At 42.0% G+C, this 72,089-nt stretch overlaps 1 protein-coding gene across 1 annotated transcript; it reads right to left on the bottom strand.

Moving 5' to 3' along the window:
• On the bottom strand, positions 30,585 to 59,334 carry LOC106502368. The gene is made up of 6 exons (XM_018051635.1): positions 59,198 to 59,334; positions 46,118 to 46,315; positions 44,327 to 44,369; positions 42,136 to 42,322; positions 32,677 to 32,812; positions 30,585 to 30,761 (listed from the first exon to the last, which is right to left on the bottom strand). The coding sequence occupies exons 1-6, from the start codon at positions 59,332 to 59,334 to the stop codon at positions 30,662 to 30,664; spliced, it is 801 nt and encodes a 266-aa protein (XP_017907124.1). The 3' UTR covers positions 30,585 to 30,661.

Here is a 72,089-nt window from a genome sequence, read left to right as displayed (position 1 = left end):
CAACTTACTCTCTGACACAGAGGCAGGATTACATGGAGCAGCACTCTACATCAGACATATGTTTTCATTTTTGATCCTAAAAACACTCATTCTAGAAACTCTCTGTGACAAGCAATAAAATAGGGCTATTACCTACCCAGATAGGATGGATGATAAGTGCAAATCATCCAAAATAAAATTTTAAGTTCTAAATCACATGCCTTTGATGACAGAATCAGAGAAGGCAATGGCACCCCACTCTACTATTCTTGCCTGGGAAATCCCATGGACGGAGGAGCCTCATAGGCTGCAGTTCATGGGGTCGAGAAGAGTCAGACATGACTGAGCGACTTCATTTTCATGTGCTGGAGAAGAAAATGGCAACCCACTCCAGTGTTCTTGCCTGGAGAATCCCAGGGACGGGGGAGCCTGGTGGGCCGTCTATGGGGTCACACAGTCAGACACGACTGAAGTGACTTAGCAGCAGATGACAGAATGCATTTAGAATTCTAGGCGAAATACACATCTTCTACAGTGTTTTACTTAGGCTGATATCAAAATAGGTTCTCTCGGTATGAGTAAATTGGTGGCTGGGGTATTTCCTTTGGAAGCATGTTGCAAGGAAATCAGATTAAATATGAATTTTACAGAAGAACAGCAAAAGAAAGTGAAAGTGAAGTCACTCAGTCATGTCCTACTCTTTGTGATCCAATGGACTGTAGCCTACCAGGCTCCTCTGTCCATGGAATTTTCCAGGCAAGAGTACTCCAGTGGGTTGCCATTTCCTCCTCCAGGATCTTCCCTACCTAGGGATTGAACCTGGGTCTCCCACATTGCAGGCAGACACTTTACTGCCTGAGCCACCAGGGAAGCCTGAATAATAACACATGGAGATAATTAAGAAACAGTATTTTTATTCCTCTTGTACACATGGTAGAAACAAAGCTGAGTCATTGATGGGCTTAAGGTGAATCTGTCTGGGTATTACCTCAGTTGTCTCCAGCTTTCACAGCGAGTTCCTGGTAAAACTGGAAAAAATACACAGAAGAAGTGATGTCCCAGAACCAAGAGCTCGTGTTTCTTCGTTTTCAGTATTGAATTCTCCAGAGCATCTGGAGTGAGCTGGTTTTTGGCAGCTTACATGACCAGCAATTCCTCTTTTAACACCTCTAAACCTTAACCTTTAGGTCATTCAAGTTCGCATTGTGGAAGGAATGGAAAAATATTTTGGAGTAGAGAGTGAATAGCAGAAGGGCAGAAACCATCTGGGGGGCAGTGGGTCCAGCAGAGCGTCTGCATAGAGACGGTGTGCTTCTCAATATCTGACACATTTACTGTTTTCATTCACTGTGCTGCCGTTCCTCATCAACAAATGCCACTTTTTAGCCTACTGATGGCTAAAGGCAGCATTCATTTCCATTCAGGCACACAGGACAGGTTTTATGGTTCCTGAAATGATACTGTCAAGCAAACTTGTATGCATTTATGAGCAGAAATAGTTTTGTGTGTGTGTGTGTGTGTGTGTGTGTGTGTGTGTGTGATTGAGAATACAAGAGCTTGGGGAAGTAGGAATTAAAAGAGAAGAGGCAGTGTTACCTGTGCCAGGTAAGAGGTCTCAGATACAGCAGCAGATAGGCAAGTGTTGATTAGCCAAGACTGGAGTCTAGGTGGGTATCTAAAGAGCCCCCATCCTTCTGCTACATACATGCACAATGTTGGAGTCGCTGTTCCCATGTGTGCCTTTCTTGGGCACTTTTATCACAATTCTAAAGGATAAGGACCAGTGGGGTCCAGAAAGAGAGTTTGAAGAAGTGAAATGAATGAAAAAACAGGTATATATTATCCGAGAACAGTTCCTAACCAATCACCAGCAGGATAAGATCAACGAATGAAAAGGAAGAACTTCTCAAAAGCATCTTCTCTTCTCTGAGAGCATCAAAATAAAGAGACAGTTAATCCTTCAGGGCAGTGAAGGGAAGGAATGTTACATATTGAACATCAGTGGAGCAAAAGACTTTAGAAGAATATGAGCCTTATTTGCATGTTTTCTGGAAATGTGTCAAGAAGAGCGAGTGCATCATCTCTATATGCAAAACTTCAACCAAAATAGATCATCTGAGTAAAGGAAATATTAAGGGAGCTGGCTTGCCTTTTGACATTTATTTAACTCTTTTAGAGAGAAAGTATACATTGGCAAGAGCTTTTAGGGGGAAAAAAAAATGTATCTGATTTCCAGCCATAAGAAAAGGCAATAGATTCAAAGCCAAGGAATATTCTTGGTTTGAACTTTAGTAGTGCCTTAATTTAGCCAGCTGGAAAAATGCCTTTTTTTTTTTTGAGTATAAAATTATTTAAACTTTCCAACAGAAAGTTTTCATTTTTGTTTTAAATCTGGACTTTACTGTAAATTTGTCTTTCTATGAATTTGCCAAAGTAGCCTCCACTTTTCAGTGATTGTGAATATACTTGTGAGAGGGCTCGATGTGGGTAGAGGCTGAGCATATCCCTATATACTTAGCAAATGACACTACTTCCTTAGCAAGTAGGGAGGGGACTTTTGACAAAGCTATAAATGACAGTGCCCTAGATCTATATAAATCATCAGGGACGGAGCTCAAAAACTTAATGCTGAGTGAAAAAGCAAGTGACAGAAGATATGCAGAGTGTGTTATTTCTGGATACATATATAAGCATGAAAAAAAAAATCTATGTATGTGGTTGCCTGGTGTGGGCGAGTTCCCTGTGGGGCAGAGAATAAGGAGGAGAAATGAGAAAGGAGTTTGCTGGTTGTCAAAGAGCACTTTATTTCCTCCTTCCCCTCTGGTCTTCCCTTTACCCCTTCCTTCCCTAAAGAAAGCAAGCATGAATAGCTTGTGCAGTTTTATTTTAAATTATCCACACGAAGCAATATTAGAGCAATTAATTCAGTATAAAAGTTAATAATTTTGGAAATGGATAGTAAGAATATATGTGTTAATTTTTGTATGTTTTAGGGGAAAAAAGAGGATTTACTGAAGGGCACCATATCATGCTCAGTATATTAAAATGCCGATATTGACACCAGTCTTCTGTTTTCCTACCACATACTCCTTAGCAGCAACCAGGAGAAGAAAAGAACGAGAAAAAGAACTCCTATTTCATATTCCATAATGAGGACAAGCCTGGCAGGCTACAGTCCAGGGGGTCACAAAGAGTCAGACTCAACTCAGTGACGAAATAGCAGCAGCAGAAGCAGCAATCAGAACAAGAATAAGAAGGTGGAAACGTTTGAGGCAGAGGATCGAAGGTGAGTGGAAACACATAAGGGACAAATGGTGGACGAAAAGATGATGCAGATGAAATGAACAGAGTATTGTGGTACAGGCCTATATATATATATATATATATATTATATATTACACACATATATTATATTACATAGCAAATCAATTACTTTAGAGTCAGTCATTCCAGTTGGTCAATATCTTATGAAACAAATAGTGTGAAACTTGTGAATTTCAAATTTTTATTTTGAGCTGTGTCATGAAGATCCATTAGACTAAAGTGTGGAGAAAATGAGTCTGCGGCATTGGGTGGGCCTAAAGCATTTATGACAAATGAGGGGCCTGAGAAGATGCTTGTCCTAAGAGAGTGGAAGTGAGAAATAGATTTAAGGGTCTAGATCTGATAGATAGAGTGCCTGATGAACTATGGAATGAGGTTCGTGACATTGTACAGGAGACAAGGATCAAGACCATCCCCATGGAAAAGAAATGCAAAAAAGCAAAATGGCTGTCTGCGGAGGCCTTACAAATAGCTGTGAAAAGAAGAGAGGCGAAAAGCAAAGGAGAAAAGGAAAGATATAAGCATCTGAATGCAGAGTTCCAAAGAATAGCAAGAAGAGATAAGAAAGCCTTCTTCAGCAATCAATGCAAAGAAATAGAGGAAAACAACAGAATGGGAAAGACTAGAGATCTCTTCAGGAAAATTAGAGATACCAAGGGAATATTTCATGCAAAGATGGGCTCAATAAAGGACAGAAATGGTCTGGACCTAACAGAAACAGAAGATATTCAGAAGAGGTGGCAAGAATACACGGAAGAACTATACAAAAAAGATCTTCACAACCCAGATAATCATGATGATGTGATCACTAATCTAGAGCCAGACATCTTGGAATGTGAAGTCAAGTGGGCCTTAGAAAGCATCACTACAAACAAAGCTAGTGGAGGTGATGGAATTCCAGTTGAGCTATTTCAAATCCTGAAAGATGACACTGTGAAAGTGCTGCGCTCAATATGCCACCAAATTTGGAAAACTCAGCAGTGGCCACAGGACTGGAAAAAGTCAGTTTTCATTCCAATTCCAAAGAAAGGGAATGCAAAAGAATGCTCAAACTATCACACAATTGCACTCTTCTCACACGCTAGTAAAGTAATGCTCAAAATTCTCCACGCCAGACTTCAGCAATATGTGAACCGTGAACTTCCTGACGTTCAAGCTGATTCTAGAAAAGGCAGAGGAACCAGAGAACAAATTGCCAACATCCGCTGGATCATGGAAAAAGCAAGAGAGTTCCAGAAAAACATCTATTTCTGCTTTATTGACTATACCAAAGCCTTTGACTGTGTGGATCACAATACACTGTGGACATTTCTGAAAGAGATGGGAATACCAGACCACCTAACCTGCCTCTTGAGAAATCTGTATGCAGGTCAGGAAGCAACAGTTAGAACTGGACATGGAACAACAGACTGGTTCCAAATAGGAAAAGGAGTACATCAAGGCTGTATATTGTCACCCTGCTTATTTAACTTCTATGCAGAGTACATCATGAGAAACGCTGGACTGGAAGAAACACAAACTGGAATCAAGATTGCCGGGAGAAATATTAATAACCTCAGATATGCAGATGACACCACTCTTATGGCCGAAAGTGAAGAGGAGCTAAAGAGCCTGTTGATGAAAGTGAAAGAGGAGAGTGAAAAAGATGGCTTAAAGCTCAACATTCAGAAGACGAAGATCATGGCATCTGGTCCCATCACTTCATGGGAAATAGATGGGGAAACAGTAGAAACAGTGTCAGACTTTATTTTTGGGGGCTCCAAAATCACTGCGGATGGTGACTGCAGCCGTGAAATTAAAAGATGCTTACTCCTTGGAAGAAAAGGTATGACCAACCTATATAGTATATTCAAAAGCAGAGACATTACTTTGCCGACTAAGGTCCGCCTAGTCAAGGCTATGGTTTTTCCTGTGGTCATGTATGGATGTGAGAGTTGGACTGTGAAGAAGGCTGAGTGCCAAAGAATTGATGCTTTTGAACTGTGATGTTGGAGAAGACTCTTGAGAGTCCCTTGGACTGCAAGGAGATCCAAGCAGTCCATTCTGAAGGAGATCAACCCTGGGATTTCTTTGGAAGGAATAATGCTAAAGCTGAAGCTCCAGTACTTTGGCCACCTCATGCGAAGAGTTGGCTCATTGGAAAAGACTCTGATGCTGGGAGGGATTGGGGGCAGGAGGAGAAGGGGACGACCCAGGATGAGATGGCTGGATGGTATCACTGACTCGATGGATGTGGGTCTGCGTGAACTCCAGGAGATGGTGATGGACAGGGAGGCCTGGCGTGCTGCGATTCATGGGGTCTCAAAGAGTCGGACACGACTGAGCGACTGAACTGAACTGAACTGAAGAGAGGGTGGGAACATGACCCACCCACAGAGGCTTTGATCTGTGAACATAGAAGTCAGCATTTCAGGGACAGATAATCTCTCCTAGTTAAAAGGCAGCTTTTTGTCTGCAAAGTTGCCCTCCAGCAGTACACAGACCAAAGGAAAAATACCAATAGGATGGCGTAGGCATGGGGCTGTGTCCTCTGTCTCACTGATCTATAGTCTCACACCGTCCTAGGTCTTATAAGTGAAGACGTGTAAGGGAAGATAAGATAACGGGGTGGCAGGGATACATAAATGCATGTCACATTTTATTCTTTGGCCTTGCGTTTCCACTCCCTTCCTCTCTGCTAGAATTGTTCCCACCCGATCTCAATGCTTCAGGTGAAATAGATGGGTTCGCATTTGTAAATCATCCTGGAGGCCTCTTCTTACCTACTTTCCTCTTTCCTTAACTGGCTATTTACTGTCAGTAATTATGGTGGATATAGAAATGGGGGAGTTGGAGATGAATAAAGACATACTCCAAAGAGATGGGAAGGACTAACAGGTTCTAGTGAGAGAACTATCTTCAGCGCTTCAGTCCTTCTTGCTGACTGAGTACATCAGCCTCAGGTGGGTTTTGCTCTGGTGACCTTGAGTCCCTCTGCTGTTGATATTCTGCTGAATAGAGCCGAAATAAAGCTCCTCATGGTAAGTAGTAAACTAGGCTGAATAAGTCATGCCTTCAGAATCTGACCTATTTTTTTTTTTCAGTAGAATTTTGTGATCCCCTAATGGAAAGGTTTTATAAGATAAAGGTATATATGATTTCCCAAAAACAGTTACAGGCTCTATAATACAGGCACCTCTAATAAAAATTATGAATTCTTTGGCAAAAACAAATATGAGGTTTTATTGATAAGCTGATGGTTGCACAGAAACACTAGGCCATATTGACTTTAATAAAACATTAAGTGGTTTAATTAAATCATTAATTCTACCCTCAGTTTCATTTTTCAAAAGACAGTCAATGTAAAAATAAAATGGTTTCCTTTTTTAGCTGCTTCTCTTTCCTCTATAATTCATTAAGATGAGTATAGATTGACTTATTGCTTCTCTGCCATAAAGCACTTGCTGTCATTTCAAAAATATAGCACTTTAAGCAGGATACAAGAAAGTATTGATCTTCAGGTGACATCTTCCTTTGTTTTTCATAAAAGGGTTTTTTTTTTTAGAAAAATCTATAATATGTGTATGACTACAGAGATTTAAGTTACAACATTATTATACTACTACTAAAATAATTGTTAGCTTGTTTCTTTGGTCTATGGGGAAAACTTACAAAAGCAATATAAACTTTTGCAAGCAATTCTAAAGGCATGTAATGGTAATCATCACACATTTTCTTCCTAAATTAATTTTTATTTATAAAAGTAATATATGGAGATAGTTTTTAAAGTCAATAATATCAGAAAATATATAAAATAAATTAATAATCTTTCTTCTTTTCTTGCAATACTGTAATCATATAATCATATTCCCCAGCAACAGTACACCTCTATATTTAAAAATAATATGCTGTCTTGGCCTAGATTCTCTAAAAACAGATTAAACTCAGGGATTAATGCTTTGATACTTTATTCAGATGGTATAAGCCCAAATAGATGAAGGTAAGAAAAAAGTGAAGCAAGGAAAGCTACAAAGCAGTGCCACGTAATACATTACATGATGGACACCTAGCAAGCATGTCAACTCGGCATGTGGTTTTGTCCCCACGGAATGTGATCAGTAGCCCTGCCTTCAAATACTTCTTGGACAGAAGTTCCTCTGCTTGGCTTGCTCTGATCTACTCTTTCTCTTTAGTCTGAGTTCACTCTGTGGGGAGCGAACTCTGCCATAGTTCAGAACCATGCCATCTGGGGGTGACCTCCTAGAAGCTTATCCCATGCCCGGTGGTGTTGCATTGCATTGCATGGACAGGCTCAGTATGGGACGAGGGCTTGTGTGGGCTATCCAAGTGCTAGACTTCACCTTACCTCCAGCCAGCTGGGGACCTTGGCAAAAGTGATGGAGGTGGGGTGGTGGATCAGCCCAGAGCATAGACAGCACCTTCAGAAAGGAGACAGTGGGGGCAATGTGAGGGGTTGTACAATACATATGCCGTGTTTATTTCTTGATATACCAATTTTAGACATTAAGTATTGACTTCTTGATTCAGGCTGATGAGCATTTACCTATCTCTTATACCCTCTTTCTTTTCTTTCTCACTCCAGTATAGTTATATAACAAGTTTTGTTTCATTAATGCATATATATGGAATTTAGAAAGACAGTAGTGACGATCCTATATGCAAGGCAGCAAAAGAGACACAGATGTAAAGAACAGACAGTTGGACTCTGTGGGAGAAGGCGAGGATGGGATGATTTGAGAGAATAGCACTGAAACATGTATATTACCAGGCTTCCCTTGTAGCTCGGTTGGTAAATCATCTGCCTGGAAGGCAGGAGACCCGGGTTTGATTCCTGAGTCAGGAAGATCCCCTGCAGAAGGGAAATGGCAACCTACTCCAGTGTTCTTGCCTGGAGAATCCCATGGACAGAGGAGCCTGGCAGGTTACAGTCCACGGGGTCGCAAGAGTCAGACATGACTTAGCAACTAAACCACCACCATCGTGTATATTACCATATGTAAAATAGATGAGCTGTGCAAGTTCGATGCATGAAGCAGGGTACTCAAAGCTGGTGCTCTGGGACAACCCAGAGGGATGGGGTAGGGAGGGAGGTGGGAGGGGTGTTCAGGATGGGGAACACATGTGTACCCATGGCTGATTCATGTCGATGTATGGCAAAAACCACCACAATATTGTAAAGTAATTAGCCTCCAATTAAAATAAATAAAGAAATTAAATAATAATAATAATTGTTTCAAAGTAATGTTTGCATTATTTTGTTAAATTATGTTATAGCTAAGCCAAGTAGTGAATATAATTACATTTTATTTCTTATACAATTTTCATTTTCCCTAATTAACTTATTTTTATTTCTATTGTTTTCTAAGAACTTTTCTGATATATTCTATTATAGATGACTATGATCACTTTTTATAAATCCTCACACATGCAATATAGTCCATCAATTCCATTTTTTCCCCCTCCTTTCATGACCTGTTTCCCAGAGCCCTGAATTCTCCTGCTTTAATTTGGACTGATTGTTTCCCAGACCTAATGATGTGGAATCCTTATTTTCTGGATCTCATATTTTCCCTTTTCTTGGATAATTCCTTGCTTGGGTTGAGCACATTCAACAGTGACTCTTAAAAAAAATAATCAGACACTTAGAGTATTTCTCTAAGACTTTCCTGGACAAAGGGGAGAGAGACACTTCATTGTCTTCGTGCTTTATGAAAGTCATTATCTAGTTCTGGCCAGTGGTCTGAGTGGAAGTGGTCATGAGACCAAGACTAAACCTGGATTGCTAAGTTGCCATGCAAGATGGTTGACCTGGAGAATCTCGTGTGTGTGCACGCGTGCACGCTCAGTCGCTTCAGTCATGTCCGGCTCTTTGTGAGCCTATGGACAGTAGCCCCCCAGGCTCCTCTGTGCATGGGATTCTCCAGGCAAGAACACTGGAGTGGGTTGCTCCCTCCAGAGGACCTTCCCAACCCCAGCATCTAAACCATGTCTCTTATGTCTCCTTCACTGGTAGGTGGGAATCCCAGATAATCTCCTGTACTCACATAAATTTCCAGTACACCGAGAAAACTTTGCTGTATTAAGATTCAGATTTTGGTATTACTTGTAACCTGCCTCACCTGACTGATTCATAAGTTTTCATGGGAAATAGATTTTTGAGCCATTCTGATCGGAAAACATTGCTCTACCACCCTCTTCTTTGACTAACGGAGTAGTTGAATGTAGAATTCTAAATTATAGAGAAATTTGATTATATTCTAATCCAATCCCTTTGTTGGAGTAGGAAATGGCGACCCGCTCCAACATTCTTGCCTGGAAAATTCCATGGACAGAAGGAGCCTGGAGGGCCGCAGTCCATGGAGCGGCAAACAGTCGGCATGACTGAACGTGCATGCACGCACGCCCCTTTTTACGTAACCGGCTTCCCTGGTGGCTCAGAGGTTAGAGTGTCTGCCTGGAATGCAGGAGACCCTAGTTCGATCCCTGGGTCGGGAAGATCCCCTGGAGAAGGAAATGGCAACCCACTCCAGTACTCTTGCCAGGAGAATCCCATGGAGGGAGGAGCCTGGTAGGCTACAGTCCATGGGGTCGCAAAGAGTCAGACACGACTGAGCGACTTCACTCAGATTTTTCTGGAAGCTTTTAGGGTCCTCTACTTACCCCGGTACTTAGAAATTTCACTATAACGAGTCTTGATGTGAGCATTTTTGCTTTTATATATTGAGGTTTATGCCATTATTGAGATTTATGCCATTCATCTCTGATAAATTTTGTATTGCACCTTTGATAATTTTCCATATTTTTCTTTCGATAATCCCTAGGCTAGAATGATACTCTTTTTCCTCATTTTTTTCTCTCTGATTTTTCATTTCCTGTGTCTTTGTTCTGTTTTGTGAAGAAAAAAAAGGCTCAATTTTAACTTTCAATCCTTCTTCTGAATTTTCATTTATTTAAAATGTTTTCTGCAGCTTTACTGAGGTATAATTGACAAAATTATATATATTTAAGGTGCACAACATGTTGATTTGGTATATGCATGCTTTATGAAATAATTACCACAATTAGGTTAATTAACTCATCTGTAATTTTTCATAGTTACCATTTTTCCTGAGTTTAAAAATTGAGTCAATTTTATTTTAATTTCTAAGAGCTCTTTCTTGTTGTCCATTTGTCTTTTATATAATTCTATTTTTCCTTTTATCCTTCTGAGAATACGTTTAAAATTTTGTTTTGCTATTCCTTGCACTGTTTTTTTTTTTTTTTTTAGTTCTTTTGACTTCTTGATTTTTTTAAAGAACTTTCATTTTGGATTTTTCTGAATAATCTGATGATACTTGCTGTCCAAAAAAATCAAGTGTTGTTTATGAAGACCCTTATCAACCTGTTTGCCTGAATGGAACCTGTCAACTTATAAACAGTGGAACAGTCTGTTTGTTGGGAGAGTTCCTTCAAATACAAGTATCTGTAGGTCTCCTCCTTGAAGCTATTGACTTTCTCCTTGGTGCTCACCTGCTAAAGAATCTGCCTGAAATGCAGGAGACCCGAGTTCAATTCCTGGGTTAGGAAGATTTCTTGGAGAAGGGATAGGCTACCCACTCCAGTATTCCTGGGCTTCCCTTGGGGCTCAGCTGGTAAAGAATCTGCCTGCAATGTGGGAGACCTGGATTCGATCCCTCGGTAGGGAAGATCCCCTGGAGAAGGGAGAGGCTACCCACTCCAATATTCTGGCCTGGAGAATTCCATGGGGATAGTCCATGGGGTCGCAAAGAGTCGGACGCGACTGAGCGACTTTCACTTTCACTTTCTCCAGAGACAATTCCCCTAATCTCTTCCCTGGTTGAGTGCAATTTCTCTTGACAGCCTTTTTGGAGAAAGGCCGAAGAGATTCTGTTAATCCCCCAGAGGCCTGGTATTCTCAAGACGTTTATTTCATTGCCAACAGTGGGGAAAAGATATAGCCAAGGAAGGCAGATTGGAGCGCTTACAGGGGCGCAAGACAGGGAGGAGGGCAAACGCACAGAAAGGCCTCGCGGGGCTGGGCCTGCGGCGTGGGAACCTCGGTGAGACGCAGTGTCTGCGCTGAGCGCGGCCCAGATGGATGAGGTCTCCGCTCTGAGCAGGGTGAGCTGGTCACTCTCCCGGGGGGCTTTGTGCCACAGCATGACGCGCAGGGTGGTGAGGAGGATGGTGGCCTGAGCTGGGTGAAGACGGCTTCCATGTTGTCATAGATTTGGGGTTAATTTTCTATGACTACCTTTAAAAAATCACCAAAAAGGTGGTGGCTTAAAACACCAGAAATTTATTTTCTCACAGTTCTGGAGGCCAGAAATCCAACATCAGTTTTACTGGGCTAAAACCAACATTTTGGCAGAGTTAATATTCCTCCTGGAGGCTACAGGGGAGAACCCATTTTCTTGCTTTTTCTGGATTCTACAAGCTGCCAGCTTACCTTGCCTGGTGGCCCTATATCACCTCCGCCTTTGCTCCTTTGCTTCCATCATTGTGTCTCCTTGTCTGATTCTGGTGCTCATGTTTCTCTCTTAGAAGAACCCATGTGATGACATTGAGCCCAGTTACCCAGGATAACTTACTCATCTCAAGGTTTTTTATTTAACTCTATCTGTGAAGGCTGTGGATTTAGAAAAGGCACAGGAACAGAGATCAAACTGCCAACATCTGCTGGATCATAGAAAAACCTAGAGAATTCCAGAAAAAAACAAAAAATCTGAAAAAAAAAAACTTTTGTCATGATTGTGTTGTGGTTGTATGGCAGAATGTCCTCGTTAGTAGGAAATGAATATCAGCTTCGTGAGTGTGATGGCACGTCGTATCAGTGACTTATTCTCCGATGATTTGAGATACAACCGAACTCACATCTAGAAGCCGAGCTGTTACAGAGTCTAGGAGAGGTACTCTTCAGCTTTCTGTCTCTGTGTTATAGGGAGGAACAGCAGAAGGGTATAAGCGTAGATGTAGGACAAGCTAATCCTCAGTATCTCACAGCAACATTCTCACATTTGGGATTGGTTTGTGTGGGAGCATGCCTACAACATGATTACCTATGCGTTCTGGAGTGTGTCTCACTTTGGTTTCTATGTCTGAATTCACACAGTTCTCACACTGATTATCTTTAGTACATCTGTGTGAGTGATGTCTGTGCCCACGATTCTTTGAGCCCTTTTTCTCTTGTTCTTTGAAAAGCCCTTACAGTTTCCAAGATGAATAGTTTATTTCATAGCTCCGCAGTTTAATTTTTGCAGACTCACAGATTTCCTAGTTTGTTAGTTACCTTGGAAAAGTACAGCCTTCCCCATCAGCTTCTTAGTGATACAAAGACTATGCGGTAGGGCTCAGTTTCCAGCCAAGACTTCCTGGAAGAGGAAACTCCTGTCTCCATGGCTGTTTCATTTTTTTCAATCAGGACCATATGGCAGCTGTAACTCAGTGCTATCTAATAAAAAAATATTGTGAGACACATATGTAATTTAAAGTTTTCTAGTAATGTTAAAAATTAAAAAGAAGTAAAATTGTTTTAATAATATGTTTTATTTAACCTAGTATCTCTAATAGAGTATAATTTGGACATGTAGTAAATGTAAAGATTATTAATGAATTATTGTGCATTTTTGGGTACTAGGTCTTCTAAATCTAGTTCGTATTTTGTACTATAAACACATTACCAGCCACATTTCAAGTATTCGATAGCCACATGTAGCTAGAGGCTGCCTACTGGGCAATACTATTATGACTAGAGACAAAACTGCTTACTTTGGTTCAGAATGTGATGGTCTTATTTCTTTTGGTACTCATTGCTTTGCATCACTGTGACTCAGGGACACCTTAAGGGGAATTAATACCATTCACATCACTTCTTTCAGTGATGTAAACATGTAGCAGGAAGCTGGTAACACCATCATGCCATCTGTTCTGACCTAAGTATCTTCAGCCTCTTTAACCATGTATGGCTGAAAAGTTCTGGTTAAAGATAACTTTGTGACTGGTGGAGCTTAGGCTAGACTTCTTAGTACCCAATGCCCTGGGGACCTTACTTCTTTCAAGGACATTCTTAGTTGGATTGGAGTTTGACACGGAAACTGTAACATGAAAAGTACTTCTTTTCTATTACTCTTGTAGTGAAATGGTGAGACATTTAGATCCCTGATGCAGGGGCCTGGATTTGTACTTTCTTCCCAACCAAAAAAGTGATTGACAATCTTTTGCTATCCCTTCATGGACCAGAAAGTCAGTGTTCTCTAGAACTACACATTTACTATTTATTATGTTCTGCACCTCTGTTGCCTGAACTTATAATATTTCCTGTCAATCATGTCCAATGGAAGCAAAACAAGCGTGTCATTTGGGGCCAGGGAAGTCTGTTCTACTCCAGATTCAGAGTGTTTTGGTGTGATTATGGAAAGCTTCCAAAATTCACTGGGCTTTGGATTTTGAGGAAACCATTTGGCTACCTTGTCATATGCAATAATACAGCCGTTGCTTCTGGTGACGAAGTCGCAATGTCCTTGGGGTTAGATCTTCTTTAGACACATCAAGGCTCACCGTGTTATGACTGTGCTCAGTCTGCTCCGTTAATGAGCTGACTTCAGTTCTTCAGCAGAGAATAAAAGGTAACCTAATGCATTTCTCTAGAGGTCGCCCTTTTTAAAAAGCTTTTCTACAGTTTACCAGAGTTCCTTGCTCTGTTATTGGGTTCTCTAAGTAAATCTCTGCCTCTCAGACTATTACTTCTATGTTTATAGGAGCTTGTGCCTTTAATGCTATTATTCTTAGGTAACCTCCAGACACCTAGATTTTTCCAGCTTCCAACAGACTTTTGTTTCTTTGTCCTGACAGTAAAGGTTAAAAAACGCATTCTTTTCACTCTTATTTTTTTAAGGAAGATGGAAACTTCAAATGAATTGGTTAACGTGATCCTTTCTCCTCCTGTTCTACCATTGCTGCTGCTGCTGCTGCTGTTGCTAAATCGCTTCAGTCGTGTCCGACTCTGTGTGACCCCATGGACTGCAGCCCACCAGGCTTCTCAATCCATGGGATTTTCCAGGCAAGGGTACTGGAGTGGGGTGCCATTGCCTTCTCTGAGATTCAGTGCTGCTGCTGCTGCTGCTGCTAAGTCGCTTCAGTCGTGTCTGATTCTGTGTGACCCCATAGAGGGCAGCCCCCCAGGCTTCTGCGTCCCTGGGATTTTCCAGGTAAGAACACTGAAGTGGGTTGCTATTTCCTTCTCCAATGTGTGAAAGTGAAAAGTGAACGTGAAGTCACTCATTCATGTCTGACTCGTAGCGACCCCATGGACTGCAGCCCACCCAGCTCCTCCATCCATGGTATTTTCCAGGCAAGGGTACTGGAGTGGGGTGCTATTGCCTTCTCCATGTTCTACCACATTTGCCTGTAAATGGCCAGGCAGTTCTTTATGGGTCATGTTAGTGATCATATATGTGATAGGGCTCCTTTTAACATAATTGAAGCCTCAATATTCTTTACTGGGTATTCATTTCAAGGCTGGGTATTCATTTCTCTTTTTCATCGTAGTTGTTCTTTATGATTCCAGCAATTCGCATACATTTTTTAATGTCAATGTTTTCATATGATACAAAAATTTTACTACATGACCAAAGAATGTACTAAACATCTTTTGAGTATGACACTTTTGACCTGTGACTTTAGGAATTGTGCTTTGAGTTATTTTGTAATGGCAGATAATTTAACAATAACAACAGACATGCTGTTTTGTAAAACTGGTTGTTTTAGGAGTACCACTTGACAACTTGGAAGAGAGCAAATCTAACTCAGTTATTAACCATCAGCATTGGCAGGAATCAACTGAGCCAACTTGTGATAACCAGCTTTGTGTAAAGAAGAAGTGATTTAGCACACAATACTTTGTTATCCTAAAACCATCGTTTGACAGTGTATTTATCGGTGGTAAAATTTCCAGGAGTGGTTGCTGTTGTTCAGTCACTAAGTCATGTCTGCCTCTTTGCAACCATATGGACTATAGCCCCCCAGGCTTCCCTCCCATGGGGATTTTCTAGGCAAGCATATGGGAGTGAGTTGCCATTTTCTTCTCCAAGGAATCCTCCCAACCCAGGGATCGAACCCATGTCTCCTGCATTGGCATGTGGATTCTTTGCCACTGAGCCACCAGGGGAGCCTCCAGGAGTGGTAGGGAGTCAAAATACATTAGTACCCAGTTCTGCTCCTGCTGAATGTTCAGCCCAAAAAGAGGTATTCAGTTCAGTTCAGTCGCTCAGTCGTGTCCGACTCTTTGCGACCCCAGGAATCGCAGCATGCCAGGCCTCCCTGTCCATCACCAACTCCTGGAGTTCACTCACACTCATGTCCGTTGAGTCCGTGATGCCATCCAGCCATCTCATCCTCTGTCATCCCCTTCTCCTCCTGCCCCCAATCCCTCCCAGCATCAGAGTCTTTTCCAATGAGTCAACTCTTCGCATGAGGTGGCCAAAGTACTGGAGCTTCAGCTTCAGCATCATTCCTTCCAAAGAAATCCCAGGGCTGATCTCCTTCAGAATGGACTGGTTGGATCTCCTTGCAGTCCAAGCGACTCTCAAGAGTTTTCTCCAACACCACAGTTCAAAAGCATCAATTCTTCAGCTCTCAGCTTTCTTCACACTCCAACCCTCAACATCCATATATGACTACTGGAAAAACCATAGCCTTGACTAGACGGACCTTTGTTGGCAAAGTAATATCTCTGGTTTTCAATATACTATCTAGGTTGGTCATAACTTTTCTTCCAAGGAGTAAGTGTCTTTTAATTTCCTGGCTGCAGTCACCATCTGCAGTGATTTTGGAGTCCCCCAAAATAAAGTCTGACACTGTTTCCACTGTTTCCCCATCTATTTGCCATGAAGTGATGGGACCGGATGCCATGATCTTCGTTTTCTGAATGTTGAGCTTTAAGCCAACTTTTTCACTCTCCACTTTTACTTTCATCAAGAGGCTTTTAGGTATACAAGAGGTATTAGGTAGTGTCAAAAAAATGTCATGCAAATTTATCATGTTTTATTTTTAAATTATTATAATTAGTTGAAAATAATGATGAAAAGATTCTGTCATCATAAATTTGAGCTGTGATGCTTTATTAACTAGTCAGTTGGCTTAGGATACCATTTGTTATAGTTGTTCAGTCACTCAGTTGTGTCCAACTCTTTGTGACCCCATGGACTGCAGCACGCCGGGCCTCCCTGTCATCACCAACTCCCAGAGTTTACTCATACCTATGGTCTATTGAGTTGGTGATGCCATCCAACCATCTCATCCTCTGTCGTCCCCTTCTCCTGCCTTCCGTCTTTCCCAGCATCAGGGTCTTTTCCAAGGAGTCGACTCTCTGCATCAGGTGGCCAAAGTATTGGAGTTTCAGCTTCAACATCAGTCCTTCTGATGGATACTCAGGATTTCCATTAGGATGGACTGGTTTGATCTCCCTGCAGTTCAAGGGACTCTCAAGAGTCTTCTCCAACACCACAGTTCAAAAGCAACAATTCTTTGATGCTCAGCTTTCTTTATGGTTCCACTCTCACATTCATACATAAGTATTGGAAAAACCGTAGCTTTGACTAAATGGACTTTTGTCGGCAAAGTAATGTCTGCTTTTTAATACGCTGCCTAGGTTGGTCATAGCTTTCCTCCCAAAGAGCAAGCATCTTTTAATTTCATGGCTGCAGTCACCATCTGCAGTGATTTTGAAGTCCAAGAAAATAAAGTCTGTCACTGTTTCCATTGTATCTCCATCTATTTGCCATGAAGTGGTGGACTGGATGCCATGATCTTTGTTTTCTGAATGTTGAGTTTTAAGCCAACTTTTTCACTCTCCTCTTTCACTTTCATCAAGAGGCCCTTTAGTTCCTCTTTGCTTTCTGTCATAAGGGTGGTGTCATATGCATATCTGAAGTTATTGATATTTCTCCTGGCAATCTTGATTCCAGCTGTGCTTCATGCAGCCCAGCATTTCTCATGATGTACTCTGCATATAAGTTAAATAAGCAGGGTGATAGCTTTGATGTACTCCTTTCCCAATTTTGAGCCAGTCCATCATTTCATGTCTGGTTCTAGCTGTGGCTTCTTGACCTTCAAGGAGGCAGGTAATGTGGTTTGTTATTCCCATCTCTTTAAGAATTTTCCATAGTTTGTTGTGATCCACATAGTCAAAGGCTTTAGCATAGTCAATGAAGCAGAAGCAGATGTTTTTCTGGAATTTTCTAGCTTTTTCTACGACCCAGTGGATGTTGGCAACTTGATCTCTGGTTCCTCTGCCTTTTCTAAATCCAGCTTAAACATCTGGAAGTTCTTGGTATTGTTGAAGCTTAGATTGGAGAATTTTGAGCATTACTTTGCTAGTGTGTGAGATGAGTACAATTGTGCAATAGTTTGAACATCCTTTAGCATTGCCTTTCTTTGGGACTGGAGTAAAAACGGACCTTCTCCAGTCCTGTGGCCACTGCTGAGTTTTCCAAATTTGCTGGCATATTGAGTGCAGCACTTTCACAGCATCATCCTTTAGGATTTGAAATAGCTCAGTTGGAATTCTATCATCTCCACTAGCTTTGTTCATAGTGATGCTTCCTAAGGCCCACTTGACTTTGCACTCCAGGATGTCTGGCCCTAGGTGAGTGATCACACCATCATGGTTATCTGGGTCATTAAGATCTTTTCTGTACAGTTCTTCTGTGTATTTTTGCCACCTCTTTGGTGGTAGGATGCCATACCACCAAACAAAATATTTGAGACCACAGTGCTGAAACAATGCTTACTTTTAATTAAGACTATGTTGCAGTTAACTGCCTGTCTTCCCAGTTCGTTTCCATGGTGACATGAAGCCCGAGCCCCTCCAGTCCATGCCGTTGCCTCGTCTCTGCTCTGAGCGCTGTGCACTGTGGCCAGTCGAACTCACTCTCCCTCGGTCACCACTTGTGTCCTGGAGCTCCTACTCCATGATCAGCAAACTGTTGTAATCAACAGTCCATTTTCTGATCGTTCACTTATTTCCCTTGCTCCAGCAGAATTACAAGACCCACAACTATCTCCATAGAGGCTTTTCTCACCTTCTGAGTCTCAGGTTAATGTATGTGCTGCCAAAGCAAGCTCTGAGTCTTAGTTTCATAGAAAGACCTTTCTTGTCTGACATCATCATTTTTATTCTCTCTCAGAATGAACTGGCCATTTTTTCCCTTGTACTCGTCACCTTTTATATGTATTTAGTTCACTGACTTATTATATCGCTAGCTTACTGCCAGGCTGCTACACTAGGTCAGAGACTCTGTATACCAGGTAAATGTTTCCCAGGCTCTAACATATGTTGAGAATGAATGAATGAATAAATATTATCATTCAGTCATGATAAATGAATCATCGCAGAGGCTAAACATTTGAATACACTTAAAAACTAATTCTATCTTTTGAATAAATATATTGATGCTATGGTCCAACTTTTCTTACCTCATAAATTGAATATTTATCTTTTGGATCAATACATTGCTGCTTTTACAAATGTGCATGAGCAAATAAACAGATTCCATACAGGTTTGTTAGCTGGCCAAATTTAATTTACTTGGTTTCTAAAGCATTTAGACTTTGTAGCAGGATATGATGGAATAATGATTTGACATGGCATATTTATACATTCTTAGTAAAATTTTGGAAATTTTGCCTCGCTGCTAATGCCTGAGTGAACACCTAAAATTTCTATAGCTGAAACTGATGTGCATATAACTTTAAGCTACTACTGCATTTGGAACCAGGTGTTAGCTGTTCCTGATGTAAAAACATCACCGTTGTGAACAGAAAAATGGGTGCCATAGGAGAAAGAGAAACATCCAGTTTTTCATACTTTGCTTCCCATGACTATAGTGGAAAGAGAACCTCCTTTTTGCTACTGCATTTTAAGGGACATTTTGTTCAACTGAAACTCTGTCATAAAATTTAATGTCTGTGTCACCTCATGGCTTAGAAATTACTAAGAAAAATTTTTTATAAAAATATGATAAACGCACACACACACACACAAATTCCCTTCAAAAGGTCAGGAAGATGTTCTGATGAGAATAAGGAGGGGGAGACACAAAAAACAACATCATTAGTATATTTTTGTGAAAATCTATAGTTAAATAAATCATGGTAAATATAATAATTCTGAAAGAAGCATGGCTATATATAACTATTGGTCCAATTAGTATCAGATTTCACATGTAATCAACACTCCAGAGGACAGTGAGGGAAGATAGAGTGAAAAGTCTGTTTGAAAGTAGAGCAAAACTGTTACCTTATGCTGCTACAAAGAATAGAGTGAAATTCCCAAAAACAAAATTTTAATTTATTATACAGCATAAAAAATACCACATGGATCATTTAAAAATAAAGTCATAATTACAGTGACTACAATTGAACAGATTCACTGAGCAAAACATTTTATTTTTATCTACAAGTTGAGAAACTGATGAAGCATAAAGGACAAATATGTATAATCAGTTGGAAAGTCTGAGGGGGGATTTTAGCAAAGGAAAGGATTTGGTGTGGATCAAAGGCATTCACCCAGGAGAGTTCCTGTTTCAAACTCACATTCACAACATAACACTTCATTGCTTTCCTGCTAAATCAAAACAGTGGTAGAGCTCTATAAATGGGTCAAGTTTGATTCCAGCATTATATGATTTCAGTTCAGTTCAATTGCTCAGTTATGCCCGACTCTTTGCGACCCCATGGACTGCAGCACACCAGACTTCCCTGTCCATCACCAACTCCCGGAGTTTACTCAAAGGCATGTCCATTGAGTCAGTGATGCCATCCAGCCATCTCATCCTCTGTCGTCCCCTTCTCCTCCAGCCCTCAATCTTTCCCAGCATCAGGGTCTTTTCTAATGAGTCAGCTCTTCGCATGAGGTGGCCAAAGTACTGGAGTTTCAGCTTTAGCATCATGCCTTCCAAAGAACACCCAGGACTGATCTCCTTTAGAATGGACTGGTTGGATCTCCTTTCAGTCCAAGGGACTCTCAAGAGTTTTCTCCAACACCACAGATCAAAAGCATCAATTCTTTGGTGCTCAGCTTTCTTTATAGTCCAACTCTCACATCCATACATGACCACTGGAAAAACCATAGCTTTGACTGGACTGACCTTTGTTGACAAAGTAATGTCTCTGCTTTTCAATATGCTATCTAGGTTGGTAATAGCTTTTCTTCCAAGGAACAAGTGTCTTATAATTTCATGGCTGCTGTCACCATCTGCAGTGATTTTGGAGCCCCCCAAATAAAGTCTGCCACTGTTCCTATTGTTTCCCCATCTATTTCCCGTGAGGTGATGGGACCGGATGCCATGATCTTCGTTTTCTGAATGTTGAGCTTTAAGCCAACTTTTTCACTCTCCTCTTTCACTTTCATCAAGAGTCTCTTTAGTTCTTCTCTTTCTGCCATAAGGATGGTGTCATCTGCATATCTGAAGTTATTGATATTTCTCCCAGTAATCTTGATTCCAGATTGTGCTTCATCCAGCCCAGCATTTCTCATGATGTACTCTGCATATAAGTTAAATAAGCAGGGTGACAATATACAGCCTTGACATACTCCTTTCCCAATTTGGCACCAGTCTGTTGTTCCATGTCCGGTTCTAACTGTTGCTTCTTGACCTGCATACAGATTTCTCAAGAGGCAGGTCAGGTGGTCTGGTATTCTCATCTCTTTCAGAATTTTCCACAGTTTGTTGTGATCCACACAGTCAAAGGCTTTTGTGTAGTCAATAAAGCAGATATTTTTCTGGACCTCTTTTGCTTTTTCAGTGATCCATCGATGTTGGCATTTTGATCCCTGGTTCCTCTGTCTTCTAATTCCAGCTTGAACATCTGGAAATCACAGTTTGCGTACTGTTGAAGCCTGGCTTGAAGAATTTTGAGCATTACTTTACTAGCATGTGAGATGAGTGCAATTCTGTGGCAGTTTGAACATTCTTTGGCATTGCCTTTCTTAGGGATTGGAATTAAAACTGACCTTTTCATGTCCTGTGGCCACTGCTGAGTTTTCCAAATTTGCTGGCATATTGAGTGCAGCACTTTCACAGCATCATCCTTTAGGATTTGAAATAACTCAACTGGAATTCCATCACCTTTACTAACTTTGTTCATAGTGATGCTTCCTAAGCCCCACTTGACTTCATATTCCAGGATGTCTGGCTCTAGGTGAGTGATCACACCACCATCGTGGTTATCTGGATCATCAAGATCTTTTTTGTATAGTTCTTCTGTGTATTCTTGCCACCTCTTCTTAATATCTTCTGCTTCTGTTAGGTCTATACCATTTCTGTCCTTTATTGAGCCCATCTTTGCATGAAATGTTCCCTTCATGTCTCTAATTTTCTTGAAGAGATCTCTAGTCTTTCCCATTCTATTGTTTTCCTCTGTTTCTTTGCATTGATTGCTGAGGAAGGCTTTCTTATCGCTCCTTGCTATTGTTTGGAACGCTGCATTCAAATGGGTATGTCTTTCTTTTTCTCCTTTGCCTTTTGCTTTCTCTTCTTTTCTCAGCTATTTGTAAGGCCTCCTCAGACAACCATTTTGCCTTTTTGCATTTCTTTTTCTTGCAGATGGTCGTGATCACTGCCTCCTGTACAATGTCATGAAACTCTGTCCATAGTTCTTCTGGCACTCTATCTATCAGATCTAATCCCTTGAATCCTTTTGTCCCATCCACTGTATAATTGTAAGGGGTTTGACTTAGCTCATACCTGAATGATCTTGTGGTTTTCCCTACTTTCTTCAATTTGAGTCTGAATTTGGCAATAAGGAGTTCATGATCTGAGCCACAGTCAACTCTCGGTCTTGTTTTTGCTGACTGTATAGAGCTTCTCCATCTTTGTCTGCAAAGAATATTATCAAACTGATTTTGATATTGACCATCTGGTGACGTCCAGGTGTAGAGTTTTCTCTTGTGTTGTTGGAAGAGGGTGTTTGCTATGACCAGTGCAAATTGTATTAGCCTTTGCCTGCTTCATTCTGTACTCCAAGACCAAATTTGCCTGTTACTCCAGGTGTTTCTTGACTTCCTACTTTTGCATTCCAGTCCCTTATAATGAAAAGGATATCTTTTTTGGGTGTTGGTTCTAGAAGGTCTTGTAGGTTTTCATAGACCCATTCAACTTCAGCTTCTTCAGCATTACTAGTTGGGGCATAGACTTGGATTACCGTGATATTGAATGATTCTGCCTTGGAAACAAATAGAGATCATTCTGTCATTTTTGAGATTGCCCCCAAGCACTTTGGACTCTTTTGTTGACTATGAAGGTACTCCATTTCTTCTAGGGGATTCTTGCCCACAGTAGTAGATATGAACAGTGTCCAGCCAAAGGGGCTTCCCAGGTGGTTCAGTAAAGAATCCCCTTACAAATGCAAGGAGACACAGGAGACATGGGTTGGGAAGATCCCCTGGAGGAGAAAAGAAAATGGTAATCCACTCCAGTATTCTTGCTGAGAGAATCCCATGGAGAGAGGAGACTGGCTGGTTACAGAGTCCATAGTATTGTAAAGTCAGACATTACTGAGCAACAGCACATACACCATCAAAAGGAGTCTCTGGTTTTATATTTATAATTTTAATTACAGATAACTACCATCCTTGGTGGTACAGATGGTAAAGAATTTTCCTGCAATGCAGGAGACCCATGTTTGATCCCTGGGTCAGGAGGATGCCCAAGAGAAGGGAATGGCTACCCACTCTAGTAATCTTGCCTGAAGAATTCCATGGACAGAGGAGCCTGATAGGCTATAGTCCATGGGGTCACAAAGAGTCAGACATGCTTGAGCAACTAACACTTTCACTTTTCATAGCATCCTCAAAATCTCAAACTATATAATGATTTGCTATATAACATAGTAACCTTTTAAAAGTATAGAATAATTGATTCCATTATTTCTTATAAGCTGAGGAAAAACAGTAATTTCTCAACTGTTGCCTAAGTCAACTAGTTTAAAACCTGTTTTAGGCTCCACATAGCAAAAACTAAAAGGGAGGAGACTAAATTTCTGCAAAACCAAATGACTTACTGCAGGTAGTATGGCCAGTTGCTGATGCTGGAACCAATGCAACAGGCTCCAGCTTAATAGTGGTGGGCGACGGCTGCTTTTGCTGTGAGTAGTAAAGTCCTTTGTCTCTGACACAGGAATCTCATGTCCTTTGTAAACATCCATGGCACTTCAGCACATGAACTCACTGTATAGTCATTTTGATGGGGATTTGTTTTTCATTTCTAGGACTCTTGTATATCATTAAACTTTTTAAGTAGGATAAAATCCCAACATTTGGCTTTCCCAAGTCTCCATTTTTCTAGAACTACGATGCTTCCTCCCCCTACTGCATTTCAAACAGAAACAGCGTTAGGATTGCAGAGTTACCTGTGAAGTAATGCTGCCAGTAGGTAAGAATCCACTTTCTCATCATGTGACCCCACCTCCTTGATCATGAGTAATCAGTCTGTTTCAATTTGTTGGAACTGGTATTGAAAAATAGAAATTATTCTCTCACAGGGAGAACATACAAACTCGAGCACAAACTGAATCTGCCAGCTAAAGTCACATTCCTCTTTGTGGGTGAGGAAGCGGAGAGTACCAGTCTGTGCATTATTCATAAGGTGGCATGTGTCTCGCTTTGCCTGCGACATTTCCTGCTTATATCCATTGTCTCAGCGTAATTATTAATAGTGTCTCCTCTCAAAATGTCCTGAGTTGGAAGCTAAATTATATGGTCACCCTAATCACTCAAGGCTCTGATAGACATTTAACTTGAATAGCAAATGCCTAGATATCAATTCTGGGTCCCATCATTCAAGGTAAGAAACACAACTTTGCCCACCAGGCTCCTCTGTCCATGGACTTCTCCAGGCAAGAATACTGGAGTGGGTAGTCATTTCCTTCTCCAGGAGATCCTCTCAGCCCAGGGATCGAACTCAGGTCTCCCACATTGCAGGCAGATTCTTTACGTGTCTGCACCACCAGGGAAGCCCCCAGATATCACTTCTGGGTCCCATTATTCAAGGTGAGGAATACAACTTTAAAGCATCTGAGAGGGAAGTCACAGCATGTACTTCTGCGTGGCAGCAAGTGGCTTTAAACTAGGATGGCTCCTTCCTATATCTCATCTTGGATAAGAGGGCAGATCGCTTTTTTAGTTTTGCTATTCTGTAAGTGCTGCTGTGTAAGCCCTTACTGTTATTAGCGATATGCAGGTACCTCACCCTAACATGCTAATGCTAGCTGTGATTGCTGTGAAGCCTTTGCTACCCCATCCTCTAGCCACAGACTTTATGAATGTGAAGGTTAGGCAATCTCCCTGTGTGCATCTTGTCAAGAGGCTATGACTCTCCTTTGGATTTCGACTTAAAATTCACATATTTGTTCTCTGTATCAATCAAAGTCAACTTGCAGAAAGAAGTAAGAATGAAGTAACACAATAAGCAGAAAAGCAGAGAAAGATGCCTTGCGTTTCTTGTGATTCAGTTCCCATCGAAACTGCCTCTTCGGTGCATTCTTTGTCTTTTGGTTCTATAATAGGTCACAATATCTTCATAATTAAAATAGTTAGGGCTTCCCAGGTGGCTCAGATGTTAAAGAATCTGTCTGCAATGCGGGAGACCTGGGTTCGATCCCTGGGTTGGGAAGGCCCCCTGGAGGAGGACATGGCAACCCACTCCAATATTCTTGCCTGGAGAATCGCTATGGTCAGAGGAGCCTGGTGGGCTACAGAGTCAGACATGACTCAGTGACTAAGCACATACATAATACCTTAATCTTAATATAATATATTAATATCTAATCTTTCTGTAAAGTTTTAATGCAACTCAGAATTAAATTATCAGATGTAATTTTCATCTGTCATAAGACTAATAATTGGAATTCATTTGTTTATGCTTTTACTGTATGAATATTGAATGGTTAAGGTATGCTGGACATTGTGCTAGCTTCAGGGAAGACAGTAAGTAAAAGAGATGTATTCCTACCTCTCTGAGTCATTATATGAATAATTACATGTGTGAGATCCTCCCCATTCTGCTTCAAATGATTGATCAAATAATCTAGTAGTATATTCAGAACCTTGTTGACATGTTCAACAAGGTATTCATAGCATGTCAAGAGTCACTGAATGAAAATTCTCTGTTCAGGAATGGGTTCCATTCTAAAAAGACAGATTTGGAAACACCGTGAAGGGATATTTTTTAACCAACAATATATATACATAATTTAGGGCCAAGTACTTCAAGGAGAAGTCCTTGGGCTGGTTTGATTTCCACTCTCACTCAATAGATGGACTCCTGAAGTCATTTTGAGGTCCTTGATATAATGAAAAAGTAGCAGTTAGCTGGAGAGATGGGTTGTGGCGGTTTAGTCCCTAAGTTGTGTCCGACTCTGTGCGGCCCCATGGACAGTAGCCCACCAGGCTCCTCTGTCCTTGGGATTTCCCAGCCAAGAATACTGGAATGGGTTGCCATTTCCTTCTCCAGGGGATCTTCCTGACCCAGGGATCAAATCTGTGTCTCCTGCATTGCAGGCGGATTCTTTATCACTGAGCTACCAGAGAAGTTCCTGGTATGCAGATCACAACAAACTATGGAAAATTCCTAAAGAGGTGGAAATACCAGACCACCTTACCTGCCTCCTGAGAAACCTGCATGTGGGTCAAGAAGCAACAGTTAGAACTGAACATGGAACAACTGACTGGTTTAAAATTGGCAAAGGAGTATGACAAGGCTGTATGTTGTCACCTGCTTATTTAAAGTCTATGCAGAGTACATCATGCAAAATGCTCAGCTGGATGAATTACAAGCTGGAATAAAGATTGCTATGGGAAATAGCAGCAGCATCTCAGATTTTCAGATGATACCACCCTAATGGCAGAAAGCAAAGAGGAACTAAAGAGCCTCTTGAAGAGGGTGAAAGAGGAGAATGAAAAAAACTGGACTAAGGCTCAACATTCAAAAAACTAGTATCATAGCATCTACTCCCATCACTTCTTGGCAAACAGAAGGAGAAAAGTGGAAGCAGTGATGAATTTCATTTTCTTGGGCTCCAAAATCACTGTGGATGGTGACTGCAATCATGAAATTAAAAGATGCTTGCTCCTTGGAAGGAAAGTTATGACAGACCTAGACAGTGTATTAAAAAGAAGAAACATCACTCTGCCTACAAAGTTCTGTATAGTCAAAGCTGTGGTTTTTCCAGTAGTCATGTACGGATATGAGAGTTGGACCATAAAGAAAGCTGAGTTCCAAAGAACTGATGCTTCACATTATGGTGCTGATGAAGACTCCTGAGAGTCCCTTGGACTGCAAGGAGATCCACCTAGTTGATCCTATAGAAAATCAACCCTGAATATTGATTGGAGGAACTGATGCTGAAGTGAAACTCCAATACTTTGGCCACCTGCTGTAATGAGCTGACTTATTGGAAAAGACCCTAACGCTGGGAAAGATTGAGGGCAGAAGTAGAATAGGGCAGCAGAGACTGAGATGGTTAGATAGCATCACCAGTTTAATGGACATGAATTTGAGAAAACTCCAGGGGATACTGAAGGACAGGGGAGCATGGCAGGGACCTTTCATTAACTTAACCTTACCAAATGTAATTCCCAAGTACAGAACAGTCCAGGGGTTTTCCTTATAGTATGCACACTGTCAACAGATGAGGTGGAATAAGAATTGGTGTTAGATCAGCCCAATTTAAGCCTGCAGGGACCTTTTGACATTAATTTGGGCCTAATTTAGGACTTCTAGGATTGCTGATGGGAAATCTTTCAAATTTACCAAGGAGTTGGGCTTACAGAGTTTTGACAGCTGCTGGTCAGTCCTAGAGGCTCTAAATAGGCAATATTATGCTGCTCTGAAAGTCTGAAACTATATTTGGCCTTCTCTATTAAAGAAGGTAACATTATAGATCAACTATACTCCAATAAAAATTTTTTAAAGAAGAAGATGGAACTCACCTCCATTCTCTCCACCTTCAGGTAATGAAGTGAGAGATACTATGTATTTTTTTCTGAAGGTGTCCACAGAGATGGGAGATCTGTATATAACTAGCTGACAATCTCCTGCTAATAATGCTGATAATCGTATTGAGGATTCACTGGGGCTGCTCACTGTTACAGTGCTTTTCATACATTGTTCATTTAATTCTCATAAGCACATGTGACGGACACTGTGTCTCCATTCATTGATAAGGAAACTCAAACAGGGAGAGTTAAGTAATCCGCCCAAGGTTGCAGCCAGGACGTGGCCCAGTAGAAGCTGAACTTGGGCCCTCTGGCTGCAGAGAGCATGCTTGGGACAATTTATTCTGCCTCTCCTGAATGGTACCACACTGGTGGCAACTGACACTTCACCCATAGTACATGCTCAGTGAACCTTTATTGACTCCCTGACCCATGGGCCAATGGGGAAGCCTCCTTGATTTGCTAAAAGGTGGACTGACCCTAAAATGTGCCATCAGATAGGGCTTATGTAGACGGCTGGTCTGTGCTTTTCCCTCCATGATATTCCTATTGAGGATGGAAATCTTGTGGATCTTGGGATATGTTCTTAATCTTAGAACTAAAAAGTTGTTTGGGGGTTACATATCCCTTAATAACCACATAAAATCCTCTCCACATGAAAATGCTCACATAAAACTTTTTACTTAATATGTCTTGGATTTTTTTAGATCTCTAGAACTTCCAGGAATAACTGCAGTAGTTTTTGAAGAGTAGCTCTGGAGTTTGAATGTTGCTATACCTTTCACTTTCAAATGATTTACATTATTGCTTAATTCTGAGAAAACGGCATTCACATTTTACTGAGGTAGTTGCTTTTATGTTTCTCCTACAGGGGAAAGCTTCATGCCAGTGTTGCAGTTGGCTGTGGTCACTAGCTGGATGCCTGGTAACGGCATAGTTTGTGCATTCCTTGGCGGGGCTCCAGAAAGGCAGAGGGCTCTGCTGGGGAGAGGATGTGTGAGCTCCAGGTTTCAGACAGGAACATTACTGATGATGCCCCTGCTGAAAGTCCTCATTATTATCATGACAACTGCTGGAGAACAAAGGGACCACTGTCAGAACAGAGGGCTATCTGTTATTGCTAATTGAATATTTCGGATTATGATATTAAGTTGGTCAGAGTACTACAGCATGCCTGTTAGGGCATGAGTTCATTCAGGCGACTTCTCGTAGGATGGGAACCAAGTTGGATATAGTCACACACTCATAAGCCTCCTTTATCTGAGTTGTGTTGAACGACAGCTGGAAATTGTAGCCATTGATTTGAAGAGTTTGATCTTCTGGGTGGAGGGATAGAGGTGAAGCGTGTAGGAAAAATGGCGAGTTTTGAATCTTTTTTGCATTTAAGATTCTCTGGAAGAGGATGCAACTTGAATTAACATGAAGGCCCTCCATGAGACTAGAAACATAAATATGAATTATTGCTGGAATCAGTGGTTTTCAGTTCTCCAAGACTAGACACATCCCACAGGTTTGAGAGGTGGGTAGTTGCACTGTCTCTGTGAAACAACCCCCCCCCCCATACACACACACGTTCTTGCGCACAAAGAGAGGCTGTAGGATGAGTGGGGACAATGCTGGATGGAGGGGTTAAGACCTGGTCTCAGCTCCAGGGCTCAGCACCCATTGTGCCGTCATCGATGTTTGAGATCTTCAGGAGGATGACCTCCTTAAGCCTCAGCCACAAGGAAGAGAGGCTGAGCTGTTAGGTCCTTGTGGGTTCCGAAATACAGTTATTTTATGAAGTTTTCCAAGTTTTTATTATGGTCATGAGGCATCCGGTCCCATCACTTCATGGCAAATAGATGGGGAAAGAGTGGAAACAGTGGCTGACTTTATTTGTCTGGGCTCCAAAATCACTGCAGATGGTGATTGCTGCCATGAAATTAAAAGATGCTTACTCCTTGGAAGGAAAGTTATGACCAACCTAGACAGCATATTGAAAAGCAGAGACATAACTTTGCCAACAAAGGTCCATCTAGTCAAGGCTATGGTTTTCCAATGGTCATGTATGGATGTGCGAGTTGGACTATAAAGAAAGCTGAGTGCTGAAGAATTGATGCTTTTGAACTGTGGTGTTGGAGAAGACGTTTGAGAGTCCTTGGACTGCAAGGAGATCCCACCAGGCCATCCTAAAGGAGATCAGTCTTGGGTGTTCATTGGAAGGACTGATGTTGAAGCTGAAACTCCAATACTTTGGCCATCTGATATGAAGAGCTGACTCATCAGAAAAGACCCTGATGCTGGGAAAGATTGAAGGCAGGAGGAAAAGGGGATGACAGAGGATGAGCTGGTTGGAAGGCATCACCAACTCAATGGACATGAGTTTGGGTAAACTCCAGGAGTTGGTGATGGACAGGGAGGCCTGGCGTGCCTCCCTGATTCATGATTCATGGGGTCGCAAAGAGTTGGATGCAACTGAGACTGAACTGAAATGAGTTGCTCCAGAGTGCTTGACTCTGACAGGTGGACGCCCTGAAAGCTGTGTTCCGTGTTGCATTAGTGAGGGTGTGGGGCTTCTCAGTAAACCACAGCATCTGGGACGCACACTGGGATTGTTCAACCTAGAAAGGAACTCAGTGCTTGGAATTCAGTCTTGAATTTCTCTGAATTTCACGTTCAGGAGCAAGAATAGAACATTCTTGATTTATTTTGTGCTTTCCTTTTGCTATGTGATAGATATTCAGATGACAATTCAGGCAATATGACCCATGCCTCTGAGTTTTCTCCCCTGAACTCAGTCTTAATTATTTCCTTTTTTTATTTATATAACAATAATTATTTTCTTTTATACACGAAATTTTGAGAGGCATTTGGGTCACTTGATTTTAAGATAACCTAACAGAAAGGTCCTTGTTTAGCTGAAATATTTGCTCTTTTGAACCACTTCATTTTCATGAGCCTAAATTTCCCAAATATCAACTTCCCACATCATGACTTGCAGACATTCTAGGAAGCCTACAGCCAAAGCACAGGGTGGAATATTTAGAAAAGACTATGAAAGAAAAAATAAAATAAATCAGCTTTTATTGTACTTATGCTTTCAAAGAGCCAGAGATACGCAGCACACTATATTTTGATGCTAACATGTGCTGCTTTGAGGGGGAAAACACAAAATTATCAATGATGTTAATATAAGTTATCTGAATGTCATATTAGATTTTGGTGTTTTGGTTGAAAATCAAGATTATAGCCATCACAATATTTAAATATATCAGAGGAACATTCACTTGTAAAGCTATATAACGATAAATGTTTTTATTTCTTTTTGTAACTGGCTAGTGGTGATTCTGTGAATCCTTTCTCTTAAGATTAGGATTTCAGTCACATTCTGGTCTCCTCTAGAGGTCGGTTCATGAAGTCTTGAATAGCCTGGTGCAAAGGAAGCCATTTTTTGATGGACATTTTCAGAGCTGTAATCCAGCTGCGGAAGTAATAGGACAGGACAATTCTTTAAGCAAATGTTCTCTAGGGAGATGAAATGTTACAGAGTCTTTTGATTTATTTTACAGCTGTTTCTCGTGGGTATTTACTTTGAAATTAATATAGTAACCACGATCCTCATGTTTTGGATTGAACAAAAAGGTAAAACACCAGAAGAGAAATATGCAGTGATAACTATAAAGTAAAGTTAATATAAATAACAGGGCCAGAAGAGAGTGTAACGAAGCTATGAGACTTTAGAAATTATCACTAGCATTTTACTGTCTCTCTCTAAAGTTTAGTTCAGCAAATGCACAGTAATCAAGCATTGCGGCTAGGGCCAAATATTCCTTTGTCACGTTGTGGAAGCCAACGCAAACTCTAGTTAAATCTCCCCTCTCGTCTTCTCCATTCCTTTCATTCTCTTGGATAATGCGTTATGAAATTTCCCATACAATGTTTATTCTAAGAGTGGTTAATAGGCATTCTTTTTAAAAAATGGTTTGAGTCAGATAGCTTACGCAGTGGGAGTTAAGGGGAGTTACCCAGGATTCCTTTTAGCAGTGTGTCTTGGAAACACTGAATTAATATACTCTCAGATTCTCTGAGATTGATGGAAATCTCTGAATATGACTTCTATCATTTCCTAGACTTATTCTACTACTTTTTGCGAGTGGGCTATCTTTTGGAACCAGAGTCCCAAAAACCACACTTTGAAACTGTCGCCCTTCTACTTTGAAATATTTCTTTAATGACTTAATATTGCTTCCTCTTGATAGTATCCACTCATGGATTTGGCAGTGAGATCTAACTATTTAACTTTCTCTCTTCGAGAAGCCATACAGTTTATCAACTAGGGGTTGGCCCTTTTTCTAATATGCCTGCTAAAGCTCACCTTCAAAGGACAATCTTAACCTGCCACCAGATTATACAGCATAAGTCTGAGGAAGATCCTGGGAAATAACTAGCAATTCTCCAGTCATTGTTCTCCCACCTAGCCCTTGCTCAGGGGTTAGTGGGACAGGAAGGTTACATAATGGGGGAAGGCCTAAGGAGGTCCTTTTTCCCTTTTCCAAATGGTCACTTGCTGGAGATTCCTAAAATTCCACTTTGGGAGTTTTATCTCTTTGGGTTGAAACAATGAATCTCTTTCTTGCAAATGGCCCTGAAAGTTTTCCCCTGTCCTTTGTTTTAATAAGTCACTGTAAACGTCTTGATTAGATCCCCTTTATCCAGGCAGCTGGCAGACAGTGTCTGGATGGTCACCATCAGCTGAGGGTAGGAATGGGAGACGGTGAGCACGAGTGTCTAGGGGACTGCAGTTAGGTCATGCAGGCTTGGGTGATGAAGGAAGATCCTCCAAGTACCTGCTCTGCTTCTTGATTTTGTCTCTGTTAGCTTTCCTGCTGGTTTTCTTTTTCAGAATCATTATGAAACAAGTGTCCGTTTGTGCATACCAAGTTGGATACTGAACGTATCTGTTTAGATGGATAAGTCCTATGCCCTTCAACGGCTTATAACAAAATTGAACATCTGACCAGATGGACATATCAATAAGAGTTAAGTGAAATGTGGTAAAGCAGCCAATCTGTGAATTGATAAATTAATATTTTATTTAATAATAAATTAATATTTACAGGTTATAGTGTTAGTGAATTTTTTATATTGAAGCCTGAGTTAGCTACTGCCTTGGGGGGAACTATGGACTCCTTTTTCATTAAAAAAATTACTTCTGGAAGAATCATCTGTGTATTGAAAGAAAAAAATCCTGAGGAATATTAACTATAGGGGCAATGCAAAGAAAGGGGAATATTTAGTAGACGATGTCGAGCTGAGGTTGGAAAATGAATACAAGGGTTTGCTTAGAAAGCTCTTGTCAGGACCAACAAAGAAGAAATACATAGACCTTGACTTACCGTTGATTTTCTGTCTTATTTTCTGCACAGAAATAGAAAGTCTTAAATTCTTCTGATGGAGGCTTGAGTTCAATTACTGATTGCTTGACACTAAGGGTCTGCTCATTCACCCTGTATCCCTGTAGATAAAGGCCACCTACAGAGGGTGAAAGGACAAAGCAAGTGAGGAGAATAAGAGTAAAGTGGAGAAAAACTCTGACAAGGTGTCAAGAAAATTTTGTCTCCAAATGAAACTCTAGTCCAAGTGTCTCATTTACCAGATGAAGAAATGAGGCTCCAAAAAATACATGATTTAAGGTTATCCACTAACTATTAATGGCAAGACAGGAACAAAGTTTGGATTTCCTGTTCTTTCCATTTTTACAGTCTTTTCATTACATGTTCAATATTTAGCTTCGTGTTACTGTGGGCCTAAAGTAGCTCTTTTTTTAGTGTGTTCCTGGAGGACACATTTTGAAATACATGTCTTGGTATCAAAGATTGACACCTACAACATTACATTAGAGGAAAAATTAAATAGCATCTGCTTGGACAGAACCATTAAGACATCCTGAGGAGTAACGAAGATTGCCAGAGGTTTCTATGACCAACATAGATTCTCACCTTTGTGCAAATGCAAAGCACTTCTAAAATATGAACCCACAGGGTGATATGAGGGAGCCAACTTGAATTAAAATGAGAATAAATGACCGGTTTTACGAGATAATTTCTTCCCCATAGTCCTTTGACTCTATCTTAGCAGTTATATGTTGCTTGGCTGGAATTTTGTTTACATTATTTAGGAGCTGGGGTTGGAGGGGGAAGACATCAGTCTAGGAGACGGTGCTGAAAAAGTCAAAACACTTGTACTTTGTTTATGGTGTCTTGATGTTCTGAGGTAACCTGAATCTCATGCAGATACTCTAGCTCATATCATTAATAGCGATGATTAGATTTTAATTCTCTTGCTCGTGATTGCTAACTCTTGTTCTCACTCCCCAAACCCCACGGCCCCAGAAGCCACTTTAGTGAGCTATGGTCTATGCTTGCTCAGTCGTGGCTGATTCTTTGCAACTCCATGGACTGAAGCCCACCTGGCTCCTCTCTTGTGCATGTAATTTTCCAGGTAAGAATACTGGACTAGCTTGCCCTTTCCTCCTCCGAGGGATCTTTCTGACCCAGGGATCCAACCAGTGTCTCCTGCATTGACAGGCAGATTCTTTACCATTGAGCCATCTGAGAAGCCTGCTTCGTGTACTACACTAACAAAGAAAATGCCAAAATGCAACTTGGATTTTTGCTACGCTACAGGATAACCATTCTACGCTGGTAGGATAATAAGGAACTGGGAAAGGAAAATTTGACTCATTTTTGTTTTTCTTTTGGCTACACGTGTTACCAACATACACTGTCAGAAAGTCACAAATTTTTCTTTTTTAAACAGAATGAGTGGCTTTGGGACTTTGAAATTGTTTACTTTATACAGGAGGTTTAGATGCAATGTTAAAGTCTTTTAAAATTTTTATTTAAAGAGTCCATTTTAGAACTAACCTCTAGGAAAGCATTCATTTTAGAAATGGCTGGAGTTTTTTCTTTTAGTAGGACCCAGTCTATTGGTGTTTACCAAACTCAGAGAATGACTTCTTTCTTTGAGCTAGATAGACATAAAACAACTTTATTGAGATACTATTTACACACCACAATATTTGTCTATGTAAAGTGTACAATCACTGACTTTTTTAGTTTGTTTATGAAGTTGTGCAAACATCACCATAACCTAATCTTGGAACATTGAGTTACCGCCCCAGAAAGAAATTCCATACCCATGCTCACTCCCCATCTGTTTCCCCACTCTAACCCTAGGCAATCCTAACTGACTTTCTGTCTCTATAGATTTCTTTTTCCTGAGGCACTTTATATCAATGGAGTTATATAGCATGTGATCTTTTGTGACTGGCTTATTTCACTTGGCCAGTTTTCAAGGCTCACTCATGTTGTATCATATATTGTACTTCATTTCTTTTTGTTGTGAAATGATATTTAATTGTGGGGATATACAGCATTTTATTTATCCATTTGTTACTTTGGGCATTTGAGTTTTCCTCCGTTTTTTTGGCTATTATGAATAACATTGTTATGAATATTCATATGTACATTTTTCCATAGATGTATGTTTGGGGGATATATGCTAGATATAAAATAAGCAATCTGTTAGATATTTCAGGACTATAGGAAACCTAAGGAGATATCTGAGGGTTATTTTGCTGTTTTAATTCTCTGCTCCAAACAGAAGCACATGGCATTTTTATTATGTACTGGTTTTACCTTCTTCTGCTTATATTTCCTTTTCTCATATGTCTGAGCTTATGTTTCCTTTCCTCCATCCCTACCCCTTCTGAGAACAGACCGACAGCCATGTCTAGAGGTGTCTGCTACAAACAGGAAAGTTTCTGACCCCTTTGCTAACCAGTTATAGGGTAGGAATGATCAGCATAAAAGTCATCCAGTTATAACCTCATTACCCCATTTCAAGTGACCTCATTGGGCTGGTCACGATCATTCATTGGGTGGCAGCAATAAATAACAAGCTAACACAATGTTTGCACAGAGATTTCTCATAAGACTATATATTTGTTGCAATAATGTAAAATATATCTGAGAAGTGCATACAGACCTTGATGTGATTTATTTAACAATAGCGGGTTGGGGAGGGAGGGTCAGGTTGGGGAACACATGTACACCCATGGCTGATTCATGTGAATGTATGGCAAAAACGCGCCACAATATTGTACTTAGCATCCAATTAAAATAAATTAAAAACAAAAACAATAATAGTTAACAGTCACAATTTGTTCCAGCTCTTGCTAGAGAGAGATAAAAAGAAAAAAAAATCATGTGTACAGTGAATGACAAGGGACTTCAGGTCTAGGAAGAAGCATTTGACTAAAAGGCTTCTGGAATTATCACAGTAGTTTTTCAACATTAGCAGGCATAGGCCAGCCAGTCATACATATTGTTAAAGTACTAGCAGTTTCCTTAACAGACTGGGGCTATTTCTCCAACTCCCAAGATATACATTTGAGGCATATTTAGTGAAAGTGAAATGCGGGACTAGGGTGTCAGGTGGCTCAGTCATAAAGAATCCATATGCCAATTCAGGAAACATGGGTTCGATCCTTGGGTCAGGAAGATCCCCTGGAGCAGGAAATGGCAACCCACTCCAGTATTCTTAACTGGGAAATATAAGGACAGAGGAGTCTGGCAGGCTACAGTCCATGGGGTCGCAAAAAAGTTGGACGCGACTTAGCAACTAGACAAGGAAAACTGTGGGACTAGCGTCTAACAGGGTTGGAAAGCCTGTGGAAACCCTGTTAGACGCTGGGGTTGCCAGCATGGCTCGCAAGGCTTCTCTTTCCTCCCACTTCACGGTCATCTCCTCCCTGCCTCCTCTTTTTTGTCCTCTGTGTTCTTGCAGCATCTCAACTGACTGTCACAAGGACTAAGTCACGCCCCCAACGATACTTGCGAGGATGTTGTCACTTATCATGTCTGACTCTTTGTGACCCTGTGGACCGTAGCCCGCCAGTCTCCTCTGTCCATGGGATTCTCCAGGCAAGAATTCTGGAATGGATTGCCATGCCCTCCTGCAAGGGATCTTCCCGACCCAGGGATCAAACTCACATCTCCTGCGTTGCAGGCGGATTCTTTACCACCAAGTTACCAGGGAAGCCCCCCCAGCCCCAACACTATGGATACCTTCAGAAAGAAGAAATATCATGAAGTCTCCCAGATTAGCTAATGAAGAACATAAATCAATGGAATAAAGTAAATAATAAAATAAATGAAATAAAACAGTAAAGTAACTGAGAGGCTACAGCCAGGGGACAATGTTATTAAGACTTAGCCTTCTTACAAAGAAGGCATATTACAGAGGCGTGTTATCATGCTTATCCATGATAGAAAGTAAAGAAACTTCCTTGAATACTCTGTTTCTAAGATTCTGAACACAGAAATTGACCATTTAAACAAGCATGTATGCAGAGAGTTTCTGTACGTTAGTATTTTTCCAACTTTTTGGGCTGTGATCTAAAGATGTAATAAATATAGACCTCTACATGTTTTAATGCAATTAAACCAAAAGTTTGTGAAACATCGAGATGTACCATGATATTTTCTATTATATTAAATTCTATTGTTTTTTTAGAATTGCTTAGGGCTTCCCTGGTGACTCAGACAGAAAAGAGTCCACCTGCAATGCAGGAGACCCAGGTTTGATCCTTGGGTTGGGAAGATCCCCTGGAGAAGGGAATGGCAACCCAGTCCAGAATTCTTGCCTGGAGAATCCCATGGACAGAGGAGCCTGGCGGGCTACAGGCCATGGGGATGCAAAGACTCAGACACGACAGAGCAACTTTCACTTTCACGCCACTGTGTTTTAAATACTGGTCACAACTTACTACATTGATTGAGTGACTCAGTAATCACGCATGCAGGATCAAAGCCTGCATTTTGATAAATACTGCTATAAATGGTAATCAAGGCCTGCTTCAAGGTTATGACCTTTAGAGGGCCGGAGAACTAGGAACCAAACCAGGGTAGGATGTGCAAGAGCCAAGTAGAGCTTGAAAAATTAAGCTAAAGAAGGAATCATAGATCAGACCAGCACAAAGGTCATTTCTTTAGTGTCATGTAGAAGAAAATGAGCATTAGAACTCTGTGTAATCTTTATTAATATAATAAAAATGTATACTCCATGCATATAAAATGATTAAGCTAAACTAAACATGTTAGTGCATGTGGTGTTCATGGTACAATATGGTTTCAGCCATTCTCAATAAATTCCTTGGCTGTCCTCCTACCTCCTATGGTTACTGTGCTGAACAGTTGGACAGGGTGGACCTCGTCTATCATGACCAGTGTGTGAAAGTTCAGAGTGCAGCATTACTGACGGAGCATGAGTACTTCTTTTAGAAGACTAATTTCCATCAGGGAGTGCTACACAGAGCGTCTAAGCCCAGGAGTTAGACAGCATTTCTGCACAGTTTGTCTCTGTCACTTAATAGCTGGTTGACCAAAGGCACGGTAACTTCTCCAAGCCCTGGTTTCTTACTTGCAATGGGCCAATAGCCGTGGATGTCTTGCAAATATTAGTTTTAGACAATAGACATAGAGAGCTTATTCAAGTTCTGGACACATAGGAAACATTCAAGAATAAAATACACTTGCGCAGTATGATCCAGTCCTCTGGGGGAGTTGGGGGGGTGGAATGTGGTTTGCCAGGGCAGTGACCTTTTGTGGACAGTGGAGAGGGGCATATTTATTTTGGGAATCTCCCACTGGAAATTTGGATTCGCCTGAATCCTATCTCGAGTTTCACTGGGTGGGGCCACTGGCTGTGAGCCTCAGGTCATGATCGGAGTCAGGATGTACAGGAAGATGGAAAAGGACTCTTAGAAAAAGGATATAAACTTCGATTTAAAGTTCAAGTCTAGGGAAGGGTAAACTACTTCGGAAAAAGAAGGGTAAGCAGCGGATTAACCTTGGGAGAGCTTCCAGCTGGACTCAGCAGCTGTCAGGGTGGGAGTGGGCGGGGTGGGGGGAGTTGGTGGCTGTAAAGTGCTCCTCCTGGAACAGGGTGCATGCTCAGGCATTTTTTATTCCAGGAAGAGTAGAGTCATTAAAGACCCGAAATCACAGGCCTCTGTTTTATATAACCTGGCCTAGATACAAAATTTCTGTTGGAGTTTCTGTAAGGAGCATTATTTAATATGTGAAATAATTGGGGCTAGAAATTAAGGACCTGTGAAGATGGGATATTCGAAAAGTAAGGCTGGGAAAGAATGAATGGCTTTGGATTAAATATTTTTATTAATCACACATGAAATATTTTCAAGAGAAAAAACTTAAAAATAGGTAGAAAGCGGTTGTTTTCTTCCAGCTGAAAAGAGTATGATATGGCTCAAAGCCCAGGCATCTGGTGGCCTGAGTGCTGGTTTTTTGCCTTTGAATCATCTTTACAATCTTCTCGTCTCTCCTGCTATTAAATGAGGGGATGATTCTTCATGGGAATAATGGCCAACTAAGTCCCTTTGGTTGTTTATTCATTTATTCATTAAGCATACGTAAAATAGAGTCATCTCTGAGTGCACAATCCCTTAGAAGAGATAAAATGGCCAACTAGAGATAAAATACAAAATAGAGAGTGACAAGCGTTGCAAGATAGGTGAGCATGGAAGCCCAGGAAACGGAGATGCTTTGTTTGCTTAGGACCATCTGGGATCACTGTCTAGCAGAGATGGCCAGCGTTTGAATACACGTTCGGAAGACAGGTAATATCTGGACAATGTATGCTGGGGAATCAGCAGGTAGAGAATGTTTCAGGGGAAGGAACTAACACAAGCAAAGACATGGGGTCAGAAAAATGTCCAAGAGGTGGGATATGCTCAGCAGGTAGAAGGCAACCGTGTCTGGGGAGAATGCAGGGTGTTTTAACACAGGAGTGGAAGAGAAAGCCAGAAAGGAGGGGTTGGCGACAAAGTACAAGGCCATAGAGGCTCTGGCTGCAACCAAGGCTCTGGAAAGATGTGGGAAATAATAAGAGCGAAATATAAGGAAACTTTTCGCGTTTCACTCTTTGCTTTTTCTTTTGTTGCTGTAACTTAGGCTCCCTTGAGCTCATGCTTGGTCTTGTCTGACTCTTTGAGACCCCATGGACCTCAACTCGCCAGGCTCCTCCGTCCATGGGGTTTTCCAGGCAAGAATACTGGAGTGGGGTGCCATTTTCTACTCCATGGGATCTTCCCAACCCAGGGATTGAACCTGCGTCTCTTGTGTCTTCTGCATTGGCAGGCAGATTCTTTACCACTGTCCCTTCTGGGAAGCCTGTAACTTAGGTTACCTGGGTTCGAATTTTGTCTTCACCGTTTACTAGCTAAGGGAACATAGGCAAATGATTTAACCTTGCTAAGTATCAGTTTCCAAACTTGTAGGTGGGATAATAACTTATTTATAGGATTGTCATAGAAATTAAATGAAATAATAAGTAAAAACACTTATTAGAGTGATGAGTACAAACCTGTACTCACTTTTACTGTTATTATTTTTAGGCCATTTATTAGTAGCTGCTTTCCAGCTGTCCAACTAGGATTCTTCTGAATATGGCCTCCTCTGACCTTTCAGAATAAGGGCTATCATTCCCATTTCAAACTCCTGGAATCAGTAACAGTCTCTGGGCCCCAGGGGTTTGGAAGCCCTTGGTTAACATGGAGTAATATGAGCGATCAAACCTAAACATTCACTTTGTATCTATGGAAACATTCTCTTGAAAGTGAACTTCATTGATTTGCTAATTAAAATGGTTCAGACTTTTGCAGTGATATTTTATAATGAAAGCTCCAGTCGATGACTACTTTAGAGGTTTGGTTTGTTTACCTTCCTTCTCATCCTGGTACCAGGTGCTTAAAGCTATGAATTTGGGTCTCATAGGAACAGTCTGTCTTGTAAATGCTTAGGCATGCCGGCTACTTCCTAATAGCTGGTTAATATTCTGGGTCATGTTTTAATACTGTCAACGTGAAAGAGTATGTTAGTAAAGGAGATTTATTGTTCATCCCGAGTGATGAGAAAAGGACCACAGGAGGATGCTCAGTTTATGCCTCTTTTGTACCCTTCCAAGAAGGGGAAATCATCACCCACTTGGCATGACTTTCTAGCTTAATTAAACAGAGGCTAAAAATGTTGGGGGGGGGGGAAGGGAGGAAATTCATTGAGTAAGATTCTGGATCTTCACTCCTCACCATTATTTAGGGATTATTCATTTGGGAAAAAACTCCAACTGCAAATAAAACACCAGTAATCTTTTTTGTCAAAAATTTAAAGAAGATAAATAATCTTTCTTATCATGAGTAATTATTTTACTGCTAAATTGTATTGTTTACATACTCATTTGCATATATGACTTGTAATATATTAAAAGTGAAACTGAAAGTGGCTCAGTCATGTCTGACTCTTTGTGACCCCATGGACTGTAGTCCATGGAATTCTCCAGGCCAGAATACTGGCGTGGGTAACATTTTCCTTCTCCAGGGGATCCTCCCAACCCAGGGATCGAACCCAGGTCTCCCGAATTGCAGGCAGATTCTTTATCAGCTGGAGCCACAAGGGCAGCCCAATATATTAAAATGTTTAATATTAATATATATAATTAATGAACACATGTACATTTTATATAGAAAGAGCTTTTTGTATACTTTATATAGAGAGCTTAAATAACTCTAAGGGCAATCACTTATTTAATCTTCACAATGTGTGCTGTGTACTGGGCTAAGTTGCTTCAGCCATGTCTGACTCTGTGTGACCCCACGGACTGTAGCCCACCAGGCTCCTCAGTCCACGGGATTCTCCAGGCAAGAATACTGGAGTAGGTTGCCTTTTCCTTCTCCAGGGGATCTTCCCGACCCAGAGATTGAAACTGCATCTCTTTTTTTTTTTTTTTTTCTCAGCTCGAAAATCACATTTTATTTATTTATTATTTAATTAAAAACTTTTTTTTTTTTTTTTTACTTTAAACCCACATCTCTTAAGTCTCCTTCAATGGCAGGTGGGTTCTTTACCTCTAGCGCCACCTGGGAAGCTTAGTCTTCACAATAATCCTGTGAAATAGATTGCCGCTTCCATTTTATAAATGAGGAAACTAAGTTTCAGGAACTTGAGTAACTTATTCAGGGAAAATTGAGAATCAACGCTCTTTCTATTACTCACTTGTCTGAGATTAGGAATACTATCAGAAAAGGGTAGAATCACTACCCAAGAAAACTACTGGCATTGATTCTGAACGCCATGAAAAAATGAAGGGGCTTTTTCACTTTTCCGGGCAATAAAAGCATGGGGTTAGGGGTTCAGGGAGCTTCCCTGGTAGCTCAGCTGGTAAAGAATCCACCTGCAATGCAGGAGAACCCGGTTTGATTCCTGGGTTGGGAAGTCCCCCTGGAGAAGGGGTAGGCTACCCACTCCAGTATTCTTGGGCTTCCCTGGTGGCTCAGACAGTAAAGAACCTGCCTGCCATGTGGGAGACCTGGGTTTAATCCCTGGGTTGGGAAGATCCCCTGGAGGAGGGTATGGCAACCCACTCCAGTATTCTGGCCTGGAGAATCCCCTGGATAGAGGAGCCTGGCGGGCTACAGTCCATGGGGTCGCAAAGAGTCAGACATGATTGAATGACTAAGCCCAGCACAGCACAGGGGTTCAGGCTCTGGAGTTACATTGCCTGTGTTCAGGCCTCAGCTTTATTGCTTACTGTATGTGGTCTTGTCGAGTTGTGTAGACTTTACAGCCAGTTTTTCTGTCTGTAAAATGAGAATAAGAATAGTACCCCTTCTCCAGAAGATAAACGTGAACTAATTTACACAGCATAAAGTTTGGTAAAAGCTCTGTGATGCTAAGGTGGCTTTACTGTTAAGACTGTGAAAGTTGACTCGGTACCTGAGGCCTGGGTGGAGCGAATGCTGGCATAGAAGTACAAGCAGCCATCCTTCAGAATGCAGTAGTACTGCGTCCACACATCTGTGCTTCCGTCCAGCTGGTGCAGAAGGCCCAGGCACTCTGGGTTCTTGATAGCCAGGGGTGGGAGGCTACTGTTGTGCAGGGTAACATCTTCCCAGACATGGTTCTGCAGGGGTGGCACCAAAGAATCACCTGAGAGGCCATCCTGCACCAGCAATCACTGCCTCCCAGAGCCAGTGACGTCAGCACCAAGACTGACTTCAGAGAAGCCCCTGTCCTAAGCGATCCCATTGCTAAGGCAATCTGCACATCTGAGAAATAAGCCAGACAATCTGACCCTATCTAGTGGCCACAGAGAACTTTCCCTTTTCATGTCCGTAGGTTTCCCTTCTCTTTGGCTTCTTTTCTATCGTGAGGAGACCAAAAGAATATCAGTGATGTATAGAAAGAAAAATGGGAATCTCAGCAAAGGCTATTGTTTAAAGGTCATTTCTACGTGCTGGCCCCAGTGAGCTATACTTACCATTGGGATTGTCCTTCTAGCCCTGTTCCTGGTATGTCCACCGTGACTAATTGCAGGCCCTGGTTCATGATTTACTTTATCTAGCACTCCTATTCGGAGAAGGCAGCGGCACCCCACTCCAGTACTCTTGCCTGGAGAATCCCATGGAAGGGGGAGCCTGGTGGGCTGCAATCCATGGGGTCGCACAGTCGGTCACGACTGAAGCGACTCAGCAGCAGCAGCAGCAGCAGCAGCAGCAGCAGCAGCAGCAGCAGCAGCACTCCTATTTGTGCCAAGGAACAAGGGAAATGCCCCAGGCCAGATCAGACCTGAGGCTCACATGGTCTGTGGTGTGGAAGGCCCACGATAAATCAAGATCCTCTGCCCTGGAGAGGTGGAGGTCCACAGTCCTGACCCAGCAGCAGGCTCTTCCTGGGAACTTGGCCTGAGGCAGGGGGTGTGATGCTTCATCCCTTTATCAGAACACCTTGCTGGGTGCTAGCTGGTTTCTTTCATTTGGTTTCATTTTTGTTTTTTAGTTTTAACCAGGCAGTGCAAAAGATTTCAGAATGCAGAGCTGGCAGAATTGTTTGCTGTGAATTGGGAGCCTGCTGGGAGTTTGGGTATTTCTTTTTCACTCTGCTGCAAACACTCTGAGTGCATTAGCAGAATAGATCCCTCTTAAAAGTACCGAGGCTCATTACAGTGACGCCTCAGAGAGATGGGTGAGTGGACTGAGTGTTGTTTCAGGTAAAATGAAACACAAGTCCTGCTGTTTGTCATCTGATTATTATAAGATGACCAATAATGCTGGCGATTATTTTGAAAGGACAGATGGAGGACACAGGGTAGTACATTTAAGCTCAGACCACCCAAATTTTCTGGAGTATACAAAAGCCAAAATACGTAAAGAAGATAATTGATAGTAAATACCTTTTTCTTTTGTTTCCTTTTGTGAGGAAATGAGCATATTTAAACGAAATGTGTGACCTTGTTAGAAATTGTATCTATGGCACAGAAATGAAACAATTGAAAATGGAAGCAGTTTCTCTGCTCTTGACCAGGTCATAGCTCAGAAAGAAGAGTATCAAATGCCTTGGGGGCTGAAGTGATGACTCACATGTTGGTGTTACGAAGTTATCTATCAGTTTGTGCGTCAAGCCTAAATTAAAAATTCTATTACTTCAAGGCCAGGGATCATGACTAGGCAGGAACAGTGAAAGCTGACGTAATACGTCTTCAGAATAAGGATAGGAATGTAAAACACTACAGTTCTGAATATAAGACGTTTCCCAATAAGCTGCTTGGCCAAGAGCACTGTCCCAAGCTATCCCTGAGCCCTTGTTCTCAGGAACTAAGAAGAAAACAATAGGAGTGGTTTAGCCTCGTGGGAATCCACTCAACTGCTTCGTGTCAAACAGCAGTTCCACCCTGGTTGGGACTACCCCCCGAGCTCACTGAGAGGAACAGCATCCAAACCCTGAAAACCAAAAGAACAAGCACCCCCATAAAACCTGAGCAGGAAGTCCTATTGACCGGAAATCCCCTTTCCCAGCGTTTAGGGCAGATCTGAGACGTTCCAGGCTGGACTGCGTGGTGCCCAACTGGAGAATTCCCCCTCAGAGAAGAGCAGAGTGAAGGCACAGATGGATAGCAAGGACTCCTTACCTGGTGGACGGGGTGGGCTGCTTTGTCCATTGCTTCCAGCCACCTGAAAGAGAGATGAGAGGTGCTTTTCTCGGGGAACGTGCTAGGTGTCCTCCAGAGGGCCTTGTTTTTCTCCCTGGACCCCATCATTCAGACAGAAGAGTCCTGAGACGCAGATATGTTTTGTGGCTCTAAATTCATGGTTGAAGAGAGGCATATTCTTACAGAACTGGTGTTACTAGGTGCCAAAGTCCCCCACCTACCAGGCGTATTTAAGATAAATTATTCTCATTCTTCTCCTTTGCTATAATTCATGCCTAAGGGAAAATGTATTCACTATTTTACTACGGTATGTGAATTTAACACCAGCAGGCCTGATAACAACTGTAAAGCCCTGACTATTAGTCAGTGGAAAGACTGGTAAATAGCCACTGCCCTATCCACCTGCCAAGTGTTCCTTAGACCAAGTGACCAGTTAGTGCACTGGTGTCTTTACTAGAGGACTGAACTTTCTTGGTCTTGTCTCCTTAGCCAGATATCAGCCTATCTATCCCACCCTATCTTGCCAATCTCTTTCAAACCTCCAATCAAAGCGTACTGCAAGCTTGATATGATCCCTCTGCCCATATCTGTTCCATGTCCTCTTGTGTGTGTGAGTATCTGATGCTATACCATACCATTCATAAACCCCTTGCTCATCCCCACATCCAGAGATTTTCCTTCCCACCCTAGATTCCCATGCCACTTTGTCTTCCCCTATCTCACTACTCAATTTCTATTTTGCATTAAAAATGCTAGAATAAATGTCTTATCTTCCTGGTGCAGAGCTTTTTTTGAAGGCAAAAATTGATGCTTCATCATACTAACAGTTCTCAGAGATTTTAAAACAGCATCTTGGACATATTAGCTATCCAATAAATATCTTCCCCATGAATTGAAATACAATTACGTCGCTGTCCTCATGTTTCCCTGTTTGTCCTTTAAAGAAAAATATGCGTTTCAGCACACAGTGTTCCACAAACAGAGACAGTATATTCTTTGCCTAAAAGGTTTCAGACCTAAGGCTCTCTTTACAAATGGAGTCCAAATTCTCATAAAGAGATATGACATCCTTCTGAACACCACTGACCCATTTTGGGGCCACTGTCTCCCTTACCCCATTCCATCCCACCCCTCACCATAAAGTAGCACAACAGTCCTGAGCTGACTCACTGGATTGACCCGTGACCTCCACTTCCACAGGGACACTCTGAATAATGCTCATAAATTGCTGAATGTGTAGAGTTCACGGGCCACCCTCTTAGAATGCCTTCACACTTTGACCCTGAGACTGGGTGATATGCTTACAGATTGTCAGCTGTGTTAATTCCCCCAAGAACCTATGTTATGAATGATGATGATGATGAATTTTGTTCATTTCACTGTTAAATTGTAACCCTGCTTTTAATACATTATTTTTATCCCTCTGACTACCCATCCAATTAGCTTAAATATATGAATCGTGTAACTTCTGGGGAAGCCAGATGTGACCTGTGGCAGTAGTGAGCTGTTTTAGAAAACTCAGAGAACTAAGGTAATTAAGTTAGATGATACATCTATTTTTTTTTGGAGATTCCGTTAGGAAAAAAAAAACTGGCAGAAATATGAAAAACTCAAACTTGTCATACACAAGAAAAAGATAGTTTATTGACTTGTGCTGTGAATTTTCTGTTCCCTTTCTTATTTCCAACCCCAAGACTCTGTCAGATTGCTGTTGAAGATGCATTCCCCCACTCCGAGCGAAACTAGTAAGATGAAAGAATAATCAATTACCTTTTGAATTCTTGGTTTGAAGTTGCACAGAGGCAAAAAGTTCTATTTCCAGACTGAGGCACACAGTTAAACACAAATGGTTTTCCCAAGCTGCTATCAATGCCAACTTCTGCACCTTCTAATTTTATTACCTCTAGAGGCGAGCATTTTCCTTCATCCTGTAATTGATAAGGAAGAGGTTCAGCATGGGCACTGCAGCTAAGCAGATAAGGGAGAAATGAGAGAGGAAAAGAGGACTAAAGTTATTTTTCTGAATTGATTGTTCTGAAATGAAAATAAAACTAAAATGAGCTTTTGTAGATTATGCTGTCTGTGATATATTACATCAAACTCCAAATTTCCCACATCCTTTTTGAATCGCCTCTACTAATATGCATTTCATTTATGCCAACTTTAGAGAGTCACTCATCATTCATATCTATTTTTTCCCATCAGAAAAAAGAATATAAAAAGAAATTGATATTATAAAATATATTCATTTGGTAGTATCTAGTTAGTGTCTATACATAGCCTATATTCCATACTTATCTAGTTAGTGTCTATACATAGCCTATATTCCATACTTATCTAGTTAGTGTCTATACATAGCCTATATTCCATACTTATTGTGTGTTATGCCCTCTTCTAATTTCTTTACATCTATGAATTGATTTATTGTCACAAATGCTTATCAGGTAGTTACTTTATCTTTTTATTTTTATTTTTTAGCAAGTCAGGAAAACTTGCAAAGTTTAGAGAGAACTTGCAGCATAGAGTGAATAAAGAATACTTTTCTTAAAATGACAGTAGTTTGAAACTTGTATGCAAAACTAAAATCAGGTAACTATTTTGCTATTTGTATTTATTTTACAATTATATGTCAAAATATTGCCTGTGTCAAATTTCCTTTGAGTCTGTTTGCAATCAGTTGCTACCCTTACCCTTCCAATCACAGGCAATCACAGATCTGTTTTCTATCTGTACAAACTTGCCATTTCTAGACATTTTATACAAGTAGAATCATACCCTATATGGTCTTCTTTCTCTTAGTGTGATCTTCTCAAGTTTCATCCATGTTGCAGTTCTCATTAGTATGTCCTTCTTTTTTCTTGCTGAGCTACATTCTACTTTATGGATATGTCTCATTTAGTTTATCTATTCACAAGGTGATGGGGAGTTTTCTTTCCAGTTTTGGGCTAATTCAAATAATGCTGCTATGAAAATTTGCATTCAGGTCTTTGTGTGGGCATATATTTTCATTCTCTTTGATAGATTACTAAGAGTGACATTGCTGAGCCATATGGTAATTTTATCTTTAACTCTGTAATAAACTGCCAAACAGTTTTCCAAAGTGGCTGTACCATTTTACACTCCTACCAGCAGTGTATGAATGTTCCAGATTTTCCTCACCTCATCAATACTCTGTACTGCTTGTCTTTTTGATAATAGCCATCCTACTGAGTGCATGGTGGTATTTCTTAGTGGTTTTAACTTGCATATTACTAATGACTGTTGATGCAGATCACCAACTAGCCCAAAGGTTCTCAACCAATTTTAGGTGACGACTTCCTTTTGAGATGCTGATGAAAATGCGACACCTCTCCACACACCAAAATACATAAATGTGAAGATGTGAATTTATACACACATGCAAAAATTTCTTGCAACTCAGAGGAGGGTAGATGCAAAGATATTCTCCAACTAAAAGTAATATCTCTTATTGTATGGCACTTTAGTTTATAAAACATTTTCTTTTACCCTGTCTTTTTCACTCTTCACAACTACTCTGTAAAGCAGGAAGCTAATGTTATCCCCATTTACTAGAAGAAGAAACGGAGTTTCAGTGAGATGTCCCAAGGTTATATGGAAACAGATTTAAGAACTGGTTTTCTGGCTGCGTCTTCCACACTGTATCTCTCACACATCTGGCTTCTGGGGCCATGCCTCTTAGAGTCAGCAGTTGAAAGCTGCAATATTTATGTTTTAGGAGGCAGAATATTTCCTGAAGCCATGACCTTTCCTGGAATACAGACAGAGATCTAAAATTTTGCTCTGTTTCAGTAAATAGAAAGAAAGTAGCACATCTTATAACAATTGTATATGGCCAATAATATGACATTAGAAACCAGGAGAATATATTTTCATTTGCTTTAATCAGGGTAAAGAATTTGCATGCCTATAAAGAGCAGCTAATTATTTATCTTATTTTCCCAGGAGCATCTTAAACTGCAAAAAGAAATGGGGAAACATCAATAAAGCCTGGAGATTTTACTCTATTAGTAAGTGACAGATGTGCCCGTTTGCTAAGAGCAGATACTCAGTGGGGCTGCTTCCCTTTGGACCCATTAGGCAGACAAGATGCTATGACATGTTTGGCTGTTGGTATCAGCACTCTTAGTTAACTCTGAAACTACCAGTGTTCTCCTCCATCCTTTGCTGTGGGACAAGGCAAAGGAATTCACCCCTGCGGCATTCGACTCACATCCAAGAATAGCACCTGAAGTCACCTCGCCTCTACTCAGGTTGCGTCTGCGTCAGGAGAATGAATGATCGGTGAGTGGAGTAGATTTAAAATACGGGCTGGTCTCTTGCACTGACGGGGGGAACATAAATTGACATAGCCACTATGGAGAACAATGGGAAAATTCCTTTAAAAAAACTAGGAATAAAACTACCATATGACCCAGCAATTCCACTACTGGTGATATATATACCCTGAGAAAACCATAATTGAAAAAGGCACATGTACCCCAATGTTAATTTCAGCACTATTTACGATAGCCAGGACATGGAAGCAACCTAGACGTCCATCGACAGATGAATGGATAAAATAGTTGTGGTAATATATACAGTGGAATATTACTCAGCCATAAAAAGGAATGCATTTGCGTCAGTGCTAATGAGGTAGATGAACCTAGAGCCTACAGAGTGAAGTCAGTCAGAAAAACAAACAGCACCCATTAACACATATATATGGAATCTAGGAAAAATGGTACTGCCCTACGTGCAGGAATAGAGACACAGATGGAGAGAATGGACTGTGGACACTGCAGGGGAAGGAGAGGGTGGGATGAACTGAGAGAGTGGCATTTAAATGTCTGCATTGCCATGCGTGGGATTTGCTGGTGGCACAGTCACAACTGAGCAACTGAGCAACTGGGCACACACACACGGGAGGGAGGCTAAAGGAGGAGGGGATATATGTATGGTTGTGGCTGATTCGCGTTGTTGTGCGACAGAAAGCAACACAACATTGTTTAGCAATTATCCTCCAATTAAAAATTAAAAAAAAATCATTTCAAATGAGGGCTGCTATCTCTTACTATCCATCATGGCCCAGATTCCATTTTTACTAATTTAAGCTGCCGCCTCATTGCCCTTGAGTATGAGCCTGTTGTAGCCCTGGGAGCAGCTGCAATCGAAGCGTGGACACAGCTGGTGTAGCAGGCATGGGTGCCTTTGCAGCTCTGCATAGTCATCTTACTCTTTCCTCTAGATTTCCCCAGACCAACACCTTAAATTCCACTCTCATGGAGGTTCAAGGTTCATTCAGTCTAAGCCTAATTCTGCTTAGACTGTGGTTCCCCAATCCAACGTTTTCTAGAGATAAAGAACGGCTGAAATCTCTTTTCTGTCTTACTGCCATGCCTGGGGTTTTTAACACCTCCCTTAAGCAAAACTCAATCCTTCAGTTTGGCAATAATTCTTAAATAGGTTCAGTCTGATTCCTTCCTTCTGGCTCTGCCAAAAGTTTCCCTTAAGCCAGGAGTAGAAACAATGAAGATTTCTTAAAGACTTTGGCTTTCCCGCAACTTTATATTCTCCTTTCCAAGGCATGGAAAGGCTCTAGCTCCGTTTTTCTATTCCTGAGCCAAAGCATGAAGCAGAGATCCAGCTACTTCCTGTGTGCAGGACTGATTAAAATAGCAGGGACGCTGAAGGGATTTACCAACAAATTTTTTAGCGAGGTCCAGAAGCTATCTACTGAGAAGAAAAGAACTTGGATTGTTTATGCCATATGGCCTTAGATAATGCTGACATTATCTATCTTGGAAATAAGATTTCTACAGCAATAATCCCAAAGGTCAGACTGCTCAGAGAAGGGAAATAGTAAAAAATAATAATGACAAAAACCCAACCCAGAATGAATCCACTTCTAAATTCAATTATTTCTATAAAGAAAAATACAGACAAGGACATTTGGGTCTGTCTGCAACTTGGGCTCTCTGGTAAAATTGCCTGCAGATGTTTTGGGTTATTTGTGTTCCTCAGAATTTTGGTTTGAACACTTTAGAAACTTTTTATTCTTGTTGCTAGGCCTCTTTATCTAAGAGGAAAGAAAAGGCTGGGACGTTATACCAACGTGGCTCATTTTATCTGGAGGCACAGCCATGAAAACCCACAAACTAAGGAGGAGGAAAATGGCATCGTTAACCATGAAAAAGAGTTGATCCTCAGTGGGTAAAACAGACCCAAGATGAATTTAGAGGGAAAGAAAGCATGTCCTAAAGCAAAGTATCACATGAAAGGGTGCATGAAGTATACACTTCAGGCACTGTATTTAAAACTAGCAAATTGAAGCAAAATTGAACAAGGAGTGTCTTTCCTTATTAATGATTCTGAGAGCACTTTATCTCTAGGCAGCTGTTTGGAGGCAACCCGGACCACTGGTGACTGAAAACCATCACTCTGTGATAGCTATAAGATGATCTCTGTTCATATACTACCTAATAGGATGAGGCGAGCAGCAAGGCCTGCAAAGGCAAGAAGGAAAGATACGAGTGCTTTCGCTTTAGTGATCTTCGCTATCTTGGTCCTGTGAGTAAATAGAGGTCTTCACTCTGTTTGAAGACTCAAGCCCCTCCCTACACAACTCAAGATTGTTCCATAGATGAAAGTGTTAGTTGCTTAGTCGTGTCTGACTCTTTGCGACCCCATAGGCTGTAGCCCACCAGGCTTCTCTGTCCATGAAAGAATACTGGAGTGGGTTTCCATTTCCTCCTTCAGGGGGTCTTCCCGGTGCAGGGATTGAACCACATTTCCTGCATTGCAGGCAGATTCTTTACCACTGAGCCACAGGGGAAGCCCTATTATATAGAAACATGTATGCATATATTCGGAGAAGGCAATGGCGACCCACTCCAGTACTCTTGCCTGGACAATCCCAGGGACGGGGGAGCCTGGTGGGCTGCCATCTAAGGGGTCGCATGGAGTCGGACATGACTGAAGTGACTTAGCAGCAGCAGCAAATATTGTTGTTGTTGATTGTCGCTAAGTCATGTCCAACTCTTTGCGACCCCATGGACTGCAGCACTCCAGGCTTCCCATGTCCTTCTCTGTCTCCCAGAGTTTGCTCAGACTCATGTCCATTGAATTGATGATGCCATCCTACCATCTCATCGTCTGTCACCTCCTTCTCCTTCTGCCCACAGTCTTTCCCAGAATCAGGGTCTTTTCCAGTGAGTTGGCTCTTCATATCAGGTGGTCAAAGTACTGGGGTTTCAGCTTCAGCATCAGCTCTTCCAATGAATATTTAGAGTTGATTCCCTATAGGATTGGGTGGTTTGATCTCCTTGCTGTTCAAGGAACTCTCAAAAGTACTCTCTTGCACCACAATTCAAAAGCATCAGTTCTTTGGTGCTCAGACTTTTTTATGGTCCAACTCTCACATCTGCATATGACTACTGGAAAAATCATAGGTTTGCCTATATGGACCTTTGTCCCCAAAGTCCCTGATTTTTAACACACTATCTAGGTTTGTCATAGCTTTCCTTCCAAGTAGCAAGCCAGTTTTAACGTCATGGCTGCAGTCACCAGCTGCAGTGCTTTTGGAAATGGAGAAAACAAAACCTGTCATTGTTTCCACTTTTGTCTCCATCTCCTTGCCATGAAATGATGGGATTGGATGCCATGATCTTAGTTTTTTAAAGTATTGAGTTTTAAGCCAGCATTTTCACTCTCCTCTTTCACCCTCATCAAGAGGTTCTTTAGTTCCTCTTCAATTTCTGCCATTACAGTGGTATCATCTGCATGTCTGAGGTTATTGATATTTCTCCCAGAAATCTGGATTCCAGCTTGTGATCCATCCAGCCTGGAATTTCTCATGATATACTCTGCATAGAAGTGAAATAAGCAGGGTGACAATATACAACCTTGTCATACTCCTTTCCCATCTTTGAACCAGTCCATTGTTCCATGTCCAGTTCTAACTGTTGCTTCCTGACCTGCATACAAGTTTCTCAGGAGACAGGTAAGGTGGTCTGGTATTCCCATCTCTTGAAGAATTTTCTACAGTTTGTTGTGATCCACACAGTCAAATGCTTTAGTATCATCAGTGAGGCAGAAGTTGATGTTTTTCTGGAATTCTCTAGCTTTTTCTATGATCCAGCAGATGTTGGCAATTTGATCTCTGGTTCCTCTGGCTTTTCTAAAACCAGGTTGAACATCTGGAATTTCTCAATTCACATACTGCTGAAATCTAGTTTGAAGGATTTTGAGCATTACCTTGCTAGCATGTGAAATGAGAGCAATTGTATGGTAGTTAGAACATTCTTTGGCATTGCCTTTCCTTGTGATTGGGATGAAAACTTACCTTTTCCAGTCCTGTGGCCACTGCTGAATTTTCCTACTTTGCTGACATATTGAATGCAGCACTTTAACAGCATCATCTTTTAGGATTTTAAATAGCTCAGCTGAAATTCCATCACCTCCACTAGCTTTGTTCATAGTAATGCTTCCTAGTGATGCTTCCTATGGTCTTCTTGACTTCATACTCCAGGATGTCTGGCTCTAGGTGACTGGTCACATCACCATTGGGATTATCTAGGTCATGAAGATCTTTTTTGTATAGTTCTTCTGTGTATTCTTGCCACTGCTTCTTAACCTCCACTGCTCTGTTAGGTCCTTGCCGTTCGGTCCTTTATTTTGCCCATCCTTGCATCAAATGTTCCCTTGGTATTTCTAATTCTCTTGAAGAGAGAGATCTAGTGTTTTTTCATTCTATTGTTTTCCTCTATTTCTTTGCATCGTTCACTTTAGAAGGCTTTCTTATCTCTCCTTATTCTCTGGAACTCAGCATTCAGTTGGGTATATCTTTCCCTTTCTCCTTTGCCTTTCACTTCTCTTTTTCTCTCAATAAGTCCTCCTCAGTCAACCCATTTGCCTTCCTGCATTTCTTTCTTTCTTTCTTTTTTTTTTTTGGTATAGTTTTGGTCACTGCCTCCTGTACAATGTCATGAACCTCTGCACATAGTTCTTCAGGCACTCTATCTACCAAATCTACTTCCTTGAATCTATTTGGCACTTCCACTGTATAATTATAAGGGATTTGATTTAGGTCATACTTGAATGGTCTAATGGTTTACCCTACTTTCTTCAATGTAAGCCTGAATTTTGCAATATTGAGATCATAATCTGAGCCATAGTCAGCTCCAGGTCTTGTTTTTTCTGACTGTACAGGGCTTCTCCATCTTTGGCTGCAAAGTATATAATCAATCTGATTTTGGTACTGACCATCTGGTGATGTCCATGTGTAGGATCTTCTCTTGTGTTGTTGGGAGTGGGTGTTTGTTATGACCAGTATGTTCTCTTGGCAAGACTCTATTAGCCTTTGCCCTACTTCATTTTGTACTCTAAAGCCAATTTTGCCTGTTATTCCAGCTATCTCATGACTTCTTACTTTGCATCCCAGTCTCTTATGATTAAAAGGATATCTTTTGGGGGTGTTAGTTCTAGAAGGTTGTAGGTCTTCATAGAACCATTCAGCTTCAGGCTTGGATTACTGTGATGCTGAATGGTTTGTCTTGGAAATGACTTGAAATCATTCTGTAATTTTTGAGATTGTACCCAAGTATTGCATTTTATACTCTTCTTGACTATGCGGGTTACTCCATTTCTTCTAAGGGTTTCTTGCCACAGTAGTAGATATAATGGTCATCTGAATTAAAGTCACCGATTCCTGTTCATTTTAGTTCTGTGATTGCTGAACTGTCAGTGTTCACTCTACCCATCTCCTGCTTGACCACGTTCAATTTACCTTGATTCATGAACCTAATATTCCAGGGTCCTAGGCAGTATTTTTCTTTACAGCATCTGACTTTACTTTCGCCACCAGACACACCCACAGCTGGGTGGTGTTTCCGATTTGCCTCAGCCTCTTCATTCTTTCTGGAGCTATTTCTCTGCTCTTCCCCAGTAGCAAATTGGACCTCTACCAACCTGGAGGATACATCTTCTGGTGTCATCTTTTTTTGCCTTTCTTGGGGTTCTCGAGGCAAGAAACAGGAATGGTTTGCCATTCCCTTCTTCAGCAGATCATGTTTTGTACGATGCGTGTATGTGTTTTTTTATTTATCTATGTTTTCCTCTTTGGGCAGGCAAGGAGGGATGGATGAAGTACAGAGCAGAATGTTAAGCAAGCATGTAGGTCAGGCCCTTGTTTTTAAGAGGTACTGGGTGCCTTGTCAAAGCTTTGTGAATTTACTATTTCTCTTTTGATTTTATCAAGACATCGAGCAGTGCCCTCTACAATGCAGAAGCTTTGTAGTCTGGATAAATGTATGGTTACTGTTCTTTCTCTGCTTCTATAATGCAGTCTAGCTAATTTGAGACATCAGCAGAGGTAACTGGCTGCAAACTCAGAATTTCGTGCTTTTCTTTTCAGTTTGCCTGGAAGGATGAACCATTTTTTCAGAGTGATAAATACATGCTGGCAACACCATAGTGTTTCCTGGCACCAGGGAGGCACTGGGCTCCAGAAAACATGGGCGGCTCTGGGGGCTGAGGGAGTTCATCAACACCAACACGTTACGCTGCACTCAGACAGACAGGCTTCCTGCTGGAAGACTAGCCAAATGGAAGGATGCTAATGGTGTTGGGGTCCTGGCTGCCTGGCTCGGCAGATTTGAATACACTTCTGGCCTCAATCACGTCTCATTTGTCAACATTTTCCTTGGCTCCTGAACCATCCCTTAGAATATAACAACTGCCATGCAATAGTTTCATTTCAACAGAAAAACTGTGAAGGAGTGAATCTGAGTCATAGTCATGACCTTGTTCAAAATTGTCCAAGAGTCACCAGGCTAACTGTAAAATCAAGACATTCTACACCTTAAACGCTACAGTTGAATGCTTGTCTTGCAAGGTTTCTGTCTGAGCTCAGTGTGTTGCTAGTTTGTAGGTGGATTCTAGGGCCAGACCAGCTGAATTTGAATCTTTACTGCACCACTTATTAGGTCAGTTACATGACCTTGGGCAAGTTACATCACCTCTCTGTGCCTCAATACCCTTCTGTATAAAACAGGTTGCCCTAAGGATTGTGATATTATCTGTGTAGTGTTAGGGACACTGCTAGGCACTTTATGAGTGACCTGTACATGTTAACTTTCATTATTCTGTAGAATTTGATGAAAGTGAAGAGTAAGAAAGTAAAAAAAAGAATAAGAGGCTTTTATTTAATATGGGTGACAGGATAATTTTATTTAAGGTAAGTTCCTATACATGTCTTTATTTTTTTCTCCTCCAAGACTTAGATGCTGCATGAACAAGGGGTAAGACTTAATCTCTCAGAACCTGGGTCCTCGTTTGAAAAATGGGGGTAATGACACCTTTGTCGGTGAGGTGCATAACTGTTGTTAAAGGAAGTTTCTCTCTCACAGCGGGGGTCAACTTTCAGTTTAAGCACGAATGAACCATCCCTGCTACATCCCCAGGACCCAGGGAGGCCGTGCAAGTGAAGCCCCTGCTCTGGAAGCGCTGGGGGTGTATTATTGGGTGGAGAGCCAGGCTGGGTGGGGTGGGGTTGGTGTGGAGGGAGCAGGCTGCAATGGGGAGAGCCTGGGCACCTTCAGTGTCGTGTCTTGGAGGGGAGTTGTGATGATCTCAGGGGAGGCTCCTGTGCCTGGATTCTGGTCACTTGGGTGACAAAGCTTGTTACAGGCTCTGATTTGGAGGATTTAGTCCTTGCCTCTGGTTACACTCGGACTGGGACTCTGGACTACTCTTCTGCTTATCCTGTAAAGGATTTCTCTCTTTAGCACCCATCTTCCCTCCCTTCCACCAACGCTTACTGAAGTGTGTCCGTACCTACTGCCAGTTGTGCTAGGCATTAAGGACCTACAAAGTCTTCAACCTTAGGTGCATCTCCTAGTCTTCAGCCTCTCAGAGTGAGTTCTCAACAGTTCCATAGCCCCCTTTCTGGACATGTTCTGAGACTCTGGAATTTTCCCAAGTCAGCACATTCGTTTTTCCTCATGATTCTGTTCCCTTGAATTGTCTGACCCGACCTCTCTATTTCATCCCAGCTGACATCCCTTTGATCCGAGGCCTTGGCCTGTCATGACTGTGTCGCTGCAGCAGCCTCCTGGCCGAGCTCTGACGCCAGTACAGTCTTGATGAGGTAATACACATTGTCTGATACTGCGACGGAGGGTCTGCCCGTGGGACAGTTGCCAATTTATTGCCTCTTAGTTCCTAACTTACCCTTCATTCCCTGACTCCTGAAAATGGAGCTTGAACCTTCAAATATTTCGCCTTTACCAGATGGCTTGATGTAGTTCAGCTTTGCCAGGACAGAGCACTGGAGAGACATCACACGAAGGGGTCTTCTTCCTGGATCCTGTGGATTGTTCCAGAGGACCCAGAGAGTGCTTTATTTTTCTCCACTCCTCAGCCCCAGAGGTTTCTGCCCATGCTGAGAGCTTGCAGGATGCAGCTTCCCTAGGGGACCTCAGCTCTCAGTTTGGACTGCAGTGAAACCTGTGCTTTAGTCAAAGTTCCTCCCTGCACACCTTCTCCTCGGTCCTGTGAGAGTGGACTTCTAGGGAACTCCAGACCACTTGGCTGAGGTACACGAAAGTCCATTAGGTCCCTCCAGAGGGAGGCATCTTCAGGACCCATCAGCAGCATACGTGGTGGTACCCCAGCACCATCTATGCACAGCTTGCCAGCACTATGGACATTTGTTTCTGTGGATGCTGCAATGCAGACACCGGGGAGCCATAACTTTACTGTGTGACTTTTGTCTCCTGAATGGATCCAGACTGATAAGACTCACGGAAACATCAAAATATGCAAACAAGTTTCTCCTGCTGATTGCCAATCCCCTCTACAAACAGGCCTCATCGTTTCTATCAGATTCCACCACTAGTCTTCAAGGTCTCGGGAACAAACCACTCATTTCTTCTCTGTGTATGCTCAGGTTTCCCTCACCATTCATACCCTCCCGTCTCTAGTCCCCTAAATCATATTCTAGCCATCCTTTGAGGTCTAGCTCAAATTCTTCTTCATTTATGAAGTGGTTTTTGCTTTTAATGGCTTCACTGGTGACTCAGCTGGTAAAGAATCTGCCTGCAATGTAGGAGACCTGGGTTTGATCCCTGGGTTGGGAAGACCTCCTGGAGAAGGGAATGGCTACCCACTCTAGCATTCTAGCCTGGTGAATCCCATTGACTATATAGTCCATGGGGTCACAAAGAGTTGGATATGACTGACTGACTTTCACACACACACTTTTGCTTTTTATAGCCATAATCATAACCATTCTTTTCTTGCAAAGCATGCCTGTACTGTATAATTGAGTGCGGAATTATGTAGTGTCCCTTGTGGTTCTTTTCTTTTTGGCTAATAATTTATTGAGATTGAGTTCTTATCACACATGAGGCTGTGTGCTGTGCACTTTCAGTCATTTGATGTCTCATCTTGGAGATTCTCCATCAGATACTCTGTGAATGGGTCTATGTGCTCTCCTAATAGTCACAATATAATTAAATTTTTTCTTCTTTCTCTGGGATACCAAATCAGAGCTATGCTCCATTGTTCTTTTAAATTTTTGGTGCACAGTATGTGGGACTTTAGTTCCCTGACCAGGGATTGAATCCATACCCCCTGCGTTGAGAGACAGAGTCTTAACCACAGGAGAAGACCACCATAAGCAAGTTTATAAACAGGGGTAGAGAACATGTAACATATGCCAAATTCCTGTGAGAATTTTCTCTGTGCATTTGGAAATTATGGTGGCCTTCTGGTTTAATATATTTAGTAAATAATGGCAGCCTTCTCATTGAACCTGCTTCCATCACCCATGCACTATGAAACCCCAGGGAGGTAATAAAAAGAGTCAGAATTCCACTTGCTCTTTGCAGTAGTTGCTTTGTTATGTCCATAGCCTTGACTGGCAGTTTATAGCAAACCCCTTTCTGTTCAACCTCAGGAAATCTTCTGAATGGCTTAGACTTTTGAGAAAGGGAAAAGAAATTTTGAGCATCCTACTAAAACTAATGTGCATGATTTCTTAATGCCATTGGCCTTGTCTGGAGTGAAAACTGTGAAAGTCAAAGTGTTAGTCGCTCAGTCATGTCTGATGGTGTTCTGGACTGCAGGCCGCCAGGCTCCTCTGTCCTTTGGATTCCCCAGGCAAGAATACTGGAGTGGGTTGCCATTCCCTTCTCCAGGGGGTCTTCCTGACCCAGGAATCAAACCCAGGTTTCCTGCATTGTAAGCAGATTCTTCACCATCTGAGCTACCTGGGAGTGGAAATCTAAATGGTGAAAAACTGATCTTGATTCTTTGCATTCAGAAAGACTGGTCTTAATTCTGTTGAGTTCAGTGAGGTGGGAAAATCATCTCACTATGACAGTTATCTATATTCTACCAACAAAGAAGTGGGAGCAAATGAGGTTAAGTAATTTGACCAAGGAAATGTAGCTAATGGGTGGTAACACCAGGGTGTGAACCATGGCTTACCTAACCACAGCATGAAATTGTCTCCATGAAATGAGATTTATTTCATAAAGTTAAGATTTCCTACCTGCCTGGCTCACATTCACCTGAGGAAGTCAGGGATATTATTATCCCCCTCTTGCAGTTCAGGAGGAAGGCTTGGAAAAGCTCACTGAGTTGCCCAATTCTGCTCAGGCAGGAAGTTAGCAATATTGAGGCCTGGATCCAAAGCTGGTCCTCCTCATCTGTCATTAGATGAATGTTTCATGTGGGTGCTATGGACCAAGGTAGATACCAGCTCCACCTGAGCCGACAGTGTGTGTTTTTTCACAGATAGTCGGTAACACGGTGCTTAGCTACTTCCGGTAAGCTTCCGGTGCTTACCGGAAGGACCAGAGGAAGTAATTGACTGAAACACCAAATGATCCAGCTGGCCAGCTGTTAAGAAGCCTGCGGACCTGGTATCTAGCATGACAGTTTCTTTTGGAACAAGTTTCTTGTGTTCTGTTGTGTTTCTTCATAGCTATAACATAAACTCTCTAGGGTTAAGTCTCCCTAGTTCTGTTTTTAGGAACATTTCTGTGTCTCTGGAACAGTGTGCACTTATATGGCAGCTTCAGCCTTCTTTGAACCCTTGAGGCCCCAGCACAGTATAAGAGTGGCTTTGGAGGACATGCTGCTCCGGACAGATGATGGTGGTGACAACGGTCAGACCCCAAGGGCAGGCTTGTCTTTAGACTACGTGAAGATGGTGCTGAGTGCTCTGAATGCTGGTGCCCTGGCCCTGAGCTGTTGCTCAAACGTCCTTCAAGTATGAGCTGTTACCCAGGAGCGGAAGAACACAAGGGGCCACTTATGTCCATTCAGGGAAGGACCATGCAGAGTGCCCCTACACTGTTTGCTTTTAATTCGGAGATCTCATTGGTTACTAGTCCTTCTCCCATGATATGAGCAGAGAAAAACAACATAATGGAAGAGGTATTCTAATCACTGACCAGAACGAAGCTTTGGGAGGACGGGTAGGTTTAATTTGTTATTCTGTTCCATGTTTGCACAGAAGCAGAAGAATTGACTGGGCATTAGTTTTTCTTTCATTGGAAAAACACTTAAAACTTCTATGCTAAATGGTATTTTCTTGTAAAATGTTTTAACTCTGTGAGCTCTATTCGATTCTGTTCACACAGATTATTATTATTATTATTTAAATGGAACTCTTGCAAGGAGAGTCAGACATGACTTAGCAACTAAACAACCCATCTTTATAGTTTAAAGATACTGTTCTTTGGATTGGAAAACTGCAATTTTATTGGAAGTATTATTGAATATAATAATATTACCTTATTGCTTACCTTTAATTTTATGCCTGTTTTGTTTCAAGGATTATGCTAGATGCTTTATAGATGTTTATTTAATTCCAACATTATCCCTCTAACATCTGTGTAGATTCTTTTATGCCAATTCAAACTGTGCAAATTTGGAATAGTATTATGTAAACACCAGGCACGAAGTCAGAAATAAGGTGAATATTATTAAATTAAATAGGAAACCGAGAATTTTGACACACATGGGCCAAGACAACTCTGTTCACTCCATTGCCATGAGGTGGTACTGCTTTTAGCTGGCAACTTGAAGTTCTTTGTCTTCAATACCATCAACTCTGGGAATGCATTCCTGACATAAAATGCGCTTGTATTGTAATCCCAGACAGCATATGACAGTACAGTGTCTTTGTATATAGGGAATGATCAGAAAATGATCATTTAATGGATCTGAACAGGCTAAAAGGGGGTATGGTCAGAAATAAGCTGATCAATCCCTCACCTGTGTAATGTGAGCCTGACCACTCTCCTTTTGCATTTCGAACTGGGGTTGCAAGTCAACTTGTGATGTCCAGCTGAATACCATTAAGTATTTTAACTTCATTTAACTTTATCCTCCAAATCTTGCTCTTGGTTTCTTTCCCACTTCCCCACCCCTCCCTGTCTTCAGAAAAATAGCATTTGTGTAAGGGCTTTTGAATATAATCTTTGACTCAATGGGCTTGAGTTTGAGCGAACTCTGGGAGATAGTGAAGGACAGGGAAGCCTGTTGTGCTGCAGTGCGTGGGATGGCTGAGTGGGACACGACTGAGCAACTGAACGGCAACATTTTCAAATAACTGTAGATTCATAGGAAGCTGAAAAATAATAAAGACAGGTCCTGTGTGCCCTGCCCTCAGTTCTCCCCAATGGCAACATCTTATAAGACAGTAGCAGCACATGTGGTTTTGAAGGGCAGCAGCTTACCAAGTTTAAGTTCTGGGGAAAAGCTCTACATGGAAGCCCTCTCCTCACACCCCAACCAGAGCAGGCTTCAGGGGCATAACACCTGTGCCTTTGCACCAAGGCTCACAGCAGAAGGGTGCAATCAGCATCTTGAAATTCTTCAAAGATTTGATCTTTGAATTTGCATTTTTAGGTAAAGTTGAAGAAACAGTGGAGCACGCCCCCGGGGCTTGGAACCTTGGCTCATGGTAGTTCCACCTCCCAGACTCAGGGATGGGGTGTCGACCTCCGCCTCTTCTGCTTCTGCCCTGTGCCCACTGCTGCCTTCCCCGCTGGGCAATCCTGGGTGTGGGTGCTGGATTGCTGGGTCAGTGGGGAAGGCGTCTGGGACCCGTAAGGGTTTGCATGTGTCTGGCAAGTATCCGTGTTCTTGAGGAGTTATTTTGTACTAAAGAGCAAATACAAACCACCACAACAAGTCAAGACAGAGATAGCTGAAAGAAGGAAGATGCCTTTACTCTGCATTTTGAACAAAGGGCCTGTCATTTCCATTTTACACTGGGCCCCACAAATCATATGGCTAATCCTTCTGAAAACTGTTTTATAGCCCAGCCTCTTACAAAAAATCCTAGGCATGAAGATGAATATTTATCAGGAAGTAAGAAGCTTTGACTAAAGCACAGGGGTGTATTTGTGTGCCGAAGGTATAAATGGTTCCCACTAATGCCAGAGAAATCTTCCTAAAGCACATTCTTATCAAGTCAGAGACTGTGCTAAACCCCTTGGGGCTTCCTGTTCATGGGCCAGACTCCACAGCTGTAGCCTGACCTGGGTTCTCCATAAATAACCTACCTCATTTTATCTTCTGAATTTCAGGGTTCAGTAGACCTTGATTCAAATTCATGCTTGCTTCCAACTCAATACAGTTCATGCTTGTGCCATTTTGTTTTTCAGAAATGCCATTTTACTCAGTCTTTGAAGCTCAACCATCACTTCTCTCCTAAAGCTCCCAGTCTGTGCCCATCTCACAGCCTTTGCACTTGTTTTCTCTGCCCGTATCATTCTTTCTCTAGTTCTTCTGCCTTTTCTAATCAAATTGCCAACATCTGTTGGATCATCAGAAAAGCAAGAGAGTTCCAGAAAACCATCCATTTCTGCTTTATTGACTATGCCAAAGCCTTTGACTGGGTGGATCACTACAAACTGTGGAAAATTATTCAAGAGATGGGAATACCAAACAATGACCTGCCTCTTGAGAAATTTGTATGCAGGTCAAGAAACAAGAGTTAGAGCTGGACATGGAACAACAGACTGGTTCCAAATAGGAAAAGGAGTACGTCAAGGTTGTATATTGTCACCCTGCTTATTTAACTTATATGCAGAGTATATCATAAGAAATGATGGGCTGGAGGAAGCACAAGCTGGAGTCAAGATCTGAGAAAAATATCAATAACCTCAGATATGCAGATGACACCACCCTTATGGCAGAAAGCGAAGAAGAAATAAACAGCCTCTTGATGAAAGTGAAAGAAGAGATTGAAAAAGTTGGCTTAAAACTCAACATTCAGAAAACAAAGATCATGGCATCTGGTCCCATTATTTCATGGCAAATAGATGGGGAAATAGTGGAAATGGTGGCAGACTTTATTTTTTGGGGCTCCAAAATCACTGCAGATGGTGACTGCAGCTATGAAATTAAAAGACGCTTACTCCTTGGAAGAAAGCTATGACCAAACTAGATGGCATATTAAAAAGCTAAGACATTACTTTGCCAACAAAGGTCCATCTAGTCAAGCTATAGTTTTCCCAGTAGTCATGTATGGATGTGAGAGTTGGACTATAAAGAAAGCTGAGCACTGAAGAATTGATGCTTTTGAACTGTGGTGTTGGAGAAGACGCTTGAGAGTCTCTTGGACTGCAAGGAGACCCAACCAGTCCATCCTAAAGGAGATCAGTCCTGAATATTCGTTGGAAGGATTGATGCTGAAGCTGATGCTTTAATACTTTGGCCACCTGATACAAAGAACTGACTCATTTGAAAAGACTCTGATGCTGGGAAAGATTGAGGGCAGGAGGAGAAGGGGCTGACAGAGGATGAGATGGTTGGATGGCATCACCGACTCAATGGACATGAGTTTGAGTAAACCCTGGGAGTTGGTAATGGACAGGGAGGCCTGGCGTGCTGCAGTCCATGCGGTTGCAAAGAGTCAGACACAACTGAGCAACTGTACTGAACTGATTAGTCTTTCTCCAGGCCTGGTACAGCTAGAGCCATCTCATTGTTCAGAGAGGTCACCTGTCTGGAGGGGTCTACCTGAATGCCTGCTCTAAGCTGCTAACCTTTACCCCATCCCATCCTATTCCTGTTAATTGCATTGACCACTTTTAAAATTAACTTTGTATATTTAATATTTTACTAGTGTAATGATCATCTCTCCCCGTGAGAGTGGGTACCTTTGCCTTTTTCACTCTGTATCTTCAGGCCTCAAACTTTGCCCAGCAAATAACTGGTAGTTCCCAGGTGGCGCTAGTGGTAAAGAATCCGTCTGCCAATGTAGCAAACGTTAAAGACATGCATTTGATCCCTGGGTCAGGAAGGTCCCCTGGAGGAGGGCATGGCAACCCACTCCAGTATTCTTGCCTGGAGAATCCCACGGACAGAAGTGCCTGGTGGGCTGCAGTCATAGCCTCGCAAAAAGTCAGACATGACTGAAGCACTGAATAACAGAAGGTTCTTCTCCTTCTTCCAAACACAGGAGTACATTGTATTATCTCCTCTTCTATGCTATTACCTTCTTGGGGTTGGTTGGGGGGGATGATTCGTTCTTATCACTCAGGACGCCTAGTAGAGACCTAGGCTTCAGCAAGTCTTCACTGAACGCAGACATAAAAAACAAATGGTGCAGAGGCAGAGCGTTTCTTTCTCTTTCAGAACAACCAGACACAGCATTAAAGCAGAGAGATCAAAACTAATTGCTGGAATGAGAAGTAGGTGCCATTTAGCAGTCACGGCATCTGTACTAAAGGCGGCCTTGGGAAAGCGTGTAATCAGCTCATAACACATGGTGTCCAGGGTGACCTCTGTGCTCATCCCTGTGCCATTCTCTTTAGGCTGTTGGTTGCCTCTGTGGCCTGTGGGATGGAAAGCTTCCCAAAATAGAGAGCAGGGATGAGGCTGAAGTCCAACAGGAGGGAATCAGAGCTAGAAGGCACCTTGTCGCCCGCATCAGGCTGTTCTTTCAGCAAAGCACTTTGTTTTCCATCCTCGATAAAACTGGAGGTATTCACCTCGGGCTGAGGTGAGACCTCTGGAGAGCCTGAGGAAGGTGAGATGCGGCATTCATCTCCAGAGGGGCAGGTTTGGGGCGGAAATGGGACCATGAAACAAAATGGCACGCATAGAAAAGCCACGGTGTGATGAGTGCCGGGTGTTCCGGGCCAGAAGGACGTGAGGTTCTGCCCAGCTCAGCCAGGAGGAGGCTCTGCGAGAAGAGTCTGGAGCCGCAAGTGACCCGTGGGCCGTGGGGAACAGAGTCCACAGTGCGCGAGGCCAAGGGGTTAGGTCTGACAGGAAGGGAGGACGCGCGCCATGTTTGGAAACTCATGCGGACGACTTCCTCTTCCGGTCCCCCTTCAGAGAGCGCTTTGCGAAGCCTCAGCGCCCCCCATGGACACCCCCGCAGCTCGTGAGGAAGATGACAAGGACTCCCGCTCTCCCTCCAGTGTGCAGCATCCCTGATGGCAGCCTCTCTGCTGAGAGGACGGAGCTTGGTCCCCGGTGCTGATGGAGGGAGGTGTAACCATGTGGGGTGGTGGAGCTGGTGTTGGGGAGGTCCTTGAGGGGAAGTCCTGCAGGCCAGCTCCTGGGATGTCTGAGGGCTGATTATTTCAGTTTTCTTCCTGGGAAGGAAAGGCCTCTTGTGTGACAGGGCAGCCCTGTTGGTCTCCTGTGGGATTTTTCCCCTTCCCTGGGTCTGCAGTTCCCAAGCTGGCCTTTCAGATAGCTCTGCACTGAGAAGGCAGTGGCAGAGACCACAACCTGAAATCTGGTACGTAGGACTCACGATCTCACTGCAAACAGCCAAGAGGGGCCCTGGCCTGCAGACTGTAGAACAGTACTCCAAGGGGCTGGGCACACCATGCTGGGGGTACAAAAACTGTCACGTTCCTCCTCTTTTCCGCTCTGGAGAAAATCCTTCTTTTTAATTCTTGGAAGGAGGAAATTCTGTGGAGCCTCAAATTAGACCACAAGCGCACATTTATCCCCTCAAAGGCATCCACTTCAGTGCCCGCTTCTATCTTTGACCTTGGAGTTTTCCTTCTTTATGACAGTACAGAACCAAAGAGTGTGCCTTTAGACTTATTCAGTCTGGGCTCTGAGCTGTTTTCCCTACTGGCTAGATGTTCTGATTTGTAAGTAAATTATGTGTGTGTCAAATCAGTACCTAGTAGGGCAGTACTTGCTGTCTAAGGCTGATTGATGACTCTAGTGTGCCAGTGGTACCCAGGGGTTCCAGCACCTGCCAAAACAAAGGATGGTTTAGGAGCAGAGCTTGGCAAGTCCTACCATCCCCATCAATTCGTTTCCTATTGCTGCTGTAGCAAATCGCCGTAAACCTAGTGGCTTAGCACGACATACATTGATTCTCTTTTAGTTCTGCAAGTCAGAAGTCAGAGGTCACATTCCTGGGCTAAAATCGGGGTGTCGGTAGGGCTGCCTCCCTTGTAGATTCTCTGGGACAGAGTCCGTTTCTTTGCCTTTTCCAGCTTGCATTCCTAGGCTCATGGCCCAACAACACTTCAATCTTTGCTTCCTTTGTCATGTGTTCTTTTCCGAGTCTGGCTCTCCCGCCTCCCTCTTACAGGGATCCTTGTGATAACATTGGATAATCCAGGACTCTTCCCACCTCCGTATCTTTAATTAATCTCCCACCTCCTTATCTTTGATTACCCTCCCACCTCCATGTCTTTAATTACCCTCCCACCTCCATGTCTATTGCCATGTAAGGTAATAATTTCACAGGTTCTGGGAATTCAGATGTGGAAGGCCTCATTATTCTACCTCGTGCATCATGACTCTCAGCTGGCTGAGATCCATCCATGACTTCCTGTGACAAATAAAACCCACATTCCAGTACAAGACTTGCAAGGCCCTGCCCGCTTCTCCAACCAGCCTTTTCCTGGCCCTCTGTTCCTGTCACCCTGGCCTGTGCCTGCTCCTCTTAAAACCTCAGGCCATTTTGTTTTGAAGATCTTGGTGGTGGTTGCTCTCTCTGGTTCAGTTTCAGTTCAGTCACTCGATCGTGTCTGACTCTCTGCTACCCCATGGCCTGCAGCACACCAGGCCTCCCTGTCCATCACCAACTCCCGGAGCTTACTCAAACTCATGTCCATTGAGTCGGTGATGCCATGCAACCATCTCATCCTCTGTTGTCCCCTTCTCCTCCCACCTTCAATCTTTCCCAGCATCAGGGTCTTTTCCAATGAGTCGGCGCTTCTAGATCGTTCTTCCTTAAGAACCTCACAAAACTGTATGTTCTTTTATTCTGGATCTCATCCTCTGGGAGACCACTCCTGGGAAATCTTTTTGAAAGGAGCCTTCACCCTGGTCACTAATACCCCAGAACTTAATTTTACATATCACACGTGGTAGTAAAATCAGTTATGTATTTGTCATCTCTCTCACCACAGTGTAAGCTCAGTGGGAGCAGGCACCATTCTGTTTTGTTTATCAGCAGGATCACCAGTGCCTACCATGATGCCTGGCAAACAGCTGGCATTCGACAACTCTCTTTTTACTGAAACAGAGGCATGATGATCCTAGGGACAAGGTCAGCATGAAGCATCTCTCTCCCCTTTGTGTATACTGTAGCCTTTTCCATTTGTATGTGATTTATAGACATAATTGTCAGATTTGCAGGAGACCTGGGTTCGATCCCTGGGTTGGGATTATCCTCTGGAGAAGGGAACAGCTACCCACTCCAGTATTCTGGCCTGGAGAATTCCACGGACTGTATAGTTCATGGGGTCGCAAAGAGTCAGACACGACTTAGCGGCTTTCACTTTCACTTTGCAGGTATATAGCAGAAGAGTTTCCAGTTACGGAATCTGCTTTTTATTTAAAGGAAAAAATCTAACATTAATTATGCAGTTGTTGGTATTTGAGCTAAGACCTTTTGTTACTTCATACTCAAATATGCCCTGAGTGTCAAGCATTGTGGGTCCCACTTAACAGAAGAAGAAACTGAAGCTTATGTTAAATAACTTGTCTAAATTTACAAGGCTCATAAGGAGTGGAGTGGAACCTGAATACAGCTTGTCTGACACCATTACCAAACTCAGTACCATTGCTGCTGTACATGCCTGCATATTACAGTGTAGCCAATACAAAAGAGCTTTGACTGGGGGCCTAAATTTACATTCTGATGGTGGTGGTGTTTTAGTCGCTAAGTTGTGTCTGACTCTTGTGACCCCATGGACTGTAGCCTACCAGACTCCTCTGTCCATGGGATTTCCCAGGCAAGAATACTGGAGTGGGTTTCCATTTCCTTCTTCAGGGGAACTTCCTGACCCAGGGATCAAACTTGGGTCTCTGCATTGCAGGCAGACTCTTTACTGACTGAGCTGCAAGTTCAATTCAGTCACTCAGTCATGTCCAACTCTTTGCAACCCCAGGGAAGATTACATTCTGATGACACTTAGTAATTGTGTATGTAACCTTGAGTAAGTGCCTTAATATTGGTGAAATTTAACTTCAATATCTCGTATCATTGTTAAAAGAGTAAATGACATAAGATGTGCCAAGTATCTAATACAGTGCCTGGAAGAAAATTGAATGTTGACCACATGGGAGATCTGAAGTAGTATTAGTAGAAACCTTCCACTCTAACTTCTTCTTCAAGGTGTTTTGCTTCCTGTTTCCCTCTAATTTAAGGGAAACTTGAGAAAGAAGCTTGAAAGAAATGCCCCTGGTCAATAGGGGCATTGGGTTAATAGGGTCACTAGGGCCCCTGGTCTATATTTTCATCATCATTTCTTCCTGTCACAAATGTTCTCAAGCTCAGCTTCACTGAAACAGGTTTTCCCATCAATACTGAATATTTTTTAACTCAAGTTTTCAGGAGAGAGTAAACACTTGTCAGTGGTGAAATGCAGTTCTCGGGGGGCAACATCTCATCGAGGATGCTGAACACTGAAGAACGAAATGGTCTCCCAAGTGGGTTAGAGAAAGTGCCCCGAGACCCGGCAGTGCACTTTTTCATAAACTGCCCCCCCTAGTGGAATATTTTTGGAAAGCTATGCTTTTCCTATCCACCAGGAGGGTTAATGAAGCTTAATAACTTAAGCTTTCCTGCTAACAATTTCTTTTCCAGATACCGCTTGATGTTGCCATGTTTAAAAGGCAAGTCTGTTAAAAAATGTTAATATGAATATGTCATACCCTTGCTTAAAGTCTCCAGTGAGTCCTTTCAGAATGAAGCCCAAACACCTTTCATTGTTCAATAAATCTCTCTACCATCTCATCCCAACCTACCTGGAGAGCTCCATTTCTTGATACTATTTCCCATTCCTTCAGCTGCTGCCTCAGTACACCCTCCACTTCGTGGAGAACCTGCCATTGGTCATCCTTCACTCTCAGACTGGGAGATACGCATGAGGACATGGGCATGTTTTTGTTCACAAGAGCACTGTGAATGATATCTGCATACTTTACAGATCAGAAGGTACTTCCTAATGTGATTTGAATCTCACCAGTCCAAGATCTGGATTGACCAAACCCGTGGGTAGTAAAATATCTTTATAGGTAGCTAGGGTGGTTGAGAGCCCCTTGGACTGCAAGGAGAGCCAACCAGTCCATCCTAAAGGAAATCATTCCTGAATATTCCCTGGAAGGACTGATGTTGAAGCTGAAGCTCCAATACTTTGGCCACCTGATGGGGAGAACTGACTCTTTGGAAAAGACCCTGATGCTGGGAAAGATTGAAGGTGGGAGGAGAAGGAGACGACAGATGATGAGATGATGGATGGCATCACTGGCTCAATGGACATGAGTTTGAGTAAACTCTGGGAGTTGGTGATGGACAGGGAGGCCTGGTGTGCTGCAGTCCATAGGGTCACAAAGAGTCAGACACGACTGAGTGGCTGAACAGAACTGAGAACCCTGCAGTGAACAAATCTATAGGCAGCATTTCCCAGCAGCATTTGCTCGCTTCCTGTCTCTGTGTCACATTTTGGTAATTGTCAAAATATTTCCAACTTTTCCATTATTACTATATTTGTGGTGGTGATCTATGATCAGCTCTCTTTGATACTACTATTGTAGATTTTTAGGACTCCATGAACTGTGCTGATGCAAGATAGCAGACTCAATGGAGAAATATTGTGTGTGCTGTGATTGTCTCCCCAACAACTGTTTTTCCCCTTCTCTCTCCCTCTCTTTGGTCCTCCCTATTTCTTGAGACACAACAATATTGAAATTAGGCCAATTAACAATCTGACAGTGGCTTCTAAGGGTTTAAGATAAAGGAGGGTCGCACATCTTTCACTTTAAGTCCAAAGCTAGAAATGATTAAGCTTAATGAGGAAAGCATGTTGAAAGCCAGGACAGGCCAAAAGCTAGGCTTCTTGTGCCAGTTAGCAAAGTTGTGGGTACAAAGGAAAAGTTCGTAAAGGAAATAAAAATGCTACTGCAGTGAATACACAAATGAGAAGAAAGCAAAATAGCCGTATGCCAGTAGGGAGAACGTTTTAGTGGTCTGAATAGAAGTTCAAACAAGACACAAGATTTCCTTAAGCCAAAGCTTAATCTAGAGCAAGGCCCTACCTCTTTAATTCTATGAAGGCTGAGAGAGGTGAGGAAGCTGCTGAAGAACAGTCTGGAGCTAGCAGAGGTCAGTTCATTGGGTTGGGTTCATGAGGCTGAAGGAAAAAAACATCTCCAAAACATAAAAGTGTAAGGTAAAGTACTAAGCGGTGATGTAGAAGTTGCAACAAGTCATCTAGAATATCTACCTAAGATCGTTAAAGAGGGGCTTCCCAGATGGCTCAATGGGTGAAGAATCCACCTGTAGTGCAGAAGATACAGGAGACTCAGGTTCACTCCCTGGGTTTGAAAGAGCCTCTGGGGAAGGGCATGGCAACCCACTCTAGTATTCTTTCCTGGAGAATCTCATGGACAGAGGAGCCTGGAGGGCTACAGTCCATAGGGTTGCAAAGAGTTGGATGAAACTAAAACAGCTGAGCATGAATGAATGCACACTAAAAAACAGATTTTCATTGTATATGAAACAGCCATCTGTTGGCAGAAGATGTATCTAGGACTTTCATAGCTAGAGAGGTTCAGAAAACAAATTGACTTGCTAGGGGTTAGTGAAGCTGGTGACTTGAAGTCAGTGCTTATTGATTGTGCTGAAAATCCTACAGCCCTTAAGAACTTTGCTGAATCTACTCAGTCTGTGTGCTATCAGTGGAATAACAAAGCCTGGACAACAGCATATCTGTTGACGACACAGTACATTTAATATTTTAAACCCACTATTGAGATCTCTCACTCAGAAAGAAAGATCTCTCACTCTTTCAGAATATTTACTGCTCATGGATGATGCTGGTGGACTCATGCATGGATGATGGTGATGGACAGGGAGGCCTGGCATGCTGTGGTTCATTGGGTCACAAAGAGTTGGATACAACTGAGCGACTGAACTGAACTGAACTCACAATGTGCCTGGTTATGCAAGAGTGCTGATGGAGATGTATGATGAGGTTCGTGTTATTTTTATGCCTGCTAACAACATCCATTCTTCAGCCCATGAATCAAAGAATAATCTAGACTTTCAAATCTTATTATTTAAGAAATACACTTCATAAGTCTCTACCTGGCAAAGATAATATCTCTGATGGATCTGGGTAAAGTCAATAGAAAGTCTTCTAGAAAGGATTCACTGTTCTAAATCCCATTAAAAACAGTTGTGATTCATGGGAAGAGTTTAAAATATCATTAGCAGAAGCTTAGAAAAAGTTGATTCCAACCCGCATAGATGACTTTGAGGGGGTCAAGACTCCAGTAGAGGAAGTAACTGCAGAGGTGGTGGAACTAACAGCAACAAAAACATTAGAATTAGAAGCGGAGCTTGAAGATGTGATTGAATTGCTGCAATCTCATGATAAAACTTTCACTGATGTGGAGTTGCTTCTTATGAATGGGCTAAGAAAATGGTTTCTTGAGATGGAATCTACTTGTGGTCAAGACTGTTGAAACAGCAAAGGATTTAGAATGTTACACAAACTTAGTTGGTAAAGTAGTGGCAGAGTTTGAGGTGACTGACTCCAATTTTGAAAGAGGTTTTACTGTGGGTAAAATGCTGTTACACAGCATTGCATGCTACAGAGAAATCATTCATGAAAGAAACAGTCAGTTGATATGGCAAACTTCATTGTTGTCTTATTTTAAGAAATTGCCAGAGCCACTCCAACCTTCAGGAATCACCACCCCGATCAATTAGCAGCCATCAACATACAGGCAAAACCCTTCACCAGCAAAAAGATTATAACTCATGAAAGGTTTAGATGATGTTCAGAAATTTTTAGCAACACAAGTAATTTAACTAGGGTATGTATATATTTTAGACATGATGCTATGTCTAATGATTGCACACTTAATAGACTACATGAAAGTGTAAATATAATTTTTATGTGCTCTGAAATACCAAGAAATTATTGTGATTCACTTTATTAGGATGCTCACTTTATTGTAGTAGTTGGGAAACAAATCTATAATAACTCTGAGGCATGGCTGTGTCTGTATTAGTTAAGTTTCTTTCAAGCATAAGCTATAGGGCTGTAGGCTGTGAATTCAATATTAATGAATCAACAATATGTATTAAATCAGAATATTTAAACAGAAACCCACAGAAAACCAGGTTATGTATTGAATGATTGATGAAAACATGACCAGAGGCCTTGCGGAACCTAGTCGTGTGATTTCCCTTTAGTATTCACTAATTCAGTGTTTG

This window comes from Capra hircus, chromosome 7 (assembly GCF_001704415.2).
Source record: "Capra hircus breed San Clemente chromosome 7, ASM170441v1, whole genome shotgun sequence".
Lineage (NCBI taxonomy): Eukaryota > Metazoa > Chordata > Mammalia > Artiodactyla > Bovidae > Capra > Capra hircus.
This window is presented reverse-complemented; position numbering and strand designations above follow the sequence as displayed.

What these genes read in the sequence shown, in the direction of transcription:
- LOC106502368 (XM_018051635.1), bottom strand. Translation starts at nt 59,334, where the DNA reads ATGAAGAAACACAACAGAACACAAGAAACTTGTTCCAAAAGAAACTGT. An exon ending in TCAAACCAAGAATTCAAAAG is followed by an intron (nt 44,370 to 46,117) that starts GTAATTGATTAT and finishes TCTCTCTTTCAG; the next exon opens with GTGGCTGGAAGCAATGGACA. An exon ending in TCGCTCCACCCAGGCCTCAG is followed by an intron (nt 32,813 to 42,135) that starts GTACCGAGTCAA and finishes CACCCTCTGTAG; the next exon opens with GTGGCCTTTATCTACAGGGA.